The sequence below is a fragment of the Glycine max genome, chromosome 20 (assembly GCF_000004515.6).
Source record: "Glycine max cultivar Williams 82 chromosome 20, Glycine_max_v4.0, whole genome shotgun sequence".
Classification (NCBI taxonomy): domain Eukaryota; kingdom Viridiplantae; phylum Streptophyta; class Magnoliopsida; order Fabales; family Fabaceae; genus Glycine; species Glycine max.
In genome coordinates this window covers 3,969,870-4,040,937 of record NC_038256.2, presented here as the reverse complement: position 1 = coordinate 4,040,937, position 71,068 = coordinate 3,969,870, and the positions used below count along the sequence as shown (strand labels likewise).

General features: G+C 33.1%; 2 protein-coding genes across 3 annotated transcripts; one reads left to right on the top strand and one right to left on the bottom strand.

Moving 5' to 3' along the window:
- The first annotated feature begins 28,420 nt into the window (after positions 1-28,420).
- LOC102668453 (uncharacterized) lies at positions 28,421-29,164 on the top strand. The gene has a single exon (XM_006606592.1). The coding sequence runs from the start codon at positions 28,421-28,423 to the stop codon at positions 29,162-29,164; it is 744 nt and encodes a 247-aa protein (XP_006606655.1).
- A 24,145-nt stretch (positions 29,165-53,309) lies between these two features.
- On the bottom strand, positions 53,310-59,264 carry LOC102668050 (mediator of RNA polymerase II transcription subunit 25). Of its 2 annotated transcripts, none has more exons than XM_014772391.3 (14): positions 59,115-59,264; positions 58,277-58,334; positions 57,901-58,031; positions 57,570-57,767; positions 57,430-57,495; positions 57,020-57,227; positions 56,426-56,496; positions 55,804-56,283; positions 54,933-54,989; positions 54,746-54,774; positions 54,324-54,398; positions 54,139-54,229; positions 53,854-53,940; positions 53,310-53,721 (listed from the first exon to the last, which is right to left on the bottom strand). In XM_014772391.3, exons 2-14 carry the CDS (start codon positions 58,299-58,301, stop codon positions 53,695-53,697), a joined length of 1,545 nt encoding a protein of 514 aa, XP_014627877.3. In that variant the 5' UTR covers positions 58,302-58,334; positions 59,115-59,264; the 3' UTR covers positions 53,310-53,694. The 2 variants fall into 2 exon arrangements, with proteins under 2 accessions (XP_014627877.3, XP_040869018.1); XM_041013084.1 differs by having other exon boundaries at positions 56,432-56,496.
- Positions 59,265-71,068: the final 11,804 nt, after the last annotated feature.

Genomic DNA, 71,068 nt, shown 5'->3' with positions numbered 1-71,068 from the left:
TGTCTCGATGGTTGCTCTCTTGTGACTTTTTTTTCTTCTACGCAGTGGTACTTTTATTCGTCTCGATCGTTTGCCCAAAGTTTTCCTAAAAGGGAGTCTTTTTATTCTTTTTCGCAATATATTAACCCCTTCTTCCAGAAAATCAAAACAACTTTTCTTTTGGAACATTATTTTATTTTGCTACATAATAATGAAAACAACTTAAGAAGAACTAACTTTCAAATTTTGTCACAGAAGGACATGGTATTACCTTTTCTCTATTCTAATTTTCAACTTGATTCAACACATACGCTGGAATAGTCGCCCGCTCCTACCCTAGCCTAGGCCAGCAATTCTATCAAACGCGCCGTTAGTTTCTAAATTTAAAATAAATATGTTTTTTGTCCATCTATTTTTAGTCAAATTTGATTTTAATCTTTGTAATTTTAATTTTATCAATTTGATCCATATAGTTAAAAAATAAGTAAATTTAGTCTTTATTTAGTTTCTTAGTTGTCAGTGTGCAGAGACTAAAGACCAATTTGTTTAAACTTAAAATAAACAATTTAAAAATATGTAGTTATTTAAAAAGTACTTATTTAACAAATACATAGAATTTACTTACCAATGTAAGGAGAAAATTATTTTTTTAAGACTAAAAAATTATAAAAATATAAAATTGCTTATTTTATTAAAAATTAAATTCTAATTTTGGTCAGAGTTTTTTAAATTCAAGATTTTGATATTTTTGGTTTTTAATTGTAAAATTTTGATCCTCCTAATTTTATAAATTGACGATTTTGATTTCCGATTATTAACTAATAATAATTATGACTAATAGATTATTAAGTTGATTATAAATTAATTAAAGTCATTAACTATTAAAAACTTTAATAAAAATTAAACCTTAATCCTCCACAACATTATATTATTCCTCTTCTCAACATTACCTTGGGCCCAAAGTTAATACTAATTCCAAGCTTGCTGTTATTGACAGCTCCTCTGGAAAATACAAAGATGTTAAAGTTGCTAATGATTATGTATCTGTTATGTCACTAACATTGCAAATCCAAGTTAGTATATATACTTTTTGTCTTTCATAGACATATAAAGAAAATTCCTTAGTATCTATGACTTGACAGTTGAATGTTTAATGATGTTAATTCTACTTGTTCTACTAACAGAAAAAGGTGAAGAATTCTGGTCGTTTTGGGGTTCATGCTTTCAGTGAAGTTGCTTCAGACTTAGCTCCAAATTATCTTGAGCGTCATGGACTAAATATATTCCTAAATCTGTGGCTTATGGTTATACGGCTTCAGGATATGGATTTATTCAAGACATGCCTTATGCTTACATTCATGAATTTACCAAAACTTCCATGGCTGGAAAAATTCGACGATTCAAAGGTGGATATACAAGTCTTTGGCAGAGGATTGCTAAATCACTTCCATTAAAACTTCACTATAGCACTGAGGTGTTGGCAATCAGGCGGAACTCACACTGTCATTGTTAATGTCAAGGGCTCAAATGAAATCGAAAATATGGAATTTGATAAGATCATAATCTCTAGTAACTTTCCATAAAAATATGGAAGAACTTATAGATCGGTGCCTTCAACTTGCTTAGGTATGTAAACTTCTCACTGCTTCATATTTACATATTGTTTTTGTTTATGAATTTTACCTTGCTAAATTGTGTTATCCTTAGTGCAAACTTTTATTACGCGGATTACCAAGGTGAATATTTTGAGGTAACTATTTCAAGGCTCATTATTTTTGGACCCAAACGGACAAATTTGTCAACTTGTATCAGTATTGCCTTTTTAATCTTCTCTCTTAAAGAAAAATTATGTTATCCACTACTTACATTGATAAAAAAAAAAAAATATGTGTAAATTAGGATACCAAAGCTGAGGGAAGAGGTAGAGTTGCTCGGATTCAAAGGAGGCTACTTGTTATAGAGGTTAAGAAAAGGATTATGCAGTACCAAAATTATGTTGATCAAGGGTTGGTAAGAAGCTTTCCTTTTTTGTTGTTTTTTAGTTGATTTGAATGAGATGGATGGATAGAGCAAGGATGAAATGTTGTGTTACATGTCATCTACAGGAGAGAGATGCAAAATATATGTTTGGACCGACACTCTATAGCCTGGATTGCCTGTATCACTCTGTCAAGTGACATGCAGAAGCAACTGAAGAGTGGGAACAGTTAGTTGCACTCTACTCTCTCAATTCTCAACTATAATTGTTGGGTAGTTACTTTATGTTTAATGGATTTATATTACTATTTAACCACATGAAAAAAATGTGATTTTTATGAATGTTGAGATTGCTAAGTCAGTGATATTATGAACAGCTTGCGTGAGGATATAATAGATTTAGCTAAGCCTAGACTACAAACTTCACACAAGCTCATATCAGTTACATTTAAAATCAAGCAAAGACTCCACTTATGACAAAATAGCTCAACTTAAGGCCTTTGATGAAACAAAAATTGGAGTTAAAGGCCTTTAAGATTCTGGGATTACAAACATACCATGCATGTTTCATCATGCGAAGGTAGAGGACCACATTGAAACCACACCAAAATGACTCAAAATTTAGTGTCCCCATCATAGATCTCCAACATATACACACAAACTCATTCCTTCGTGTCGAAGCACTTGACAAGATTTCAAGTGCATGCACGATTGAATGCTACCTCCAAAGTTTTTAACTATATTAAATATTGTATTCAAAGTGATGTCCATGCCTATAGCTACTTTACACAAGCACATACACATAAATGTAACAAATACCGTATAATTATTAATTAATAGTATTAATATATTTATATAAAAGCATAAACATTTGGTTGAAAGTAAGAAGGGTACCTTTAATTCCCAAATTAGTAAGGGTTTGGTTACCATATACTTCAGCTGCAACCAACCTGACCATCGTCTATGTGTTGAAATTCAATAAGGTAAAAAACAAATGATGAGAAGATGAACCAAATACCATCAAAACATGATGAGAATGACATTCATTACATAATGAAAAGAAAAGCCCCTACCTAACAGCTCAGTGAATAGAGAAGAAGAACGAAATAACATACAGAATTACAAAATTCATAACTAGTAGAAGCATGGGTACTTACTAGTACGACACGACACGACAGCGGTGCGACACACCTTCGATAGGGCCTGAGTAGACAAAAAGAGATAGGCCACCACCACAGGTGATTAGACGAGCTGAGTGAGGATGGGCACCAAACACGACGTCAGTGAGTAGTGCACACTAGAGATAGGGTCACAGAGGGGACGTCCTACAATGGGTGACAACGGAGCAAATCAAGGAGAGTGGTTGAGGGACGATTGAGATACCTCTAGAATAGGATTTCAAATGGGACAAAGGTGGCAATTTTGTAATTACAGGGAATTAAAACGAAGGTGATTGTCACGGAAAATCGTTGTTGATTTTTTCCCTATAATTACAAAATTGTTTTCCCAACACATTCTATGATGGTTTCTTATAACCGTCTTAGAATATGCATTGTAAAAAAAATTCAATTCTCCTAATTACAAGTTTGTCACCACGTCACATTCTAAGACGATTCCAGATAACCGTCTTAGAATGTGCGTCGTAAAAGAGTACATTTCTAGTAGTGTTAATCACTACTAAAATTTTACGATACACGAACGACAACAATCTCGACAAAACCGTCATCGTATATAATGCAGTGACAATTTTGTAAATATGTGGTTTTTCAAGGAAGATGATTTTACAAAAATCATCTTGGAAACTACCATTCCAAGACGGTTTCACAAACACCATCTTAGAATGGTTGTTATTCTAAAATGGTTTTTACAAACCTGTTTTAGAAATGAATGTGTTTTTAATTTTTTATCTCTTTTTTTACTCTCTTGTTTCTCACTCTCCCTCTCACTCTCTGTCTCCTCCTCTACGGCATTGCTTCGGTTCTTTCCTCTCCCCCCTTTACCTCATTGCTTTGGTTCTTCCTTCTCCCCTATCTGCCTCGATCAAGACCCCCCACACCGTTAACTCCTCTGTCATCGTTCCCCCGATGGATTCCCTTTCCTTGTGCTAAACCTTAACAATTCAATCTCAAAACTAAAACTCACGAATGTCAACAGCGTCATTGATCATCGCGTGAATCCCTAGTGGTTTTTCATCTGTCATACAAGCCGTCTTTGAATCCGTAGCTAAAGCAACTCAACTTCCCATTCCCAACAAAGGTGTGTGTCATCGTGGAAAATGATGTCGCGAGCAATGCGAGCTCCGATCTCTTTGAGATTGAGAGCTTCTGCACTGTGACGTAGTTGATGTACCCCGCCATATACCGTCACAACAGCAAAGACTCATTCGATGGAGCCTCTGCCTCTACTTTCACCTCAATCTCCACCACCGCCACCGCCACCGCGACAAGATTCTTCTACGGCAGAAGAAACATAGATGAAGGTTCAACCACTCCAATGATAATTGAATGCTATGAGTTAAGCGAGGTGAGCATCGAGTGGAGGATGACCACTGTGGAAGGACACAATGACATCGTTGTCGAAGAAAAATGGAAGCGAAAAGGTGGAAACAATTTGTTTGGTGAGCTATTGGTGCTAGGTCATCTTCGTGGGTGCTTCCGTGCGTATTGGTGGGGATGAATGGGGAGTTGATGATCTGTATATTGTGTTTGTTGCGGATTGGGTGCTGGATGCACTTGGGTGTGGGATGAAAATGAACAGGGAGTTGATGAGTCATTCCTTTGTTCACTGAGTTTGTTTGAGCTCTCTTTAATAGATTGTTTAAATTTGTTGTTTCTTTCTCTTAGTTCCAAAATTCACTGCTTTAGAAGCTTTAGCCTTGGCTTCAACTACCAAATGGGGATAATAATAGCTTTTGGAGTTGAATATGTTGTTTCATTGCCTGATGGGAAAGTAAGATAACTGACAAAATTTCTCAAAAATGTTTGGTTCTGTTTTGGTTTGATTAATTGTACTCTTTTTCCCCTTAATTCTAGGCTTTAAAGGTGAAAGAGGAAAGTTTGCTACCAGCCAATCTTGATCTTCTTGATGGAGTGCATGGCCTCATGCAACCAAGTTATTTAAATGAACCATCATTTTATTCAACTTGCAATATAGATACAACCAAAATGTGATCTAAGTCTTCATATCGCTTTAGTTTTTCTGTTCGATTTTGTTTCCTAATTATAACATCTTTAAATGCATAACTGTGTTCAATTCAGACGAAAGCTGAGCCCATTTTGGTTGTCGAAAATTCCTTTAAGAAATTTCCTCTGTATGGTAATGACCACATTGAAGCTTACAAGTGTAAAGATTTCAAATGTTAGATGAGGGAGAGCTAATGCTTGCAAATGTGTTGGTATAGACCAATTTTAGTGGCTTTGACTTATCAATCTTGTTGAATTGTTATTCAGAATAATATTTGGTTTTAGAGTGTTACTTGGTGCAGCCTCTCTGTTTTATTCCCCCACATATTATGCCATTTTATGGCAGCAACTTTGGGTTGATGATTGAGTAATTAACAATTGACGATTGTTATGATATGGCATTCAAACCATGAATGCATTTAAGATCAAATACGGATATTGTGTGAGTTAGATTATGGTTGATGAAATTTTGTGGAGGACTGCTTTACTCAAAGGAAATACCATAGACGTGCAAGTATGCTATGCTTTAAGCTTGGTGTTTTGAACTAAACATTATTATTCACGTGTAAAAAGTATTTTGGCCTTTCCAATCTATTTGTATCTGTTGTAAGTCTAGGACATTTTGCTTGTTATTGAATTAAATATTGCTATCTTTTTTACTATACACGAGAATTGAAAAACTCCACTATAAATTTAGGTGAAGAATTTTTTGAGCTTGCTTGACTCGTGATTATGCATACTTAAAACTAAGCTGAAAAATAGTGAATATATATATATATATATATATATATATATATATATATATATATATATATATATATTCAATTATTCAGAACAAAAATCATCTTATATATGATTTATGTAGTTATCATCTCATGATAATTTGTGATAGAATGACAATTTAGAATATTTGTATATTGTGAATGCATTTTAATTAAAATTAATAATATAAATCTGAACTTTATGATAGGTGGCAAAGACACAAGTGCAAACACTCTTTCGTGGTTCTTCTACATGCTCTGCAAGAACCCTCTTATATAGGAAAAGATTGTGCAAGAAGTGAGAGATGTCACTTGACCTTGAGACTTTACCCTGCAATTCCGGCGGTACCTTCTATAGAATTTTCTCAAAAACATATTGAATTATCTCTTCCTTAGTCTACAATTTTTTTAATTAGAGTACCATTATCACATGTTACATAATCATCCATATTAGTTGTGCTTTTGATAGTTGCATAATTTGATTCTTGCTTTGGGCGATTGAGCCAACCTTCTATAGAAGTTTTCGATCTAGTAGTGCAATGAGTTTTGGGCCCATTCTTTAATCCTAGAATATTTTTTTTCTTATTCGTCTACCTAGATGGTTGACACTTCAATTAAGATGTCATTTCCTTGTTACAATTGAGAAGGTACTTCTTGTGTCTTTATTTAATAGAATAAATCTACAAGTGACTGGATTTTTTTTGTGAGCGGATAAATGACAGTATAGTTGCAAATGGGTTAGTTGTGTTACTAGTACTGTATGTTATTTTTTCAAAAATGTAAATTGAAAATTAATGATTTTTCTTTTTGAATGATTCATTTAATTCCCACTTTGTTGTCAGCATTTGCATTATGATTTTCTTGGACCTTAAGCTATGGCTCTTGGACTACTGCTAGTACTTTGTAATTGTTTGGAGTTTTCATTTTACCTCTTTTATACTTCACAAGCCCAGTCCTTATGCTCCTTCACTACTACGAAAGTGTGTTTTTACGACAGGCGTTCTACGACGGTTCTTTCAGAACCGCTTTAGAAAACAAGGTAGTGGCACTTTTGTAATTATGTGTCTGAAAAAGCCTTTTACAATACACATTCTAAGACGGTTATTGAAAACCGCCTTAGAATGTGTGTTCCTCATAAAAAATTACGACGGGTTTTATTAAAAGCCCAATTAATATGAGTCCACGTGCAGACAGCAAATTAACTTATGCGACCTCTCGAGCTCTTGAGCTTCCACGACCTCTTGAGCTTCTGCGAAGCCAGCTCGATCTCTCGAACTTCCGCGGCCGCCCTCCGTTAACAAGTTTTCCTTCCCTCGGTGAAGCCCTCCGTCGAAGTGCATCATCTCTCTCTCACTTGTGACATCGTCTCTCTCATTGGGCAGAAACCCTAGGCCCCAAACCCACGGAGGATCAGAAGCAGAGGCTCCGCTTAGTTCTGTTATGATGCAAAGGCGCCGTAACTCTCTCTCTCTCACTCACTCACTCACTCACTTACTCACTCACTGCGTTGATTTTGTTCTTCACATGTTAGTACTTAATTTGTTAAAGTGTGTGTTGTGTTGATGATGTTGCATAAGAAGAAGAATGGCAGCGAAAACGGCAACAACAAGGAGAACGAAGACACCACCATCATCGATGTCTTGAAGGTCGAAGCGCACTACGACGATTGCGCTCCAGTATAGCTCAACTCTAACATACTTCCCGTATGTTATTTTCCTGTTTCTGTTTGGGATAGGACTTGTCATTTTCTCTATATCTATCCTTTCACCATTATTGCCTCAATTTCATACTTTCTTTCATGATCACAGTTTAGGGACTGCAAATTCTCTGCTTCTGTACACATGGAGTCGGTGTCGCATGCTAATTTCTTTTCATTCGAAAGATTTTGGCTACCGTTTTAGGTACTTCTTAATTTAACTTCTCTCCGATTTCTCTTTCTATCGTTTCATTTTCTCTTATGTAGTGGTAGCAGTAGCACTCTGTTTATTTGTTTATTTTTCATCCCCAAATTTCTGATAACAAAAAAGATATTAGTCTATTAGTAAAATCGAATGAGATGAGTCTGGCAGAGAATACTCTCAAAATCAAATAAAATGGTCCACATAAGAATAAAATTCAGAATTTCATCATTTTTTTTGTCAATTTTATAAATTGTTCATCTCACACGGTTGTATTTGATTTTTCTTAATAAAAATTCTGGTTAATTTTGTGTTGCATTACTCATTTTTAATAAAAACACGGTGCCCGTATGGGCTGTTCTTGTAAGTGCTGTTTATGCTAAGAAAGCTTTGTGGCATAGAAAGCTTTTATTTTGATTATAAGTTTAGATATCCTGAGAATTCTGCTCCTGGTCAACTCCCAAGAATAGTGGATGTAATTGCAGAAGACGACCTTGTTGATTCTTGCAAGCCTGGAGATCGAGTGGCAATTGTGGGGATATATAAGGCTCTTGCAAGGAAAAGGCAGTGTGAATGGAGTATTTAGGTAGCTCCAGAAAATATACTGACATAACTCCTTTGCACTTGCTTGCTTTCTTGAACAGAAACTTGATTGACTGATTTTCATGTAGGACTGTTCTCATAGCCAACAATGTTTCTCTTCTCAACAAAGAGGCTAATACACCAATCTACAGTGTTGAAGATGTCAAAAACATTAAAGAGATAGCTGCAAGAGATGATGCATTTGATCTGCTAAGTAATTCACTTGCACCTTCTATATATGGGCATTCTTGGATAAAGAAAGCAGTGGTTTTGTTGATGCTTAGTGGGGTGGAGAAGAATTTAAAGAATGGCACTCACTTGCGAGGGTTAGAGTTTTCTCTTGATCTCTTTTCTGTTAGTTTTTTTGTCAGCTCCTTTTCTGTTAGTTGAAGCTGGTATTATTGAAATCCAAGTTGGTCAGCTCCTTTTCTCTTAATATAAGATTGTAATGCTAGTCTATCTTGCTTCTTTAGTGACATCAACATGATGATGGTTGGCTATCATTCGTCATGGACTATATATATGGAACTGTAAGTGGCATTGTGAGAGAAATTTGTTGTGAAGTTTAAACTTCCAAAGTTCCTGATATTGTACTGAACCTTTAATTTTTTTTTCTAACTAGTGGCTTTTATTTTTCAATTCTACAGTATGATCCTTCATTGACTCCAACCAAAAATATCTGACTCCCAGACTCCTTGCTTTCTCGATTTGATCTACTTTTTATTGTGTTGGATCAAATGGATCCTGATATTGATCGTCGAATATCAGAGCATGTCCTTCGTATGCATTGATTTGGTTCTGCTGTTGATGGAGGTAGATAAGAAGTTTTCAAATGTTAAAGACATGCTTATACTACAAAATTATTTTATTCTAATTAACTTGTAACAATGTAGGTGAGGCAGCACTTGATGGGAGCTCAAGATATGGAAGAGAAAATGAAGCTGATATGGACTCATGTGTCTTTATCAAATATAATAGAATGTTACAATTAAGTTTCTTAAAAAATTTATCCACTATATTCAACCTGAACTGACTGATGAGGTGATTTGCCTTTTTTGTTACTATTAGCAATTCCATTTTTCTTAATTTATAATGAATTTTTGCAGTTTATCCATGTTAATGGAATTTGGGTCTGCTATATGTTACAATTGCCATAGCTGAGTGCTTCTTCGGAAGTCTGATTGTTTCCAATGGTTGTTATGCTTCTGGTCCAATCCATTATATAGACATGTGACTAACTTCAATTTAACATCAGAAATTCAAGTTCAAATGCAAAGGTTAGTATTGAGAATTGAAATTGACTCTAAACATTTAGGCCATTGTACAAAGTCTTTTATTGGAAATAAGATTCCTTTATTTCTTACTGTATTAAAATTTGAAAGATTGATCTCTATTCTTGTGACTGTTCTTTCACCCAATATGTATCTAACTTGCAGGTTTTATCGTATTTGAGTATTTTAGATTTTGATATTCCTTTTCCCATACTATCTTTCACCCTGTCACCACTGAGCTACAAGTAACTAACTCTACCTTCTTTCTTAACTCCCAATATCAATTTATCCATACTATCTTCCTTCTTCGGCTTCGGTTTCTCTTTATTTTTCTTTTTCTTCTTCTTCTTTGAATTGCCTTACAGTAGTAAGAAATAAAAGGAAAATTAAAATATTAATTCCTATACAAATTAAGTAATTGTCGGGTCTGATTTAGTCGGTGGTTAAGTTTCGTATGATGATGTTTGTAAGAAAATATCAATCCAAGTAATTTGTTTTCATCTAACTTTTCTTCTCAGCTTTTGAAAATTATTTCTTTTTAACTTTATTCTAATAAAAAAATAAAAGTGTTTGCTGTGCAGATTTAATTGGTTATTCTAAAATAGCAAAAATAAACAAGCAATTTTAAAAGTTGAAGAAAAAAATTATCAAATAATATTTTAATACATTTATAATTTGTTAGGCATGTACAAGTGGTATTAATTATTAATTTTTTTCATCAATAATTTTCTAAAACTGATTTCCAACTAAATTTCATAAAATAATTTTATCCAATCATAATTCAAGGTTGATTAATATGACTAATATATACAAAACTCGTGGGCCTTAATATCCTTAGAGCCCTGCTACTTCTATTTACACTTTCATATTATTTGCATTATTTTCTCTTTTTAATCTTTTCATTACAATATTATATCCATCACTTTATTTTCTCTTGATCTTTTCTTACTTTGTTTTCCGTAATTCCATCCAACTCCATCTTGAAGTGGACATAATTATTACTTAGAGTAATGATTGTGCTTCTTTTTTATTTATTTTTTCCTATGCCAACTTACTTAGAGTAATGCATGCAACAAGTACATATTCATTAACCGATAAAAAAAAGGTCATCCATTAATTAATAAACTAATCAATTTTGTCATTACTTTTTAGTTACTCAATCCCACAGAACTTTTAGGGAACATTGTGGTTGAACATGATTATGCTGAGTGCACTGGATTTTCTATTCAAGCTTTAGTTTTGTTTAAGAAGCTATATCCAAGGCATAGGGAGACAGATAAAGAATTCCATTGCCAATGCAGTTCATGGTATGGAAGTTGGGGAGTTTGCTACATTTATGGCACTTGGTTTGCACTTCGTGGTCTTGCAGCGGTGGGTAAAACTTACACTAATTGTGCTGCCATTCGCAAAGCCGTTAAAATTCTACTTTCAACACAGAAAAAGGATGGTGGGTGGGGAGAAAGCTATCTTTCATGCCCAAAACAGGTTTGTAATTGAATGGTCATGGTAAATAGGATACTTTATGGTTTATTAAACTGTATTAAATATGCTTGTATGTATGTCTTTAACCTCATTTAGTTTGGATGAATAGAGCACATATTCTTTATGTGGGTTCAGGACATTTCACTTCTCTTCCCCTTGGTTTTAAATTTTAATCTCTATTAGCTAATTCACTGTTTTTCGTTCACTTGACTTATCATGTGAAAAACTGACATGAGAACATCTATTTTTACATATTAAAATATGTGTTGGTTTTTAGTTTTTCTTTTTCCTTTCTTTTCTCCCTCTGTTTTTGTTTTTAATTCTTACTTAGATGGCTAAATTACCTTTCTAATTAGACTCAATAATAAACTGAAAATATTTTTATTTCAACTATAAGGTACCAAAAGAATTCATTTGCTTTCATTTTAATTTATTATTCAAATATGCTTTTCCATGGAAAATTTTAACAAATGTACTATTTAGAAATGACAAATTTATGTTATGATGCACCCCTTCCATCTTTAAATCGTTAATCCATTGGTCATTTCCCTCCTAAACTCTATGCCAAACTCTCAAAATGTGAGTAGTTTGTGCATAGATCACCTTGCACCACTTTGGCTTGCTCTCCCCCTATAGCCTCCCCGCAACAGGTTTTAGATCTCCTTCGGATCCAAGAAGAAAAAGGAAATTATAGATTTATGCAAGTCTAAATCATAGAGCTAAAGTAACGTAATTAAATGGAATGTAATTAAGATCTGTAAAGCTATGGGTTGGCAGACTAGAACAACAAGAAAAGCCTTTCCCACTACGGGAATTGATGCCATTTATTGTTTCCATTCCAAATCATTATTTTGCAAGTGAAATTCTAAAAAGTTGAAATTTAAAAACTAAGTAAATGCTTTAATTTTCCTAACGTGTCATAATACTGGAAAGTTACTATTTTTATTATCATAAAGCTTTTAGATCCTTTCTTTATTTTTTTAATGTTTTTGTGTCTACAGTAGTATTCAGTAAGTATTCCCTTCTTGGTAAATAGATTTTTAAAGTATTTTTTTGATCTTGTTGTTCTTGCAGATCAACTTGATAACAATGACTTTGGTGGAAATAACATTCCAGAATCTTATGGCAACATCTCAAAATTGTCAAAATTGTAAGTGCATTTTGTGATTCCATGTTTGGATGTATGATGCCAATTACAAGTAGTGGAGCTTATGTGTTTGAGCCTTTATTTTAGTGTATGGTGTGAAATACCAGTCTACATGCGGTTCTTGTATATAGATCTTTCAATTGGAGAAAAACATTGCAAGGAGATTAAAAATAAAGGTCAAAACATTTAAGTACAATTATAAATATTGCTTCTCATAAATGATATTTAAACAGTTCACCACTTTGTATAACATAAAAGAATGTCGTACACATCATATTTATTTCATTAATTCATACATATTTTCTTATGTTTTTATGATAGACATTTTTCAATTTTATTTTTTCTTAGTTTTCCAGTTTTTTGAATTTTTTTTAAAGTTTTTTTAAAAAAGAACTGCAGGTATAATGTTGTTATTGTCACTAACGAAGACATATGAAAAAAAAATGATTCAACATCGGTTATTAGGACAACCGATGTTGAATTATGAATATCCTATATCGGTTAGTTGGAAAACCGATGTAGAATTCATGACATTCTACATCGGTTAATTAGACAACCGATGTTAAATTATGGAAATCTACATCAGTCTATGCCAAGGGACCGTAGTAGAATAGAAGTCAATCTGCATCGGTCCAACCAAGCGACCGTTGTAGAATTCACGCCATTCTACATCGTTTCCCACAACCGTCGTAAAACACCAACCCCTTTTTACATCGTCTTCTACAACATAGGTCCATAACCGATGTAGAATGACCGATTTAACTGATGTAGAATGCGCCTGCTATAATAGTGCTTACTCCATAGAAAATACATGAATGTTTAAAATTTTTTTTAGTTAGTTTTTGCATATATTTCTTCTACAAAATGGTGTTTTACGACAACTTTTGTTCATTGTCTTCAGCTGGCTCATTCTAATGAGAATGAGAGCTCCTAAAGAAGGTCTGTGATCCTATTCCACCATATTCTTTGCACGCCTTTCATTGTGTATCTGAAGCAGATGAACTTAATATGGTAAGACATTATATCAGTTACTATATTTCAATCTTCTATTAAATCTGGTTCACTGAGCAATTTGGGAACTTCAACGAAAAGATACCTTCATTCTTCGCTTTTTTGCCATGACATGTTCAATTTCTTATACTACCAACACGCTTTTAAACATTGTTTTGAATATATTCCCTATTATCTATTATGGGGTGAATTCCATTTGGGTCCCACTAAATAGAGATTATTACCATTTGGGGGGGGGGGGGTGGGGGGGGGGGGGGAAGGGGAGACTCAAGCAAGTAGAACAAAATCTTCTACATGGGTTTAAAATTCCATACCTGGAAAAATAGTAATTAGTATAAGCAAATTCATACACAATAAAATTAAAAGAGGTTACTAAAATATTAAATAAATAACAAAAAATGAGACAATAATGTATCTCACTCTCAATTTGCAAAAGGTCAAGTATGAAGCCTAGACAACCAATTAGTGAGCAAACTCAAAATCCAACAAAATTTAAAAAGATGAAAATGAGTTATATCCTCATTCATAAAATAGAAAAAATTGATCATATCTTCATTCATAAAGAAAAGGAAAGAAACAGGAAGAAATGAGTTGAGTAGAATTTTGGAGGTAAATGAATCTCTTTTTTTAGTGGCTAGTGTGTTTTATAGGTTAATGATTTTCATTTTATAGCCAATGTGTAAACAATCAAATCATATCTCATAATTAATCTTGTCCACAAAAATATTAGACTGATTAAGATAATTACAGTCTAACTTATGAATGCATTGATACAACCTATTTGAAATTTTTAACACTATGATACACCAACTCAATTTAACACAAATTGATACACATAAATATTTTTAACATGCAGGAATAAATTCTGTCAATAAATTCTGCCACAAATCAAGCTGGGATTTGTTTGCCCATGCAGTTATACAAGTACATATAGAATCACATTCCTTTTGGTCCTTCCATAATTATTGTGTTTTTATTTGAAGCCATAGATAATGGGAGCTTGTGTGGCTTTTGTTTCTCAGTTTCCTTTTGTCCTTCCATAATTGTAGTGGTTTTATTTAAACCCATAGATAATAGGAGATTTCTGAAAATATTTTCTGAATATTTTTTAAAAAAATACATTACAACATAATTTTCTAAAAAATTATTTTAGAAAATATATTTTCTAAGATGTTTTTTCAAAAAATTGTCTTAGAATCCTTAATGTTTTTTTAAAATTTATTTTCAAAAAAAATTTTAAGACGATTTCCCAGAAATTGTATTAGAAAGTACTTAGACAGTTTCTAGGAAAATTGTTTTAGAATCCTTAATTTTATATTTTTTTTAAAAAATTATTATTCTAAGATGATTATGATGTAAAAAAAATATCTTAGAATCCTCAATGTTTTAAATTTAAAAAAAAAATACATTTTAAGATGATTTTTATGTAAAAATTGTTTTAAAAAGTTACACTTTTTAGATGATTTTTACTTAAAAACTGTATTAAAATGATGATTTTTTAAAACTTGATTTCTCACGAAACTGATATCAAATCTCCCATTCTAAAACAATCAGAAAACCATCATGAAATATATCAAAGAATCGTCATCAAAGATACATTTTTTCTTTCTGATAGTGAATTCTATCCAGCAAGTGAACAAGATATTGAATTCCTTCTAACCATATGAGATTTGTACTTTCCGTCCTTGCTAGGATATCAGACGTGGTTATGCCTTTTTTCTATGGAAGGATATGATAGAAATGTATGATAAAAATGATGGGAGTAGGAAGAGGATGAGTTTTCAGAAAATTGACACCTTAACTTGAATTTTGCTTATTAGCTTATTTTCTTACATTACATGATTTGCTACAACTTATGCCTTTATATAGGTTACATAGGTGATTTCTACACACTTCTATACTACTTAGTCCTAGAGTCTTCTAGACTCATCTATCATCTACCATCCATCTCCATAGGTGTAGAACTTGTAAAACTTTAAGGGGTTTCCTAGACTATCAATTATAAGAAACAACAGGATCTTGGAACCTATGATTCTCACAAACAATCAATAAACAATAGATAATGATGTGTACCTTTCTCCATAGGAACTTCTCTCTGGTGCACTTTGATTTCCTTGAAAGAGGAGAGAAATAAGATTTCACTTTCTTAAGCCTTTCTTTTCTCCCTCTCTCCGTTCGTGATGGCTAGGGGTGAGAGAAAACACTTTTCTGGTCAGGAAGGGGACCTTATTTCACGTTAGTGGGTATTAAACTCCTTTTATAACCACTACTCCCATCAAGTAGCAGTTAGCTCTAGAAACTTCTCATATTAAGTCTAATTACAATTTAACCCTTAATCGTTAATTATTTACTTATTATTCCCTACATAAGTCACATGTCTCTCACATGAGACATTAATTCTAACATTCTCTCGCTTGACTCATGTGACATTAATAAACATTATGGACTAAATAAATAAATAAATTAACTAACATAATGCGCATTAAAAATGACTAAATTGTTCTGTACATTGGGTACATCATAATTTCATGATTAAGAATATGAACCAATTCGAGTCATGGCGGTTGTACATCATCTAATCGACATATTCCCTTCAATGTACTACAAATTAGTCTTCTCCTTAATTTGACCATTAGTTAGGAGTACATAATTGGTCCAACATAATGTCTTCATTCAATATAAAACCTGTTAACATTACTCTAATACAAACATGCATGCAAACATAGAAAATAGGTAATCAGAAACATATCATAATTGAGCTTAGAGTGTCACTAAAATGCATAAGATAAATTACACTTAATGATTATCAATAACAAAATACTGTTGCAGAGTTATCACAATACATTTTCAGCGGCCTAGCAATACTGTTGACAATTCCAAGCCCTGAAATAACGTTCCGTAGCCAATTAGCTTGAATTGTAGCCTCAAAACATACTACAAATTCAGCTTTCAGATGCAACAACAACTGATGCATACAAAAATTACTTTCATTTGTTTTTGTTCCATATCATTTTTAGGACATTGTGTGAGACTAAATTTGTCTCCTTTCTAAATTAGAACAGGTGATGCTAAACACCTTTTCATCTTGATTCTCTCTAGTACTTTATTGATATATGCTTTCTGAGATAAGCCTAACAATCTTTGTGATCTACTATGGAATATTTCTATCCCTGTCACATAGCTTACCTCGCCCATATCTTTCACTTCAAAGTTTCTAGCGAGAAATTTCTTAGTCTCATGAAGAAGACCAAGATCATTAGTTGCAAGCAATATATCATCAACATACAAGATTAGAAACATAACCTTACTCCCACTGACCCTCAGATATATACACCGATCAACAATATTTTCCTTAAATCCAAAGGAAACAATGGTATCATTAAACTTCAAATATCATTGGTGGGAAGCTTGTTTAAGACTGTATGTTGATTTCTTTAATTTGCACACCATGTGTTCCTTTCCTTCAACTGAGAACCTCATTGGTTGGTCCATATAAACATTCTCCTCTAAATCTCCATTAAGAAATGCGGTTTTCACATCTATTTGATGTAGCTCCAAGTCATAATGGGCTACTAATGCCATGATAATCCTGAAAGAATCTTTTCGTGAGACCGGTGAAAACGTATCTTTATAATCAATGTCATCTTTCTGAGTAAATCCCTCAGCAACAAGTCTAGCCTTGTAACATTCAAGGTCACCATGAGAGTCACGTTTAATCTTGAAGACCCACTTACAACCAACTCTCTAACAACCCTTTGGTAATTCTACAAGGTCCCAAACACCATTATGTTCCAAAATTTATCTCTTCTTTCATGGCATTTAATCACTTCTCAGAATTATCATAGCTTACAGCTTGTGAAAATGAAACTGGATCATTATCATTAATGCTTAATTATGTTTTTGTTTGATGTAGGTATACCACATAGTCATTCGAAATAGCTGGTCTCATTTTCTCTTTGAGACCTTCTTAATGCTACTTCCTACGATTCTTCCATAATAGGTTCATTATGCATCAGGGGTTAATTATTGTGTTGCTCCTCTTCATTAATTTTGTAACAATAACTAAAAGAATCAATCACCTTACTACTAGAGGCACAAGCTAAAAGGACTTGCACTCTAACTTCCTTAATTTCCACTTCTCGTGGAACTGTACTCCCACTGATTTCACCATTTTCAATGAACCTTGCATTTCCAGTTTCGACAATTCTCATACTATGATTAGGACAATAAAACATATACCCTTTGATTTTTCTGGATAACCAATGAAATATCCACTGGTTGTTCTTGCATCCAATTTTCTTTCTTGCGGATTATAAATCCTTATTTCTGCCTGGCAACTCCAAACATGCTGGTGCTTTATACTAGGTGTCCTATTTGTCCACAGTTCAAAGGTATCTTTGGAATTGCCTTACTAGGAACCCTATTCAACAAATACATGGCAGTTTTCAAGGCATACATCCACAAAGATACAGGTAAAGTCAAATTGATTAACATACTCATAATCATATCCATTAAAGTTCTATTACGCCTTTCTGATACACCATTTTGTTATGGTGTACCGGGCATTGTGTATTGCGCACAAATGCCACGTTTCTGAAGAAGCTTAGCAAATGGACCTGTGTGTTGCCTAGTTTCATCATATCTTCCGTAATACTCACCACCTCTATCATATCTAATAATTTTCACATTTATGTCTAATTGCCATTTTACTTCATTCTAGTAGATTTCTAAGGCACCCATTGCCTAAGAAATCTCGGGCAGTTAGTAGACATAACCGTAATATGAATAATCATCAATAATGGTGATAAAGTATCCTTCCTTTCCGAAAGAACTAACATCAAAAGGTCCACAAATATCAGTATACACAATTTCAAGAAGCTAAGTGCTTCTTGTAGCTCTTTTCTTTGTATGTTTTGCTAGTTTTCCCTTAATACAATCCACACAAATATTTAGATCTGTAAAATCTAGATATATATGGAAGAATTTCATTCTTTATTAATCTTTCTATCCTTTATCTAGAAATGTGACCTAAACATTTATGCCACAAGAAAGCAGATCTTTCATTCACTAAACTACATTTAGTGCCAACATTAGGATGCAGAGTTAAAATAGTTTCAACATACAAATTGTCTATTTTCAATTTATATAAACCATCACAAAGAATACCAGTATCAACGAGATTATTATACTTAAATAAATTGAAGCATTCATTACCAAAATTAAAAGAGTATCCAGTAACATCAAGTTTAGATAATAAAACTAAATTCCTAGATAAACTAGGTATGTAAAGAGTTTCCAGTAAATCTAAATGATGTCCAGTGTCGAGTTTTAAATAATAAGTCTCGACTACTTACACTGGAGCTTTCACTTTATTTCCCATGAAGACGAACTTCTCATTTAGGCTTATGGTTTGGATTGTAAGAAATCTCTGCATGGCGTTAGAAACATGAGTCATACATCCAAAATTAATCCATCATGTATCATGGGAAACTTCAGTTAAATTTGATTCAAAACATACATGAGCTTTAAGCTCACTTTTCTTTTTGAACCAAGACTTGCACTTTAGGTAATCCTTCTGGAAATGTCCTGATTTCCTACAAAATTGACAATTATTTCCCTTTGATACCTTCCTCTGGATTTGCAAAGAGTATTGATCTTTAATTACCATCTGCCTTTATCATGCTTCTTCATAAATTTCTTTCGAGCTCCTTGATTTTCTTGGTGGCTTACATAATGGAGAGTGACTTCCTTGATTCTTAAGCCTCATTTCTTCTTGAACTAACATATTGTGCAATTCATGCATATTTCATTTATCTTTCATGGTATTATAGCTCATTTAGAACGGATCAAACTCAGACGGTAATGAGTTTAGAATAAACTGAACAAGAAAGTTCTCATTCACAGCCATTATATTCCTAAGGTCTTAAGTCTTGCTATAATGTTTGTCATCTCAATGACATGTTCTACATAGTACGTGAACCATCAAACTTCTTGCTGATCAATGTACTCATTAATGTCCTAGCAACAGACTTATCAGCTGTTTGAGAGCACTCTCCCACTAATCCCATAAACCTTTTAGCACTTTTGATTTTAGGGAGAGTTGTCTTAATACTGTCTGCAACAGTCATTCTCATCAACATTAGGCTGAATCTGTTAGATCTTTCTCAAGCTTTATAATGAACTTTCTCTTCATTGCTACTAGTATCAATAATAGTAACAAACTTCTCTTCCAACATAGCAAGCTCATGATCCAAAACACCGAGGTGAAATTGGACTTGCTCATTTCAGTAAGAGAAGTTAAGCCCATTAAAATTGGCACAGATGATACATAAGAATTTAGTTAATTGAGAACATGTATTACATAATAAAATTCACATAAGTGTTTTGAGACATAAAATACATGTCATACATATGATTCATTCCGATAACGGTCAATGTATATTGATGTTCTCCTTTGGGTGATACACCAACACACAACATACAAACATAATGATGCTAATAAAATTTTAACATTATTTGGCAATTAAATATGCACCAATTAGTAGTATCTATTTCCTCTGGGCATATAAATAAAACTAATGATACACACAAATCGCCTACAATTATATTCATTAATTATAAGAACAACTAATCAACCTTTGGGCGATCCATAAATGCCTTATAACAATGAATTTTAATTACCCATAAACCAATAACCATATAATTTAGCATTCATTATTCTATGAGTAATCAAAATAATAATTAATTTTGAAATTAAATAACCTTACAAATTTGGCCACTTTGGTGACTAACAAATTCAACATACATTTAATTCCAACCAAATATAATTGAAATAATCATTAATTTGGAATCAAATAACCTTACAAATTTGGTCACTTTGGTGACTAACAAATTCAACATACATTTAATTCCAACCAATTATAATTGAAATAATCATTAATTTAGAATTAAATAACCTAACAAATTTGGCCACTTTGGTGACTAACAAATTCAACGTACATTTAATTCCAACCAAATATATATGGCCTGCACATACTTATTGCTATTAACAATTCATAGTCATTCTATTAATTTCATTCTAGGCCATAAAATAATATTCACATTTATTTGTATTTTGCATTCAAACACATTCAAAGGAATATGTAGCATATACATATTTACTGCCACCAATAATTTTAAAACATTCACATTAATTTAATTATAAGACATAAACTTTCAATCCTTCAATAACATTCAACAATAACATTCGGAAGAAAAAAGAGGTCGGTGGGATTGGAAATAACAAACAAAGATTGCAAATAGCAATTTCCAAAATATTCATTCTACCGGCAATGACTTATTTGGTAAGCCTCTTCAAACCATTATAATTAAAAGTAACCCTAGGTACCTACACCTATGTACGATGCGCAGCTTTTCAAAAAGATTGGAATTAAAGGTAACCTACTGTACGGCCACACAACTTTTCAAAACATTGGAATTAGCCTTTCTCCATTAAAAATAAATTAATGGCTTTCTCTACTTTCATTCTAGTTAAATGCTTAACGTGCGTGAATGGCGGCGACAAAAGCTTTCTCATAAAGTTTTATATATACAGAATTTCATACTTTGCAGCAGAAAATATAATTAACATGAAAGGCACGTTATCAAAACATGTAATTGAAAATACATGTAACATAATTTAAAAATCCCTAAATTTCATAATTAGGGTTCATGCATAATTGAGAGAAATTAAATCATTCTTGGAGAATCATAAATTTTATAACACTGGCTCTGATACCACATGTAAAATCTTTAAAGGGTTTCCTAGACTATCAATTATAGGAAACAACAGAATTTGGAACCTATGATTCTCACAAACAATCAATAAACAATAGATAATGATGTGTACCTTTCTCCATAGGAACTTCTTTCCGGTGCACTTTGATTTCCTTGAAAAATGAGAGAAATAAGATTTCACTTTCTTAGGCCTTTCTTTTCTGCCTCTCTCTGTTCGTGATGACTATGGATGAGAGAGAACACTTTTCTGGTCAGGAAGGGGACCTTATTTCACGTTAGTGGGTATTAAACCCCTTTTATAACCACTACTCCCATCAAGTAACAGTTAGTTCTAGGAACTTCTCCTATTAAGCCCAATTACAATTTAGCCCTTACTCATTAATTATTTATTTATTAGTCCCTACATAAGTCACATGTCTTTCACATAAGACATTAATTCTAACAAAGCTCTCTAGATAATGGACCACCAATTATACATTTATACTTTTCTAGATTAATCTTCAACAGTCCTCTCCACAAAATGTACAAATCAAGTGATTTGATTTTGTGTATGAAAAAAAAGACGATAAAAGTTATATTTTATTTTTATATATTTCTAAAATATGTGTGTGAAAAATAAATAAGGCATTAAAGTATATATATATATATAATCCTATATATTATCAATTTTTTATATTCAAATAATAGATGGGATCAAAATTACAAGTGATGTAGAATCAAACCTCACTTTCGTTACTATAAACTAAAAACTGGTCCGTTTATGGAGTGCGGGTAGGTAGCTACCAGTTTTTATAAAACGCGTGGCGTAAATGTATAAGCATTTTATATTTGAATTCTATATAAGAGATGAAATTAGGAAAACTGGAGAAATAGAAAAGAAAAAAAAAAGTCTATTTGAGAGACTTCAAAATTTGAAACACTTGAAACATATTTAAATTTATGCTAACCTTATTATTGTCATTGTACAAAAAAAAAATCAAATGTTTTTATAAAATGAAATAAAGACAATATACTTTTTGTGTGGGCATAAAGGGTGTTTTTAACTCTAACTCTAACAAATAATTAAAGAGTAATTCCTTTCAACGTGAATATACAATAAAAAGAAGGTACAACGACCTCACCATGTCGGTCTATCTCATTAAGGAATGTCTCAAGAGGTGGCGATTCAAGTACGGTAGATAAAAAATGTGATTAAATTTTTTTAATAATCTTACTTAAAAAGGTCAGACAAATTTCTAATGAAAATTAGTGATGATAAAAATTAATAGATATTTCAAGTTATGATAAAAAAAAAGTTACAACTCCTCTAATCATCAAAACCTTTCCCCCTCATATAACATCAGAAACTTAGTCCCATTCAAATTAAGTGATTGACAATTTCTATTATTTAGTTAGAATATATATTTTAAAACAAAACAAAACCTTTCCCCCTCATATAACATCAGAAACTTGATTTTAAGACAATTCTCTCATATGTCGTTTTAAAAACAATAAAACAGGTTTTCTGCTTCAGTTTTTTTTTTTGTAATTTATCTCTTTATTATTATGTTAATCATTTTTTTATTTTTTTTCTTTTTATAATACTATTTTTTCTATTATTTTATATTTTAGTTTCTTATATTATTATACAGTAGTAATTTTTTCTTAAAACTATATTAGTTTACTATTATTTTTTAGTTTTATACTTTAGAGAGTAAAGTAAGATTATCATATAATTATTTAACGACTAATATTATCATTTGATTTTTAAAAAAATTAACATTATATATATATATATATATATATATATATATATATTCCATTTTAATTTAAATAATTTTTTTTTCATAATTTTTTCTTTAATTTGTTATTGTTACATCTTTTTTTAGTTTATTCTTATTTATTTGAATTCTTTATCAATAATGAAAACATGTTTTATTCTTTTGAATTAATTTTTATTTTTAAAGTTTATTTAAATCTAAAATACACTTGCTATATGTCATACCCTAATTTTTTCCGGATACCATTGTTTGTCGGCATGCGACCTCCGTTTGACTACTTCAAAATGTTTAATATTCATTGCCATGGAATCCGTAAAGTTTTAGGACGTTTTGGAAAGAAAAATAGCCAAAAACACAAAAGTAGGGGGGTGAACTTATCAAACACAGGGGTGCACTCAGGAAACTTCATTCTAGAAGGGGTGGACTTATCAATTATGGGATGCGTTCAGGAATCTTTCTCAAGAAACCTCTGGGCAGAAACCACCTCCATTTTGTTAAAAAATGACATCCGGAGCATGTGGGGCTTCCATAAAATTTCTAAAAACCTTGGATTATCATATTTCACTTAATATTGGTGAAAGGGAAGAGAAAAAAGAGGAAAATCAAGTTTGAAATGCTCCCGTAAGGCTTTCGTAACTTTTACATAAAGTACGAAAAGGGCGGTGAACTTAGTAATTGGCGTGCGCTCAGAAATCTTCCTCAAGAAGCCTCTGGGTGGCAAGCACCTCCCCATTTCTCCTATAAATAGGGGGAGGAGGCTGAGTTTCAAGGATCCCTAACCCATATGCTATGCATTTCAGCTTTTTTGGGTGAAAAAACGTGTTTCCGTGAAGAAAATCCAAGCTGAGGTGCTTCCGTAACGCTTTCGAGACGTTTCCATGAGCAAATCCATGAAGATTTTCCGTCATTCTTCACCGTTCTTCGTTCGTTCTTCTTTCGTTCTTCGGTCTTCAACCGGTAAGTGTTCGAATTCGAGAATTTCAATTCATTTCTTGTTTTGTTTGCTTTCATCTTCATCTCGTTCACTTTTGAATTTCAACCGATCATTTGTATTGTAATCTCGTTTAATCACTCTTAAAATGAAATCTAACCGATCGTTCACGCTGTAACCTCGGTTAAATAAAAAAAAAGGCAAATAAGGATAAAATAATCAAAATATCTTTGAATAAAATAATCAAAAAAATCAATCGGACGTTTTTCTTTGAAAGTTTCCTTGAATGAATTTACTAATAAGCAAAGTGAAACTAAGGCTAAAATCAACTCACAAATCAAGCTTTGTCCATAAAAGTCACTCAAAACCGTTTTAAGGTCCAACGCCTTAAACAATCCTCTTTGCTTTTATCGGTTAACATTGACCGTTCAAAAGCATAAGATCAACACATAACTTTACCACAATTTGCAAGAACTACGTAGGTCTGATTTCCTCATCACAATTGAGGATACGTAGGAGCAAAAGCCCCGCTTTTGTCGACCACCCCAACAGATCGTTAATGGTCCAATGCCTTAACGTTTCTCTCCTTTCAAAAACCAAGAGATTGTTAATAGTCCAACGCCTTAACGTTTCTCTCCTTTCAAAAACCAAGAGATCATTAATGGTCCAACGCCTTAACGTTTCTCTCCTTTCAAAACCAAGAGATCGTTAATGGTCCAACGCCTTAACGTTTCTCTCCTTTCAAAACCAAGAGATCGTTAATGGTCCAACGCCTTAATGTTTCTCTCCTTTCCAAAAATCAAAAGATCATTTAATGGTCCAACGCCTTAAATGACTTTTGTTCGGTTAAAACATATCTTGCGAAAAAAGATAAAAACAACTTAACCAACATTTAGTTCTAAAAGAACTACGTAGGTCTGATTTGCTCATCGCAATTAAGGATACGTAGGAGCGAGGGAAACACCCTTGTCGACCACAAAAAGATAAAAAATACAAAAAAAACCCATAAAAAGCTAAAAAAAACATAAAAAAAAGGGAAAATACATAATTTTGAAGTCATGTCTTGCACACTCGATTAAAGCCTGCCGTCCCTTGTGACGGACGCGTGGGGTGCTAATACCTTCCTCGTGCGTGAATACAACTCCTGAACCTTTCACACTCAAAGTTCGTAGACCACACACACCTTTCTGGTTTTTCTGACATTTTCATCGAATAAACGTTGGTGGCGACTCCACGCGCCTTCCTACCTTGGAAGACGCACCCGTGAGCCCCGCATCACCCTCCTACCGAAGGATAGGTTGCAACACTATACACAAAAAAAAATAATTAGTACTCATTTTCTGTTTTTGTTTTGCAACGAAATAATAAACAAATCCTATTTTATTTATCTCTTTCATACATTTTTATTTTCTAATTAAATTGGTTTATATATTTCATTATTCTGAGTATGAAAGGTTGAGATGTGATTGCAGCGAAAATAAACAATGCATGTAGACAGAGAGTGATATACCACCTAAACTTTTGTTGTGTTATATTCAATAGAAGATTCATATACACATTACCAATACTAGGATAATGCATACATGATAAACCATCCTTAATTAGTTATTTCTATTTCTCTCTCCCTTTTGTCTCTGAGTCTGAAATGCTTATTTGGTCAGCTAATTACTGAAAAGGATTTGGACCATCTAACTACTACAGTGCAAAGCAATAACTTCAGCAACTAATTAATTTCCTCTTATTAGGACGTAAACTAATTCACTCCCAAGAAAGGGTTTAGCTAGCATGCACAAAGTGCAAATTATTTGGTGGAAAAAATACATGTATAGTTAATGAAAAATATAAAATTGAAATATTGTACAAGTAAAATTATCAAGAAATCTAATTCAATTGGTTGAAGTAAAAATGAAAAATATAAAATTGTAAAATAGTTTAATCTCTTTGTTTTTAAAATTATGGGAAAAAATGTAAAAACTTAGAAGTATAAAACAAAAATTGTGTGTGTGTGTGTGTGTTTGTGGTTGTCTCTTTATCTCTGTGTGTGTGTGTGTGTGTTTGTCTCTTTATGTGTGTGTGTCTGTCCATGTGTGTGAGTGTGTTTGTGTATGTGTGTGTTTATGACTCAGTGTGTGTGTCTTTGTGTGTGGGTCTCTGTGTGTGTCTGTGGCTCAGTGTGTTTGTGTCTTTGTCTGTGTCTTTATGTGTGCGTGACTCTGTGTGTGTGTGTGTGTGTGTGTGTGTATCTTTATGTGTGTGTGTGTGTTTGTGTTTGTGTCTGCGTGTGTTTGTCTCTATGTGTGTGTGTTTGTGTATCTGTGTGTGTCTCATTGCAGGGTAGCAAAGGATCATTAAATTGTAAACATCATGAGCCACATGATGAGGGAAGCAGTATCAAATCAATGCTTTACAAGCATTTGGTCAATCTAAGGAGTGGTGTCTTCATGCTGCAAATTAATGGTTTCTGAGTGGAAAATCCTAATTTGGTTAAGCCTGAAATTCTGCAGCATTTGCAAAGCAGATTCAAATTAATTGAAGTTATGTACGAGCACTGTAACTTTTACAAAAATAAGCACTGCAGCTTATTTAAGGCACAAATTCTGCAGCATCTGCAGTATGTGGGTGGAAAAAGGGTGGGAGTGGAAATTTAAATGGAGAAGACACTTGTTTGACAGAGAGCTTGAGATAGCATATTGTTTCCGTAATGATGTTGCAGGCAGCTGTATTCAGATTCACAAAAAAAGATGACTGGAGAACTTTGACAAGGACTTTGCCTTCACCTACAGCTATTGGTCGTCTAACATAGCATCGGGATTTGCCTTGGCTGATAAAAAAAATGTGGGTGGAAAAATAAGCACTGCAGAAGGTTTTCTGTTTCCTTACAACAACTGTGGGAGGCCTCAAATGCTTTTGAATCCCTTTTAAGACAGAAATCTAGAGAAAGATGGTTGAAACAAGGGGACTGCAACTCAGCATATTTCCATAAAGTCATAAATTTCAGAAGAAGTTATAATAGTTTGCATGGAATTCTCATTGCTGGTGTATGGGTTCACGACCCCATTGCAGTTAAGAATGAAGCTGTGAGCTTTTTCCAAAATAGATTCACTGAAATGCACAATATCAGACCTACCCTTGATGGAGTTAATTTCTCCTCAATTAATCAGAGGTAGAGACAAATTCTGATTGCTCCTTTCTCAGACCAGGAAATCAAAGATGCAGTGTGGAGCTGTGGTGGGGAGAAATGCCCTGGACCGGATGGTTTTAACTTCAATTTCATTAAAGAATTTTGGGAGGTGGTAAAATCTGACTTCAGAAGATTTGTAGATGAGTTTCATGTCCATGGTTGCTTCCCTAAAGGCAGCAATGCTTCATTCCTGGCTCTAATTCCCAAAATTAATCACCCTCAGACTTTTGATGACTATAGACCAATCTCCTTTATTGGCTGTATGTACAAGGTCATAGCCAAGTTACTAGCAAATAGACTGAAGCTAGTTATATCTGCTCTTATTGATGAGAGACAGACAGCCTTCATCAAAGAAAGACACATTCTGCATGGAACCTTAATCCTCAATGAGGTGATAGAGGAAGCTTGCAGATGTAAGAAGCCGGTTATGGTATTCAAGGTGGACTTCGAAAAGGCTTACGATCCAGTCTCATGGTCCTTTCTTGACTATATGCTGCAAAGAATGGGATTTTGTCCAAAGTGGAGACAATGGATTTCAGCATGTCTCACAACAGCAACCATATCAGTTTTAGTTAATGGCAGTCCCTCAAAGGAGTTTGTCCCTTCTAGGGGCTTGAGGCAAGGGGACCCTTTAGCCCCATTGTTATTGGGATAATGTTGTGGTTTTTAAGGCTTTGCTGAGAGGTTTCAAAATGGTATCAGGCTTGAGGATTAATTATGCCAAGAGCCAGTTTGGAGTTATAGGGGGAGATGTTAATTGGATCAATGCAGCAGCTCAAACCTTGAATTGCAGTCTTTTAGAAACCCCTTTCAGCTACTTGGGATATTCCTATAGGGGTTAAATCATCAAGCAGTATAGTCTGGGAGCCTTTAATTAAAAAATGTGAGGCTAAGCTATCTAAATGGGCCCAGAAAAACATATCCATGGGAGGGAAGATCACTCTAATCAATTCAGTTGTTAATGCTCTGCCTATATACCTCCTGTCATTCTTCAAGATCCCTCAAAAGGTAATAAACAGATTGGTAAAGTTGCAGAGGAACTTTCTGTGGGGAGGAGACCAAGATAATAAAAAAATTCCTTGGGTGAAATGGGACATCGTCTGTCTTCCCAAGTGTGAGGGGGGCCTAGGGATAAAAGACATAGCAAAATTTAATACAACTTTGTTGGGCAAATGGATTTGGGCCTTAGCTTCTGATCACCAACAGCTTTGGGTTAGGATTATCAATTCTAAGTATGGAGGTTGGGAGGCCTTGAAGTCTGCTCGGGCTCAAGGAAGACATTCTGGTTGGTGGAGGGATCTAAGAAAGTTGTATCATTATGATGGGCAGAGCATTTTTCAGCATTGCATGAGATGGAACGTGGGTTGTGTGGATAAAGTTTATTTCTGGAAAGACAAGTGGATAGGGGAGGATTTTACTCTCCAACAGAAATACAATCAGTTGTTTCTCATCAATGAACAGTAAGATGATCTCATTTCTATGATGGGGACTTTTGACCAAGACAGGTGGAGTTGGAATCTCAAGTGGCGGAGGAATCTGTTTGATTATGAGAGTGATCAAGCTGTGAATTTTATGGAGGAGATCAATTCCATGTACATTCAGAGATATGTTAAAGATGTTATGTTATGGAAAGCTGACCCTAGTGGGCTGTATACCACTAAGTCTGCCTATAATCTACTGATAACTCCTTCTTCACCAACCTTGGATAGGAGAACATCACAGTTACTTTGGAATATGAAAATCCCTCCAAAACATGCAGTTTTCACTTGGAAGCTTTTAAGTTGCAGACTCCCCACTAGAGCTAATCTTTCAAGGAGAGGGGTGAACATTCAGGATACTGCTTGTCCTTTATGTGGTTATGTGCAAGAGGAGGTGGGGCATCTATTTTTCAATTGCAAGAAGATACTAGGGCTTTGGTGGGAGTCCATGAGCTGGATTCAGGCTATGGGACCTCTATCAGTCTCTCCAGTGGACCATTTTCTTCAGTTTTGTGATGGTTTTGGAGCTGAGAGAAATCATAGTACTTGCTGTGGATGGTGGGTTGCGTTGACAAGTACTATATGGAAGCATAGGAACTTCCTCATATTCCAGAACAAACCTTTCGAGCCGCAGAAGGTCATGGAAGATGCTATGTTCTCAATATGGTCTTGGTTAAAGGCTAGACAAAAAGGTTACAACATTAGTTTTAACCATTGGTCTTCCAACATCTCGGATTCCTTTGGTTAAACCTGTATGGGATAACCTTTTTAGGCGGGGTAGCTTGGGCTTTTCGGAGGGCAGCACCAATGGTGCCTTGTATTTCCTATATCCAGTACCACTTGTACTGTTTTTACATATATTAATATATATCTAATTTTGCCTTCCAAAAAAAAATATATAGAAGCTACTTGGTTGGGAAGAATAAGGAGCCCACTAATATTTTGCAATATGCTGACGACACGACTTTTGAGGGAGAGGCTCTTTGGGAGAATGTTCTAGTTTTGAAGGCTTTGCTGTGAGGTTTTGAATTGGCTTCTGGATTAAAGATCAACTATGCCAAAAGTCAGTTTGGGATTATTGGAGGGATGGTCAACTAGGCAAATGAGGCAGCCCAACTTCTGAACTGCAGACAAATAGAAACCCCTTTCTATTATTTGGGTATCCCAACTGGGAAAATGGAAATGGGCCCTAGCTTCTGAACAAAAGCAGCTATGGGCCAGAATTATTAACTCCAAATATGGTGGATGGAAGGAGTTCCAGCTTCGAAGAGATAAAATGGGATTTTCCAATTGGTGGAAGGATCTGAGGAAGATTTACCACCAGTCTCAGCACAACATTTTTCATCAAAACATGGTTTGGAAGATAGGTTGTGGTGACAGAATTGATTTCTAGCATGACAGATGGGTAGGCGAATGCACTCTTAAACATCAATACAACCAACTTTTCATGATAAGCAGTCAGCAACACAACCTCATTTCAATGATGGGTAATTTCTCCCAGGACAATTGGAGATGGGATTTGCAGTGGAGGAGAAATCTTTTTGATCATGAACATGACTTGGCTGTGAGCTTTATGGAAGACATTACATCTATATGTATTCAGAGAAATGTGAAGGACATTATGATGTGGAAAGCTGAACCTAACGGTGTGTACTCCACCAAGTCAGCTTATAGCCTAATGCTGAAGCTAAATGATTCCGGTTCACAAGACAGGTTTTCTAAACTAATTTGGAATCTGAATATACCCCCAAGGACAGCAGTTTTCATTTGGAGACTTCTTAAAGACAGGCTCCCCACCAAAGGGAATCTGTTAAGGAGACATGTGGATATTCAAGATGCTGGTTGCCCACTCTGTGGCCAAAGGCAGGAGGAAGTGGGGCATCTCTTCTTTAATTGTAAAAGGACAATAAATATGTGGTGGGAATCAATGGGATGAATCAAGGCTGTAGGACCCCTTCCAGCCTCCCCATTAAATCATTTTGTTCAATTTTGTGTTGGGTTTGGGACAAACACAAATCAGAGTAGATGGAGTGCTTGGTGGGTTGCTCTAACTAGCATTATATGGCATCACAGGAATCTTCTGATTTTTTGGTGGGTTGCTCTAACTAGCTTGGGGTTTTTTGGAGGGCAGCACCAGAGGTGCTTGTATTTCTTTTATTCCAGTACCACTTGTACTGCTTTGATCATTTTAATAATATATATATTTTATGCCTTCCAAAAAAACAATTCATTTCCTAAGGGACTCAATTCCTCATTCATTGAAACCAGTATGCAACATTTTACATCAAACACCAGTATATAACATTTTAAAGCAAACACCACTATATAATATTTTAAATGAAATAGCAGTATATACATGCTAGTTCCTACGTACGTACCTGGAGTTGCTATAACCCGAACGACCTTCAACAACAATGTCAATTAAAAGTAGTCTGTGATAACCTGAAAAAAAAACCAATGGTCATGGACATGGCTGACACATTTGGAGAAGATTTTGGTATTCATTTCAACCAATGGTCATCCAATATCAGAGCAGGATTTAATCATATAGTAAGAAATGGAAGCCATTAAACCAAAGTCAATACTCATGAATGCTAGAACATCCATCAAGAATGATAACAAAGCAGTAATTTCAATTAAATTCATCTTAGTTTTTCTATTTTATAATCACTCCTAGGTTCTGTCAAGAGCAGACTTGACAGATTCCTAGTGTCAGATCAATGGCTAGCCCTATGGCCTGACTCATCCCAGCATGTTCTCCACAGAGATTACTCTGACCATTGCCTTGTAATTTTGAAAACTAAACTGGTTGATTGGGGCCCTAAGCCCTTTAGGGTGCTGGACTTGTGGCTCAACCAAAAAGGATATCAAAAGCTGGTGCAGGAGTCTTGGTCTAAGGATCAGCAGGGTGGATGGGGGGGCATTGTCCTTAAAAACAAGCTGAGAAATCTTAAAAATACCATCAAACAATGGAGTAAAGATATTGCTGATATCAATGTTAGTCGAATCCAGAATTTGAGACAGAAGCTTAATGACTTGGAAACTACAGCTGGTGATAGAGTTTTATCTCAAGAGGAGGTCAAAGTCAAGAAATTACTGCAACAAGAGCTGTGGGAGGTTTCAAATGCTTATGAATCCCTGCTGAGACAAAAATCTAGAGATAAATGGATTAAGGAAGGTGATAGTAATACAACTTATTTTCACAAAGCTATAAATGTCAGAAGAAACTATAATGCTCTTCAGGGTCTCTTCATTGATGGGAATTGGGTTCAACAGCCTGACCGAATTAAGAATGAAGCTTTTAATTTCTTCCTTCATAGATTTTCTGAAGATAAGAGTTTCAGACCCACCCTTGATGGGGTTTTCTTCCACTCCATTGATCAGAATCAAAGAGAGGGACTCATTGCCCCTTTTTCTGATCAAGAGATTAAAGATGCTGTTTGGAGTTGTGGTGGTGATAGATGCCCGGGTCCCGATGGTTTTAATTTCAACTTTATTAAGGCTTTTTGGAAGATTCTGAGACCTGAATTCAGGAGATTTGTGGATGAGTTCCACTGCCATGGAAGCTTTCCTAGAGGCAGCAATGCTTCCTTCATGGCCCTTATCCCTAAATCAAATCATCCTCAATCCTTAAATGACTACAGGCCTATTTCTCTCATCGGCTGCATGTACAAAGTCATATCCAAGCTTTTGGCAAACAGGTTGAGGACCGTTATTTCGGGTATTGTTGATGAAAGGCAATCAGCCTTCATAAAGGATAGACATATCCTTCATGGAATTATGATCCTTAATGAGGTGGTGGAGGAAGCTATGAAGACAAAGCAGCCAGTTATGGTCTTTAAAGTGGATTTTGAAAAGGCCTATGATACAGTATCTTGGTCTTTCTTGGACTACATGCTGTCAAGACTAGGATTCTGTACTAAATGGAGACAATGGATTGCTGCCTGCCTTCAATCAACATCTATTTCCATTTTAGTTAATGGTAGTCCGACTAAAGAATTCGCTCCTACTCGAGGTCTGAGACAAGGGGACCCTCTAGCCCCTTTGTTGTTTAACTTAGTGGGGGAAGGTCTCATTGGAATGATGAGACAGGCCATTGTAAAAAATCTGTACCGTAGCTACTTGGTTGGAAAACGAAAAGAGCCTATTAATATTCTCCAATACGCTGATGATACTATTTTCATTGGTCAAGCTTCCTTGGAAAATGTTATTGTTTTGAAGGCAATGCTTAGAGGCTTTGAGATGGCCTCTAGTCTGAAAATCAACTATGCTAAGAGTCAATTCGGAATTTTTGGAGATTATGTTAACTGGTCTCAAGAAGCTGCTCACTTTCTGAACTGTAGGCAGATGGGGATTCCCTTCCACTACTTGGGCATCCCCATTGGGGTCAGATCCTCAAATCAGGTGGTATGGGAGCCTTTGATCAGCAAATTTGAAGCTAAACTCACTAAATGGAACCAGAAAAGCTTATCTATGGCTGGCAGGGTTAATGTGATAAATTTTGTTTTGAACGCTTTACCAATCTATCTATTATCCTTCTTTAAGTTACCCCAAAGAATAGCTGATAGACTGGTTTCTCTGCAAAGGAATTTTATGTGGGGGTGGGGGGCATGATCAAAAGAAGATTCCTTGGGTCAAATGGGATGAAATTTGTCTTCACAAGAAGGAAGGCGGTTTGGGAATAAAAAATCTGATCAAATTTAATGCTGCTCTCATGGGAAGATGGATTTGGGAATTACATTCTAAGCAAAATCAGTTCTGGGTCAGGGTTATAAATTCAAAGTATGGGGAATGGCCAGCCTTGCAGAATGGCAGAGTCCATTGCTGGGACTCCCATTGGTGGAGAGATCTCAGGAAGATATATCAGCACAATGACTTCAAGATTATTCATCAAAATCTGGTGTGGAAGGCAGGTTGTGGGGATAAAATTCGATTTTGGAAAGACAATTGGCTAGGAGAGGGCTGCCGTCTGGATCACAAATACCCTCAGCTCTTCACCATTAGTAAGCAGCAAAATGATCTTATTTCAACCATGGGTAGCTTCTACCAGAATATTTGGAGATGGGATTTGAAATGGAGGAGACACCTATTTGAACATGAGGAGGGAGTAGCTGTGGCTTTCTTGGATGAGATTAGTGCTTACCCTATCCAAAGTCACTTGAAAGATACAGTTCTGTGCAAATTGCTTTCCTCAAAGGCAGAGATATCCTCCATGGTGTAATGATAGCTAATGAGGTCTTAGCTGAAGCTAAATTCAAAAATAACCCCTGCATGGTTTTCAAACTTGACTTTGAAAAAGCTTATGACTCAGTTTCTTGGGGATTCCTAAACTATATGATGATGAGGATGGGATTTTGTGAAAGATGGGGAAAATGGATCCATGGATGCCTTTCTAGTGCAACTATATCAATTTTGATCAATGGCAGCACTACTAGAGAATTTGTGCCTGAGAGGGGACTGAGGCAAGGAGATCCCCTTGCACCTTTCCTATTTAATATAGTAGCTGAGGGACTCACCGGTTTGATGAGGACAACTGTCTCCAAAAACCTTTTCAACAGCTATAAAGTGGGGAGGCAAAAGGAGGAGATTAACATCTTGCAGTATGCAGATGATACACTGTTTTTTGGAACTGCAACTACAGCTAATGTTAGAGTCATGAAATCTATCCTCAGAATTTTCGAGTTGGTTTCAGGACTCAAGATTAACTATGCTAAAAGCCAATTTGGGTGCTTGGGTAAATCTTTGGACTGGTGCAGGGAAGCAGCTAGCTACCTTAATTGTGGCCAGCTGGAATTTCCTTTTTCTTACCTTGGAATTCCAGTAGGGTCCACCTCTAAAAGCTGGGATGTTTGGCAGCCTGTCATCAGCAAGTTTGAATCTAAGGTAGCCAAATGGAAGCAGAGATGTCTCTCTATGGGAGGCAGGATATTCCTAACAGCCCTTCCTATCTACCTACTGTCATTCTTCAAAATTCCTTAAAAAGTGGTGCATAAGGTAGTATCTATTCCACACTTGGTGTTGGTTAAATGGAATGGAGACAGACTTCCATCTTCAGATTTTTGCAGTGCAAAAAAAAAAAAAAACAATCATGCAAGCATATTTGAAAACTTAAAATACAAATAACTCAAGTTAAAATCAATTCATTTTTTACAACTGTGAACAAATTAACTAAGGTACAGTAGGCAAATTTGTTTTCACTAATATTAGTAGGTCATCACCACTGCAGTAGAATTTAAGTTAAACTTAGATAAGTACCTTATGAAGAGGCCAGCTACCTTGTCACAGCTAACAAGTCAGAACTGAACAAATTTCTGCATGTATAATTCAACAAATTTGTTATCAAACTTGTGTGTGTGTCTTTGTATGATGTGTGTGTGTGTGTGTGTGTGTGTCATCAGTGTGTGTCTGTGTGTTTCTATCATACGTGTGTGTGTGTGTGTGTGTCATTAGGGTTTGTGTGTGTGTGTGTGTGTGTGTGTTTCATGACCAATTTTTCTTACTGACAATTCAGTGGCAGTGTATTGCTTAGGCTTCCGTCGAAATGAAAGGAAAATCAACGAGTCTGACAGAACAACTTCAGTCTTCACTCTTCACTATTTGAACACAAATAAAAAAAAATTAAACTACTTCAGGATAAATAAAAGGTTCAGAAGCAGCAGACCTAGATTGTCTAAGCTATTTTATAATGGGCAGCTATAGTTACAATGATGATGAAATGAACTATAGAAAAAACAAGTATAAAATACAGAAGAATAAAAAACAATTAAGGGCAGAACTCAAAAGCTTTTAGCCATGCTGCTTGGAATTTAATCAATGAATCAATCATGTCACTGAAATTTGGAACATAAATGAACTTCTCCCTTACTATCATTCTCTTTCTCTATTTTTTCTCTCTCTCTAGCTGCCTTGGGCTGATGGTGGGGTACCGTTTAAAGAACGATTCTCAGAATTATACCAAATCTCTTCCCAAAGATTGCATTCTGTTGAAGACATGGGGTACTTTTCCGAGCATGGGTGGGAATGGAATTTCTCTTGGAGACGTAATCTATTTGATAGCGAGATGGGGGTAGCATCAACTTTCTTAAAGACTATTGCTGCTATCAGAATTTGTGGTACCCTGAAAGATACCTGGCTGTGGGGAGCTAAACCTAATGGCATCTTCTCTACTAAATCAGCCTACAACCTCATTAAAGCAGAGCAGCTTTTGGAAGATCAAGATTCGGGTTTTCACCAGCTTTGGGATCTTAAAGTCCCCCCTAAGGTTCTGTCTTTTGCTTGGAGGCTGCTCTGGGATAGACTCCCTACTAAGGATAATCTTTCTAGGAGACAAATCCAGCTTGACAATGACCTATGCCCTCTAATGTCAAACTCAACCCGAAACTGCATCCTATTTGTTCTTCACTTGCGATAAAGTGCTGCCACTGTGGTGGGAATTCTTCACTTGGGTTAAGGAAGGCACAGTTCTACATAATAGTCCCATGGCTAATTTTCTTCACACCTCAACTACAACTGGAGGAAAGAATATTACTAGAAGAAGGAAGACTTGGTGGTTGGCTGCTACAAAGTCAATCTGGCAATCCAGAAATGACTTGGTGTTTCACAATCAGGCGTTTGATATTCATAAGTTGATAGATAATTCTATTTTCCTCACTTGGACTTGGCTCAAGGGGTGGGAAAAGAATTTATGTGCTCCTTTCACTACTGGTCCTCAGCAATGTCCTTAGTTTTTGTTTAAGTTTGCTTTGTAGGGAGGGGTTTGTGGGTTTCCTCACGAGGGGGTCAAGTTTTTTGTATCCTTTCAGGAGTTTCTTCTCCTGTGTTTCATGTAGTACCCCTGGTACTCTTATCTATTAATATATTTATTCTTGGCGGTTCAAAAAAAAATGGTCGTGGATCAAAGCAATGGACAAGGATTTTACTCTTCATTTTAACCAATGGTCCTCTAATCTTAAGGAAGGTTTTAGGAACTAGGAGGCGTTAACTCTTAACCTCTTAAACTGTTACAAGAACACAATAAGGGTAAGGGAAACTGTTAAACTCCAATAATAGGCGTTAACTCTTAAACTGTTACAAGAACACAATAAGGGTAAGGGAAACTGTTAAACTCCAATAATAGGCGTTAACTCTTAAACTGTTAGAAGAACACAATAAGGGTAAGGGAAACTTCACTAAGGAGAAGAAGCACAAAGTTGTCACGATGCTCGAGTTAAATATGAGAAACCCTAGCCATGTTTAGTTCACTAAGTGTGCGATACATGAATGCAATCAAATATTTATACAGGATTAGACCAAACATACCTACGTGAGGTGGCGAAGGAGAAGAAGCACAAACTTCTGACGATGCTCGAGTGCGACGAACACAATGCTCGACCTTAGACAAAATGATGGTCAGATGGAGAACATACAACTTCAAGGTAGATGGAGAACAAAGAGAGCAAGAAAGCTTAGATGGAGAAGAAGACAGAGAGAAGGACAAGACAACGCGAAGGAGACGAAACATACCTAGGTATGGCGGCGAAGGAGAAGAAGCAGAGACTTGTGACGATGCTCGAGTGCGACGAACACGATGCTCAGATGCACACAGGGACGGTTTCGCTAGACGGAGATTAGAAGAAGAAGACAGCGCGAAAGCTTAGATGGAGAAGAAGACACAGAGTGCCAGCTTCTTAGGGCTCACCATATTTTTTAAAATATAACTTCAACATCGGTTTTTAAAAAAACCCGATGTTAACAAAATGATGTTAACATAACAAACGTTAACATCGGTTTTCTAAAAACCCGATGTTAATAAACATATGTTAACATCGGTTATTTAAAAACCGATGTTACTAATAAATGTTAACATCGGTTCTCCAATAACCGATGTTAATGAACTTCGTTAACATCGGTTTTTCACAAAACCGATGTTAACGTATACACGGTATTTACAATTATGCCACCGCGCATATGTTAACATCAGTTTTTTTAACAATCGATGTTAACACACCGATGTTAAATCCGCTTTTTGTAGTAGTGCATATACATACTACTACCCTGTCCAGAGCATGTGATAGAAATTGGGCTCACTTCATTTGTTAATCAAACAAAACTTGTCTATTTGTAAGGAAGTCATAGGACTGTAATGATGCAACAATTTTCCTAACTGAAAAATTATGAATTAAAATGATTTAAATTTTCAATAATCTTTCTTGAAGAACAAGAGCATTCTCTATTCACATCAGTAATGAAAGGAAAAAGGAAAACAATTTAGTATTTAGTGTGCATAACATTGAGAACAAGCACTAGATACCATTTGAACTTCAGCAACACCCATAATATATATATTGAGTATGCCCACGTGTATAAGAGAGCTTAACTAGATTTTAAAGCTAAATTTACCTTAGGCGCCCACCTGCGTACAAAATAAGGATCAATTTTATTGTTGGAACCAGAACCATGGAAACGCTATAGGAAAACAAAACTTCTAAAAGGATCAGCAATATTGCTTCCAATACAACTTTACAACCAAAAAAGATAGCTTAAAGATAGTAACTATTGAATCATTATTACTCAATGCGATCAAATATTAAGAACAAATCAACCGGAAAAAATTGAAGTTAAGAAAGACATACCAATTTTCAGACAAAGAAAACAAGACCATCATCTTGGCATCCCCTTGATTCCTTGCCACAAACAAAATAAAAATCAAAGACAATGTGCCAAAACCTCGTATCCATTTTGATATCAAAAGCATTTTGCTCCTCAATTACCATTTTCCCTATTGAATTGGAGTTATTCTTCACCATGCTCAACAATTCATACCTTACGAACACAAAATAATAATAATTATTATTAAAAAGAAAGTCATTGGAAAAGAAGAATACAAGATGCAACACCATGCATGATTGCATTAGGCTTCCACAGCTGAATCGTAATCATAAAATTGGATACGAATGAAGGTATAAAGAGAGAGAGAGAGTGGGAGAGAGAGAGAGAGAGCGGAGAAGAACACTGAAAAATGTGATGATCGTGAAATTGAATGTACCTTGAGGGGGTTTCGCCTCCATTGCCAAGCATCTCTTCTCAATTGTTGAATCTTCCCCTTCATCTTTTGCAAAGCTTCATGCCTTTAATTATATAAAAGTTCCAAGTAAACACTTTCCTTGGAAGTCATTTTTGGCTTTAATCAACCACCAATGGTACAAGGTGGCCTTCGGAAACGAAAGAACAACGTCCAAAATAAAAATAAGAAAGGGGAAAAAAGGAAGGAAAAGGTGAGACTAAGAATGAAGGAAGCATAGTGAGTAGCCAAGCCGTTCATTGGAAATAGCATGATACCATGTCGTTTGAAGGAGTTGTAGTTGAAGTGGAATCAACCATTAATGATGAGTGGATATTGTGATGTGATATCTGTGTTCGATACACACAAAGCATCTGAGCTTCTTCTCTTACAAAAGTTTATAAACTATTGCTCTCAACATGACAACAGAAAGCATAAGAGAATCGTAATCGTACCTACAATTTTACCTCTCGAAAATAATTAAAAGAATAACCAAAACATTGTGAAAAGAAAAAGAATGTTGCAATATAATTCAAGGCTCTAAATGTCCATGTATTAAGCAACGAATAAGTCAGCATTTGTTAGCTGAACTGTAGGAAGATTTGGTCAAGTCTGTTGCTAGTTTTTAGCTATTTTTTAGGTGAACATGTGCGTCAGTTTGAGTCAGTTTTATGCCACTTCCTTAGGTGATGTTAGTCGTGGAAAGTGGAGTCAGTTGATCAAGTTAGTTGAGTTTATTTAAGCATTGTTATGTATTGAAGTTTAATAGAGAGAAGAACGTTGATTTCCTCATTGATTTGTATCTCAAAATCGTTATCTTATCCCTCTAATTAAAACATTTGGTATTAGAGCTTGAGAGCAATTCCTGGGTTGATTTTGAGTGTTTTCGTGTAAGAAATTAAACACAAAGGTGGTCACCATGCAGAAAAACAATGGGAATGGAAACTCACTAAATCAGTTGCCTATCTTCAAAGGTATTAATTTTCATTTTTGGAGTCTAAAAATGAAAACTCTCTTCAAGTCACAAGAGCTATGGAGCAGTGATGAGAGTGGGTTTGAAGACGATGGAACTGAGGAGCCAGACCAAGCCTTAAGGGAGAAAAGAAAGAAAGATTCAAAAGCACTCTTCATCATCCAACAAGCTCTTGATGATGAGGTGTTTCCACGCATTGTAGTAGCTTCTACAGCAAAAGAAGCATGGCGTATTCTCAACCAAGAATATGCCGGAGACATGAAAGTGGTCAATGTAAGATTACAATCTCTAAGAAGAGAATTTGAGTCATTCCAGATGAAGGAAAATGAGAACATGCAAGAATGTTTGTCAAGGATATCTAGCACAGTTCAACAGATGAGAACCTTGGGTGAAGAGATCAAGGAAAGCCAGGTTGTGAGTAAGGTGCTAAGAAGCCTCACAAAGAAATATGATCACATGGTGGCAACAATTGAGGAATCAAAGGATATGGAAACATATACCTTTGATGAATTGAAAGGCTCTCTTCATTCACATGAAGAAAGAATATGCAAAGGTGATGACAAGAAAGAAGAGAAGGCTTTTCAAGCAAAAGGAGAGTATTCAAACAAGGAGAGAGCAAAGCAAAGTTCAGGCAGAGGCCGAGGTAGAGGCTCCAGAGGGAGAGGCTATGGAAGAGGGTAGAGTAATGAGGAAAGGGATCAATCTTCCTAAAATTACAAGGGCTCATTCAAATGCTACTATTACAAGAAGCCTGGACATAAAGAGGCTAGTTGCTGGAAGAAAGAGGAGGATGAACAGAAAGGATGTGATAAAAAATCCAACTTTGTGGAGCAAGAAGAGAAGCTGATCTTGGCACAACATACATCAAACAATGATGATAAAGGTGGAGTGTGGTATGTAGACAGTGGGTGCTCAAACCACATGTCAAGTGCCAAGTCAATATTCAGGACCTTGGATGAAACAGCAAAGACCAAAGTGAGACTAGGAGATGGAAAGCAACTTGAAGTAGAAGGAAGAGGCACGATTGCAATCAGAACTGAGCAAGGCAACACCAAGCTCTTATGTGATGTGCAGTATGTGCCAAGGTTGTCTCACAACTTGCTAAGTGTCGGCCAACTTCTCAACTCTGGCTATTCTGTGCTATTTGAAAATGGAGCTTGCTTGATCCAAGACAGGAGCTCTAAAGAGATAGTAGTGAAGATTGCCATTGGAAAGAACAAGATGTTTCCTCTAGATTTGTCAAGCCATGTAAGCTGAGTCTTGACAGTCAAAAGGGATGATAATGCTAAGCTTTGACATCTAAGATATGGTCATTTGAATATGCAAGGGCTGAAATTGCTACACTCCAAAGATATGATGCAGGGGCTGCCTAAAACTGGAGAGCTTGAGTTGTGTGAAGGTTGCATTTATGGGAAGCAATCAAGAGGATCATTTCCAACAGGCAAAGCATGGAGAGCAAGTGAGTGCCTTGAACTTCTTCATGCAGACTTATGTGGCCCAATGAAAACAGTCTCACTTGGTGGAAGTAAGTATTTCTTGCTCATCACAGATGATTAAAGTAGAATGAGCTGGGTTTATTTTCTTAAAGCTAAGTCTGAAACATTTGAAAGCTTTAAGATTTTCGAGGCTATGGTTGAAAAACAGTCTAGCTTGTATGTTAGAGCTTTGAGAACAGACAGAGGTGGTGAATTCTTGTCAAATGAATTCATTACTTTTTGTGAGGAGCAAGGGATAAGAAGAGAATGGACTGCTCCATATACTCCAGAGCAAAATGGAGTGGCCGAGAGGAAAAATAGAACTGTGGTTAAGATGACAAGGAGTATGCTCAAAGCTAGAGGTGTGCCAAACAGATTCTGGTGTGAAGCTGTAGCAACTGCAGTGTATATTCTCAACGTTTCTCCTACCAAAGCTTTCATGAACATGACACCACTTAAAGCTTGGAGAAGAAAGAAACCGTCTGTAAGTCATATGAGAATTTTTGGTTGTACAACATATGCATTAGTTGATTTAAGGACTAAGCTGGATGATAAATTTGTCAAATGTGTATTTATTGGCTATGCTACTTAGTCAAAGGCATACAGACTGTATAACCCACTAACTGGCAAGATAATTGTCAATAGAAATGTTGTATTTGATGAAGATGCAGGCTGGGTTTGGGAGGAATGTGAAATCAGTAAAAGTGTTTAGCAGAAATCAGTCAGTTTTGATGGTTCATAGGAGGTCTCAAATGTGCCAGAAAATGATCACACTCCAAGCCCTCATTCAACGCCATCAAGCCAGGGATCATTAACTCCTTCAAGCCAGGGATCATCTAGCTCATCAAGTGATTCTGCTCCAAGGAGATACAGATCTTTGTCAGACTTGTATGAAAATTGTGACTTTGCATTGATGGCAGCAGATCCAACATGCTTTGAGGAAGCTGAAAAAGAAGTGGAGTGGCAAAATGCAATGAAAGAGGAGATCAAGTCCATTGAGAAAAATGTGACGTGGCAATTGCTAAATCTTCCTAAAGGGAAGAATGTCATTGGACTGAAATGGGTGTTCAGAACAAAGTTCAACACAGATGGGAGCATCCAAAAGCACAAAGCTAGGCTGGTGGCTAAGGGGTATGCACAACAATAAGGAATTGATTTTGAGGAAACATTTTCACTAGTACCAAGATTTGAGACAGTGAGAGTGGTGCTCATTGGCTGCTCAATGGAAGTTGAAGGTGTTTCAGTTGGATGTCAAATCAGCATTCCTCAATGGAGACTTGCAAGAAGAGGTGTTTGTTGAGCAACCACTGGGGTTTGTCAACGCTAGTGAAGAAGGCAAGGTATACAAGCTGCAAAAGGCATTGTATGGGCTGAAACAGACTCCACGAGCCTGGTATAGCAAGATTGATTCATTCTTCCTTCAAAATGAATTTGAGAGAAGTGAGAATGAACCAACTCTCTATGTGAAGAAAGGTATAAATGGATTTATAGTTGTCTGCCTTTATGTAGATGACATAATCTATTTTAGCTCATCTCAAAAAGTTGCTAGAAAAGTTCAAAGCTACCATGATGAATCAGTTTGAGATGACTGACCTTGGATTACTTTAGTACTTTCTCGGTTTAGAAGTGAAGCAAGGAGAAGATGGAATCTTTCTCTGTCAAAGAAAATATGCAGAGGATTTTCTTAAGAAGTTTCATATGGAGAAATGTAAAGCAATGAGAACTCCTATGAACACAAATGAGAAGTTGCAACGTGACGATGGCATTGAGAAGGCAGATGAGCAGCTTTTCAGAAGCTTAGTTGGTGGCTTGAATTACCTTACATATACGAGGCCTGATATAGCTCATAGTGTGAGTGTAGTTTCGAGATATATGCACTCTCCAACTAAGCAACACTTAGGTGCAACACAGAGGGTTCTTAAGTATGTTGCAGGTTCAATCAAACTTGGAATACTTTATGAGAGTGTGGATAATTTTAAGTTGGTTGGCTATAGTGATAGTGACTGGGCAGGGTGCTTAGATGATAGAAAGAGTACATCAGGTTTTGTATTAAGTCTTGGCTTGGGAGCCATCACTTGGAGCTCCAAGAAGCAAGACACAGTTTCTTTATCATCATCTGAAGCTGAATATGTAGTTGTTGGTGCAGCAGCAAGGCAGACAATCTGGTTGAGGAAATTGCTAAAGGATTTGTGCTGTGAGCAAGAAGGTGCAATCAAATTGTGGTGCAATAACAGGTCTGTTATAGCCATGTCAAACAATCCAGCGTTCCATGCAAGAACCAAGCATATTGAAGTTCAGCATCACTTCATAAGGAAGCTAGTGGCAGAAGAGAAGTTAGTGCTAAAATTCCGTGGAACGAATGAACAGAATGCAGATCTCACTACTACAATATTGTCTTTCTACATCGGTTCCAAGTGGCGTTCTACATCGGTTGACACCCGTCGTCGTAGCAAACGTCGTAAAAAGAAAAACCTTTTCTACGACGGTCGCAAAAGACCGTCTTAGAATGTTAAATATTCTACATCGGTCGTCTAAGAACCGATGTAGAATGCATTACATTCTAAGACGGTCTTTAACGCGTGACCGTCTTAGAATGGTTGACATTCTACATCGGTCGTCTAAGAACCGATGTAGAATGCATTGCATTCTAAGACGGTCTTCGGTATGTGACCGTCTTAGAATAATTCATTCTACATCGGTCGTCTCAGAACCGATGTAGAATTCTTTTTTTTGTTTTTTTAGTCATGGTGGCAAGTAATTTTATACTATAATATTATATTAATATTGCTGTGATTATTAATTTTTGGTATACTTAGCCATATATATACTAATTCCTAATTATGAAGACCAGGAAACAATTATTAAAATATTAATAAAATAAAACTGTTATTAACATGAAACAGAACTAAGAATGAAAATATTAATAAAAAAATAAAAATGAATAATTGTATAAGAAATAGCCCTGCATGTATTGTCTAGTAGTATCTTGAAGCATTTCATATGACAGAGTAACTACAATTTTAAGCTTTTATAAAGGAAAAGACCTAGTTGTGCAGCATAGTTCAGCCAATGTTTGAATATCGCATAAAGTCAAACTTTCAACTAAACTTGAACATGTGAAAATCATAAATTGAAACAAGTAATCTACTTCAAACTCACATTTTGCATATAAGCAATCCATCATTCCTTTCTCCAAATCAAACTACATGAACAAAGCCAAAGAATTGGGTGAGGAACAAACAAAGAAGCTTCATAAGACAATGATGCAACTCATACAAATTTAATTAGATTCATCACAAACTAAAATGCTTTAGTATGTTAATTCTCTATCAAAGTATTTGCAATATATTTACCCCAGACAAACAATCTGAGAAAAATGTGTAACAACTTTATAGAAACTAGTATATTCAAGAGTTTGTGTAACAGGGCATTAAAGTTTGGATGCCCAAGATACAAGTAAAGTGTGAACTAGGTGTTACATTTTGATATTAAGTTTGGGTGCCCCAGCTGAAGAATTAAAACTGTATTTCATTTAAAAAAATTAACTATGTATAACTGAATTCTCTTAGTAGACGTGTTAACTTAGTCAATATCAGCATAATTTCCCCCATAGTCCTACAGCAGCCAAAAATGGCAAAATAATAAGACAATAAATTTCCCATAAATATACCACACGGCGATTCATTTAATGTACCACAAACAAAAAGTCAATGTTATGAAAGTGAAAATGCTTCCCCTTTTTCTCTCTCCTCATTTTCCTTCCAAATTTTGTAAAGGGTAAATGTATACAGGTCAAATTCAAAAGAGGATTATTTTTAAGTAGAAAGAGGATACTTAGACTTTTCTCTCTCTTTTTTTTTTTGTCACAAGTGTTGAGACATGATATTATAGAGGTCAATTTGTACATTGAATAGCAAGTTTATTTATCTATTTTATAGCTGAATAGCAAGTTTACAGAATATTATAAGCAATTTTAATTAAAATAAAATATATAAATAAAAATAAATTAAAAATAATAGATGTTACATTTTAATAATAAATATTTTATTTTATTGTATAATAATAAATTAAATGAATGAGACTTCTAAAATTGAAAAGGAAATTATTAAAGTAAATCATTGAATCAAAATAAATTATCTATATTTATATAATCTATCAAAACTTTGAAACAAAATTGAAATTAAGATTCGTTAATGTTATCGTAATTTTAAGATTTAATTTATATAGATTAGAAAGGTATTTTTAATTTGATATACTATATTAAGATTCAAAATTAAAAACTGAAAATAAATTTAAGCAATGGTGTTTGAAAGAAATAAAATAAATAAATAACAAGTAAAAGTAAATACTAGTTGTATGACATATGATTTAATGTTAGAGTATCGATGTTGTCGTGACGGAAAAAATTTACATAAAAATGAGACTTATAATCTCAAGTCAAATATATTGAACTTAAACTAACATTTTGCAATTGACATGGTCAGGGACAATCTTTATGTTAACAAGATATTTGTGCATATATAAGTTTACTCCTATCAAGTATATCAGCTATCAAATAAATGGCAAGCAATTCATTGCTTGTAAGGGTACATTTTTTTTGTGTGTAAAATCTATAATCCTTTAAAATTCCATTAAATTCTACTATCATAAGTGGGCCAATCATTCCCTATATACCATAATGAAAAATGAATCATTCCCTATATACCATAAGTGGGCCAATCATTCCCTATATACCATAATGAAAAATTTGTTTACTCTGCTGAAGAATACACAAACACGACATTAACTGAAAAGACATGCAACCGTATTAAGTGGTATCTTAAATTTCCACAACATCGAAATAAGTTCACAATGCAACTATAGTTAAAATAAACAATTTACCTCCATAAATAATTCGCGTTTTAGATGCAACTTCATCAGAGACATTCTTTTTTAGCCAATCTCAAACAGCTACATGTACTTCCTGAGCTTGCTGGGGAGTGGCCACTTTGCCCATTCCAATAGCCCATACAGGTTCATATGCAAAGACACTTGATAGCAAGGATAAAATCTCTGTTGAGCTATACATTTTAATAATTATCTATTTCTAGGTTGATTTTTAAAATATAGGAAAGGCTGAGAGGATATCATGCTCGCTATGTCCATCTGAAAACCAAAATATAGGAGAATTTTTAAAATTGAAAACAGAAAGGCTGAGAGGATATCATGCTCACTATGTCCATATGTTTTATAGCACACAATGGAGATAACTGAATCATAAGAGTATACTAACTGATCTCTCCAAGAGGCTGATCACTGTTGATTTTCCACTGCCACTTTTTCCAACCAATGCAACAGTCTATAAAGACATATATATCAACAATGTAGTTACATCACATATTCTTAAATAATTAGATTTGTACAGCCATAGAGCTTGATTATTAGAACATGAAAATAGTAACTGATTACCTTTCCAGCTGGAATGCTTAGACACAAATCTTTGAAAATTTGAATATGAGGCCTAGTTGGGTAATTAAAACTGACATGTTGAAGTTCAATATCACCAAAAACGGCTTCTAGTGTTCTACCCCCATTGCTGCTGGAGTCAATGGTAGGTTTACTGTCAAGAATTTTAAATATTGAAGCTGCGGAATCTTTGGCCTTGTTAGTGTCTGGTGCTAAGACACTAGTCTGGGAAATGCCTATGGCTGTGATTGTTAAACAAAATAAGACCTACACAAATTTTGTGGTGAGAACTAGATCAAAACAAACATCAAATAAAGATAGAGCATCCCAAGGCTGTGATTGATTGATTTCACCTTGAAAACCTCTGGAAAAGTTGCTGAATGTTGCACAAGAACAGATCCTATGTAGAAATAGAAAGCATTTGTGCAGTATAAAGCCAGAAAAGAGAAATCAAATCCTGTACCACTCACAAGCCCCAAAGCCAGTATAAATTCAATATCACATTTCTTCTTGTACCTATCCATCACCTTTGATTCGGCACAGAATGATGCAATGGTTCTGATGCTACTAACAACATCATTTGCCACTTGACTTGCCTCTTCATACTTTGCCTACACAGTAGACAAAATATTCTCATGATGTCCATAATGCATAATTTCATTAATGGAATTGACAAAGTTGCAAGTAAGACTAACCTTGGCATCTCCATTGAATCCTTTAAGAAACTTCATCTGAAGAAATCGTTGTATAAAGATCAAGGGTGACATAGCTACAATTATTAAAGCAAGAATCCAATTAGCAGTGAATGTCATGTTAACATGTGACCTTGAATTTGCAGAATCATCAAACCAACTGATTTCTTGGTGCACAACCTTTTCAAATGTCGGTAAACGAATTCTTTCTATTAATTTTCCACCAACAATGCCAAAGAAGTAATTTTGCACTGGTATAATCACTAGAGTAACTATACCCAAACCCACATATAGAAGTGCCCAGAAACTAGAATCTTTCTGCTGTTTTTCTGGAGGTTCGTAGAACATAGCTATTGCTGAGGAAAACAAGAAGCCAAACATAAGGAACACAACAACTTGAACTATTGCAACAATGGACCCAAGCACTAAGACAAGAACTTAAGGCTTGTTTAAGTAGGCCAAACATCTTAAAGAAACCTTTATGGGCTTCTCAGCATCCTTGCCGACTCTTTCTCTAGATTCATGTACCCCACTTTGATGCTCTTGGAGAGATTTTACAACCCTTCTCATACCATTAGGATGCTCTTCTGATAACTGAATCAAAGAAAATTTCCCTAGCCTATCTTCAATTCTAATTTCCAAAACAAAGAAAAATACCTTGAACCATTCTTTATTAGAACCTCCAACTTTCTTGTCTGAAGATGCATGTAATCCCAAATTAATAGAACCTTCTTCTGCATGCCTCCAAAATCTTCTTCTCCTCCTTCGCGGAGATCGGCAACAACACCATCGAACTCGTCTCCGCCACCTCCCCAATCCTCAGCCTCACCACCGGAACACGCGCCGCAGCCTCCCCTTCACCCACCTTATCCCCCTCCTCACCCTTCCCCCCCAACCCCTCCAAAATCACATTCGCTTCCGCCTTTGTCTCCGCCACGCCTAGCGCCTGCTCCAACGCCAAAGTCCTCTGCTCCGACGGGTTCCTATACTCCTTACTGCTGGTAATACACAAAAGAAAGACAATCTCCGGGGAGAGTGTAGTCAAAACTCTCCTAAATCCTTCATTGCACGTGCGAGCTCCTGCGCGGCCTTCCCGTTGCACCGATTCTTGACGAGGAAGCGTGCAACGGCGACGCGCTACGAGGCGCTATGGAGGCGGATCTCGTAGAGGAGCTCAGCGTCGCCAGTCTCGAAGGCGATGAGGAGGTCGTGGTCAGCGTTAGACTGGATGAGGGAGTCACCGTGGAATGTGAGGAGGGAGAAGAGAGGAGGGCGTGGAATGTGAGGAGGGAGACGAGGGACTCGACCATGGTGAAGGAAGTGATAGATCGACATGAGTGAGTGACTCACTGAGTCAAGGGTTTAAAACAAGCAGAAGACCACACTACTAGAAAATAAGGTTTCAACATCGGTTATTTAAGACTTTCAACATCGGTTATTAATTGATGTTGAAAGTACCGATGTGGAAAGTAGTATCGTTAACATTGGTTTTTCAAAACCGATGTTAACTAATAAATACAACATCGGTTATTTAAATAAGCGATGTTATATGATAAGAATTATGAAAAAAATATTCAATACATTCAACTTCATATAATAAAATAATAAATTAAAATACTAATTTTTCAAAGGTTGCACATGTGTCATGTGAAAAGAACAGCTGACATCCAAGGTTAGCGTCAGATTATTAAGGTCATATTAGGGGTGATTTTTCATTTATATTTTAAAAAAATTAAAATCAAAATTATATTTTGTTATGTTTTCGGTTTCAATTTATTTTGGTTTTTAGTTTTTAAAAATTTGTTGAAAATTAAAAATAGATAAAAATAAGTCAAATATTCTATCTCATCTTACTCCATTACAAAATCATGAAATATAAAAAAAAATAGACTAAAAAGTAATATAAAAAAGAAGTAAGAAGTAGAACTAATGTTAAGGATTTAAAGAAGAAATATCATAAATTTATTAGATACTTCAACATATATACAATTAAAAGAAATATAAAAAAAGGATTGCTTACATGTGATTTCATAAGGATTAAAAAATAGTGACAAAGGACTTAAAAAAAGACAGACTTAGAACTAATGATTTCAAAAGGCAAACACTATTTTTTATTAGGTCCTATCACGCATTTAGTGACTCCGAACCAGCAAAAAAACTCACTAGAATAGCATGTAAGGCTAGGAGTACATAATATTTAAAAATCACAAAATTAAAAAAGGTGTTGTTTTATTTGTCATGAAATTAAATAGGAGTTCAAATCACAACCACGACCAAGATTCAAAGTCCTAATTCAAAGCATGAAAATAAAAACAAAAAGGAAAATATGAGAACAAGGTACACGGATAATAGAGACGGTGAAGCCAAAAGAAAATAGAGCATTGAAAAAAAAAATAGCATACCAGAAATACCAAACGATTCCAGCCACAGGTTCCACTGACGAGGCCACGAACCAGTGCGATGGTGACGGCGGTGGCCACAGCGCGATGACGACAAGGGTTTACACAAGGAGATCAAAAGCAACGCGAATGAGGGACTAATGACTAGGCTGAGGGACCTCTGACGCTTCACAATATAAATGGGCCCTTGGACAAAATGCATTTTAGTTTTGATAAAATGGAAATGCATTTTAGTGGGCCCTTGGACAAAATGCATTTGGCAAAATGGAAATGCATTTTAGTTTTGATAAAATGGAAATGCATTTTAGTTCTGACGCTTCACAATATAATATTATTTGGCAAAATGGCAAAATGGAAATGGCAAAATGGAAATACAATATTATTTTAGTTTTGATAGGAAATGCTTCACAATATAAATTATAATATTATCTTAAAAAAGTGGGCCCTTGGACAAAATGTATCACGTTTTGCAAATAAAGATACATGAAGCTTAAAAAATGCATTTGGCATAATTTAATTTTTATAAAGATACACTGTTCTTATTTTTATAAATCCATAATTTAATTTTTATTTCTTAATTAAGATATTTTATTTTTTAAAAATTTGTAATTTTAATCATTGATCATTTCATTTAATTAAGATAGTTCATCTTTTACTTCTAAAAAATTAAAATTAAAATTAAAATTTTTTATTAAAATAAAAAATGAAATATCTCAATTAAATAATAAAAGAGTTAAAATTATGAATTTTTAAAAATAAAAGATAAAATATTTTAATTAAATATCGTAAATTTCTGTAATAATTATATTAAAAATTATATCAAAATATTTTTCAATTAATTGATATTATAAAAAAATTGTAACAATTTTTGTTTGCTACTAAGTATATAAATCAATTGATAAGATTGTTTTAATTTAACTAGTGATTTTAAATTTAAGTTTTAATACACTATTAAATATTAATAAGGATGACTTTTTTATAATAAGAATTCGGTGATAATCATTTCATAAATGATAATCATACTAAATTTAACTATGACTTTTTTGACAGTAAGTTATAGTATCGTAAATTTCTGTGATAATTATATTAAAAATTATATCAAAATATTTTTCAATTAATTGATATTATAAAAAAAATTGTAACAATTTTTGTTTGCTACTAAGTATATAAATCAATTGATAAGATTGTTTTAATTTAACTAGTGATTTTAAATTTAAGTTTTAATACAATATTAAATATTAATAAGGATGAATTTTTTATAATAAGAACTCGGTGATAATCATTTCATAAATGATAATTATATTAAATTTGGGTGTGTCGGTTACCAGACCTATTATGCTATTCTTGTTCTTAAACTTAGTTCGTGAATTAAAATTTAAAGTTTTATTAAGTAAATCTAAAAAATATATATTTAATTGAGTATTAAAATAACTTTTGACAAAAAATATTCATCACTATTTAAATATAATTCTTTTTCTTTCTTTCTTCTTTCCTAAATAATTTTTTTATTAAATTTATTAACAAAAAATTCACATAATTAACAAATGAGGTCAAAAATAATAAAAAAATGACAAATATAATAAAAATAAATTACATGTGGATTATAATTAACTCTATATTTAAAGACTTAAAACATAATTTTTGTGTCTCATGAAAATATTTTTATTTTTGTTCTGAAAAATTTGTTTAAAAATAATAAAGATATCATTTTTTTTCAAATATAATAATTAAATAAAAATATATTAATAATAAATTTTAATTTTTTTACGATATAATTATTTTTACCAACATTCTATAAAAATTCTATAAAAGTTAAACTCTATTATTAAAAACAGTTTTTTTTTCAAATTAACTAATATCAAATAATTTATATAAATGTGTGTTATATTTAAATGATAATAATGAAATAATAAAATTAAAATTACGAAATTCATTTTAAAAATTTAGTTTAATTTTTAAATGCTTACCTTTTGAATTTATTATTGTTTATTAATTATTATTATTTTTTAATTAAAATATAATTAATAACGCAATATATGATTTTTTTAAAATATATAAATAATTAAAAAAAAGTTTATATTAACATTGGTTATTTGAAAATCGATGTTGTTAAGCACTTACAACATCATTTTTCAAATAACAGATGTTAAAACTGAATTTAGTGTGATTTTGACATCGGTTCCAAGAGCCTTTACATAATATGAGATAACGACGGTATTTTAATAAAACTCGTCGTAATTTTTTATTATCAACACACATTCTAAGGCGGTTTTTGAAAACCAAACCGCCTTAGAATGTGTGTCGTACAAACCTTTTTATCAATATAATTACAAAAATGCCACCGGTTCGTTTTTTAAGGCGGTTCTAAAAGAACCGTTGCAGAATGGCTGTCGTAAAAAGCTATATTTCTAGTAGTGTCTGTTTACAAAAGCTTTAGCACAAGCAAAACATCAATTCTTTTTGGAGAAAATAGGAATGCACGAGCTTGAATTAAGAGGGGGTATTGCAATATAATTCAAGGCTCTAAATGTCCACGTATTAAGCTAGGAATAAGTCATCATTTGTTAGTTGAACTGTAGGAAGATTTGGTCAAGTCTGTTGCTAGTTTTTAGCTATTTTTTAGGTGAACATGTGCGTCAGTTTGAGTCAGTTTTATGCCACTTCCTTAGTTGATGTTAGTCGTGGAAAGTGGAGTCAGTTTATCAAGTTAGTTGAGTCTATTTAAGCATTGTTATGCACTGAAGTTTAATAGAGAGAAGAACGTTGATTTCCTCATTGATTTGTCTCTCAAAATTGTTATCTTATTCCTCTAATTAAAACAAAGAAATATGACCTTTTCATAAAGCATGGGATTTCTTGTGGAGCATGAGAAGTTCCTTTCTAAACGGAAAATTGGAGGCACAAAAGCTGCATTGCAAAACATTTGGCTTGGAAACGAAGAGATTGAAAGAGGGCACGGGAAGATGATGATGACAGCACTTGGTCTTCTCACCGTTCTTGGAGTTTCTAGGAAGAGGGCACGAGAAGTGGTATCAACGAAAGTTGAAAGAAATGGAGGATACAAGAAGTGGAATCGACGGAGGTTGGAAGAAAGAGGGGCACGAGAAGCGAAATCGCAGAATGAAGGGCACGAGATCTGGAAATTTAAGTCACCTTAAAATCGAAGATGGTTTTATAAATAAAACCGTCCTAGTAACCTGTAAATCAAAGTTAACACCTTCTATCAAAGACGGTTTTTATAGAACCATATTAAAAAAGTTAAACTTAATTTCAAAAATGTCCCTGTATATTTTTTTACATCGATTTTTAAAAAATTGACTTAGATTCAATGTCCTGAAAATATATTTTTTTAGTAGTGCAACATTCACTTGATTCACTGGTGGAGAAACAAATAGCCACAAATAATTGTTCCTCCTCTTGGTCAACAGTTTGAGCTCCTTCATCGTGCTGAATTTTGTTTTGACAAATTACAGTTTCATGCACCAAGTGGTTGCATTTACTGCATTTTGTTTTGAATAGAGGGTGACCCATTTTGTGACAGTGCTTACAAGTTGAGTAACTTCTCTTTTTACCATTTTGTTTATTGTGATTATTTGCACTTTTCTGTTGCTAGCTTGACGGTTCTTGTAGTTTAATTTTTCTTTCTTCTTTCATTGTAGCTTCTTGGCTCTTGGTTGGTGGGGCACGTTCAACCATTCAATCTTACCTCATAAGCCTCCATTGTTCCTGGCCATGCTTGTGTCAACCTCCGTTCTATTTAACTCATAAAGCGAAGGCTCTTGATAGAAATTTGTTAGATTTATGGTGGCAGAAAAGAAAATAAAATAGAGGGGGGAAGAGTACATTGAAATATTTGGGAGAAGGAAAAGGGAGTTTTAATAATTTATTGATCAATAACGTTTACATTTATAGAATGGGAAGATTTAAAACAGAAAAACTAATAAAAGATAAAGCTATCAGCAAGTGACTAAGTTGCTACTAAATTACAGGTGTCACTCATTGACTATTTGGCCTTTATATATATATTTAACAAACTCAAACAATAAAAGATAAAGTCATGTTCAATTCTTAAAGAAATATCTAGCTGCCATATCATTGATGATATACTTTTAATTATCCCAACTTCACCCTTCGAAAAGTTTGGGAGCATGATCTCATGGTGGTCTCTTCTCTTAATGCAATTCTAGCTGCCACAACAGGTCCTCCAACTTGTTCTTTTGGCTTCTCTTGATACTCTTGATAGTCGTATGCATACTTAGAGAAGTTCAATAAATATGGTATCCTGTCATTTATTTATTAGTCAAAATTCAAGCATTGAAAAAGGCACAAGAAATTCTTTCATACGTGTAGCTAAATATTCAAAATACAACTTGAAACGAAAATAATAATGAGATATTGTTGACATTAGACTCACCCCAGGGAAGACTATTCCTATGAAGTGGTGTTTACTTTTGGTTGGAGTTAACATCAAAATTTGAGAAGGGAGATGAATTTTCGCACTCTGCACAAGGATATCTAACATCATAATAGATCATTGTATTGTCAATGCAGGAAAGTCATGCAGTAAATAATGGATCCTCTTTATGTTAGAATTAGATAGAGTACTTATGCTCTTTTCAGTGTCAAAAGTAAATTATCATTAGTTTTGCAAATAACAAATTTTGGACAGTGTTTTTATATACAAGTATAGATGACTAACCAGGTTCTTGTTGTTCAGATGGTCATGCAAGTCGAGATTGTCAAATTGCTTTAAATACAAGAACACGTAATCAACGGGACCACGACAAATCCTGCATTTAAATGTTATTGGAATATATGTAAGCTTTGCTCACAAAATGAAGTGTTCATTTAAGAAGTAGCAATAGCCTTGTGCCATAAAATTACTTTACTGTATGATTAACAGCTTTCTGTGGTAAATATAGGGCTATCTCTAGCCTACTTGGCCACTCAATAGTAAGCCTGCAATGAACAACAAAATAAATATCAAATTATATTTGAGACAAGCTTCTTTTTTTTCTTTTTAATTTTTACCCAAACCATTGTTTCGAAGTCCCTAGTTTCCATTTCAAAAGTGATCTTGTCGAAATGTTTGTCCATTTATGCTTTAATCATGAAATAGGATCCGTTGTCATTTAGGTAATTAAAAAGTTACCTATATGAAGTTAAACTTATATATTGATAGCTATTGACTAATTAAAGTGAGATAAATAAATATCAATTATAGCTAGCTATAATTAATTAGCTAAATGTAACAATAAGCTTTTCTTAAAAAATTAGGATTGAAAATATATGAAAGATACACTTACGTCAAGGGCGATGTTGCTTTCCTCAGAACCTGGTTCATAGGCAAAAACAAGGGAAAATTCATATTTGTAGCTTAACTATAATTTGCATAATTGCTAGAAAGTCAGAATATAAGTAACTTTTGATCTCATCTAACAAATTAGATAGGCCAGGAAATATTCTTTTAGAGATTAATTGATTCTACCATACCTTTACCCAAAGATGTAATTGACGATTCTTCTTGACAATTTTTCCAGCCAAAGATCCCTGGAGATGCATAAGAGAAAATATAATATAAACCAATAATTTGTGAAAATCTCTAAACCCATATTACCAAATTTAATGTGAAATTGATACACATGAATTTGATATAAACTCACCCATCATGCACATGTCATAAACATCTAAATTTGATTATTATTTGATGAATTGATTAATTATAGTGCAAAAGGTAATAAGGATAATAGAGGAACATAAAGTTCTATTATTAACAAACTAAATTTACAAAATAAGAATAAAAGAACAATTGGAGATAAGTTCTTTTGTTAAATGCATTTGGATATTAAAACACTTATCGGATATATAGTTCTTATATATCATTCTCGAAATGAAAAAGATGGGACAGACACCTAAGTGATTAAATTTATATCCAGAAAGTATGAAAATATCTTAGAGTTGTGTTCACATGTATGTTTTTTTTACTATTTATATCAAATATTTAGTCTACAAATAAGAGAGTTTTTTCACTATAAGTAAATTAACCCATAAACAAATATGGATCTAAAAGAAACTAGTATAAGAAAAATTTAAGAGTAACATACAACTATGCCAAAAATGCAAGTGCATGTCTTGTCATTATATATTGAAACACATAAAGACATATGGTTGTTCTCTTAAATTTTCATTTTTTCTTATGTAATACCAAATATAGATCCTCTTATTAATTTAAGAGCTAGGAAGTCATTTGGTATTAAATGAATTAAATCATACATAGGAGATGGTTACTTTCAAAGCTTTTGCAATTATGAAGGCATATAACATATGTTGGTCTTATGTCGAATAATGAAACTAATCAACTTACCTCCCATTCCAGCAAATAGTCATTAAAATTTGTAAGAGATGATGGGGGAGGCCAAAAATCATAAGGATTAAATTGAGGTGTTATTGGTGCAGGAGGAACCCCGGTGCTTGTTCCAAAAGCAATTCTACCAAGTGGACCAAACCCAATCACCTGGAATGGAAGATATGGGCGACTTCTGCTACTAGAACTAGCATAAGGAAGCATTGATAGTGATGAGTATGGTTGAACATCGAATGTATTTCCAATTGAATGAGGGAGCATGGAATTTTGAGCTGGTGGAGCATCCCTTGGATCAGCCATGCCTACAGCAATTGCTGTGCTTGTTGAGCAGTTTCCCGAGTTGCCTCCAACTACACCTTTCAAAGACCCTTCTCCAACTATGAAAGTTGGTGTTGTGGATATTACCATTGGTAGAGTTGAAATGCCAACTTCACCGGTTGAGGCATTCGGGACAGATAGGGGCAGTAGGCTTATAGGATCCTGATCAAGAATTTGTTTGATGTTGATAAAAAAGCAAATAAAATATAAGTAAATAATAAAAAATATAATACTTTAAGGTAAAAAGGGAAAAGATCTCCAGCTATTCTATCAATTAAAATTTAAATATAATTAAAACGACTACATGTACAAGTCGGTCATCTTTGTCAGCTTCAATGATTTGCTTCCCAGTCATCATAATTGAGAATAGATCTTCTGAAAATATCAAAACAAAATGAAAGGAAGAGTGTTTTAAACTAAATTGGCATATATTAATTGAAAACGTAGGATTAAAAACGGACACAATCTAATCCAAAGTGGTCATAATCTTATGCAAAAATCATCAATATGTCAATGGACAAAAAAACATATAGCAGTAAGATATTCAGTGTTTGGAAGATATAATATAATAAATACTAGTATTAAAATTAAATTAATTGTTTTCAGGACTGTTCAACAAGAAGAATTGAGATTTATCGTTAAGCCTTTGATTATTGGTCATCTGTATAAGAAAATTGGAAGCAAGAATTAATTTTTTTCATTACAAATTAGATACTAACAAATAATATATTACTGCTAAAGATACATTATATTTTTAACAGACATTGAATATCTAGTAAGAAGCATCAAAAGTAAATTTTGTTGGTTCAATTCACAATAATGTTATCACTACAGCAATTTATTTAGAGATACTATATTCTCTAATTTATATGGCAATTAAGAGGGGGAGGGAGAGAACCTTCATGGTCGTCAGCAAAATCTATGGCAAGTATAATATCATTTGTTGTCTTAAGTGATTCTACACTTTCTTTTGTGGGTGGATCCATTGTTCTTTTCTCATGAAGGGCATAATGTGCCTCCCTAAAATTTCTTGATAATAACACAATAAATTGTTCGTTTCTGCAATCAGAGATGGGAGTGTTGGCTAGTGAAGAATCATTATTCCCCTGCAAAAGAATGAAAACATAGTTATGTACCACCCAAAACATATATGAATTGAATACTATACTACTCTTAATTTGTGACCTGGATCATGCCAATAGATGGTTCTAGTGAGGATATAATATACAATTCAAGAGATATCTTGCAATAGCTGAATAAATAGATATTAGGGAAAGGATGCTAATTATATTGGAGACAAACTCTTACCATATTGAATATCACTCCAAAAATTGGATGTTGGATTGGTGAAATTATTGAAAGGGATACTGCTAGCTGCAGTAACAGGAGCATAGTCAGTATATATAGAAGGCTACCATTAGGAAACAAGTAGAGTTCCAAGACATTACCGAACCAAACATTTTAGCCACTTCGTAAAAATCTGCCTTTAAAGTATGTAATTTTGTGCCAATAAATCTTCCTTGAATCTCAGGCACCGAGACTAGCATTCTCTTAGGAATAGGATCTCTAGCTGTTATAAGAATGCAATGCCTTTCTCCATCATAGTATTCTTGTGCTGTCATTTTATTAGACGGCCTTGGAAACAACTGGTTTGGCCATGATTCACGTAACACATTTTTATTCTCATTTTATGGTAAAATTGCTTGCAAATCCCATAAGTAGTATAGTTAAATTAATAATGGAATAAAGAGTAAAAGAAGTATGTGTTAACATATATACCGTTAGAGCCGATGCTAGGCCTTCTACCATGGTATTTTGATTTAAACTATCCCCTTTGAAAACTAAACATGATAGGATACCTAAAAAATAATCCACATCTCTTGTCCAATGGATATATTGGACGTTCGACCCTGCATAAGGAACAAAAAGAAACACTCTTATGATTTCTACTTTAAAATATCAATTTTATTGAGGACTAGGCATTTCCTATATGAAGAAAATAAAAAATCCTATATAGAATGTGTGATTACTAAAATAACACTGTCATAAAATTAAAGGTAAATTAAAAATAATGAGTACAGATTAGGTTGATATATATTCAATTCAATAAAAAAGGAATATTTTACCGAAAATGTGCAAAAGATAAATGAAATACCTAGGTCGGAGTTGTCATTATACATAACCAGACCCACCTCACAATGATGATTAGCTCCCTGTAAACAAACGATGCATGGTAAGGCAAGAGATCTCTCGTGAATTTGAAAACTATACTATATTTGCATATCTTCACATGAAAGCACATTATTGTAGGACAAATCTATGATTGTGAATCTTTTATTTTTCCAGTAAGTATTGAATAGCTTATTGATATGGGGTATGCCAAGAAACCTTAAGCTTTGTTATAAAATCAATCAATATGGGTAACTCATGCAAGGTTACAATAGAAAAAATTGTCACATCGTCAAATGTCTCAAGCTTTCTGCTACTAAAAGAATTTGCTTCCTTACTACATTGTTTTTCCATTAGCCTTAGCTTTTTGATGCAAAATCAAAGAGGAATAGGGCTAAAGGGACTCCCTACCTTGATACAAAAATTAAAACTGACCAGAAAGCAAGGTAGTTGCCACTATTCCAACTCAACCACTTTTTATAGAAATCTAGACTTTCCATCATATACATAAGAAAATCCAAATTATCTTCCAAGCAAAGGTAAGCCATGTAGCCCAAGTTTTTTAACTAGTTGAACTCCACTATGTCGTCACCCAGTTCTGCTAGTTGTTGAGTCATACTTCCTTTTCTCCCTTAGGAATATTATATATGGTTGGGAACTTTTTCTTTTTAGTGAAGTATTAATTGAGTGATATGGTGTGTAGAATAAATTAAACAAGAAACCTTAAGTTATAGTTTTGAAATCAATAAGTTTATGTAACTTGTGCATGTTTACAAAAGAGATCACAGCATAAAAAATTCAAATACAGAAAAATTATAAATTACCTCTTCTCTTGAGTTGTCAATGAAGGTCCTGCATAATCAATAGGAAAAGAAATCATTAATACACATTATGAGATAGAGAAAATTCAGTTCACTAATTGGAGCTTGTAAATTTAAATTTTAGTTTAAGTAAATAAAGCCATCCATGGTTTCATAAATAAAACAAGGTCAACTAATTGATGTTATGTAAAACGAATGGGGTATGAGATAAAATAAAAATATTAAACAACAATTAATACTCAACAAGAAATGACGCATCGATCGAGTCAAATCTTTATATAACAATATAAAGAAAAAAAATGCTTCATTTTTTTATCATCTAAAAGAGGGGTCACTTTAAACATCTTTTAGCTATTTTGTTTTTTCATTTATTTAATGAATTGTGTTAATTAGTATGGCATTTAATAAAGAGTGGGTTATTAATGCACACTATATAAAATAATTTGTTTTTCATTATTTTTATTATTAGATATTGAAAGAAGGACGGTGGGTTTTTATAGTGGATTGTTGAGTATGTGGATTTGTGCATTAATTTATTTGTTATTTTTTTATTATTATATTTATTATTTTTTATTAAAAAATATCAGATGTGAAAAACAGAATAAAAAAACTAAAAGTACTAACATATAATTATTATTTCATTCATGTGCAATTATTCGTAGCGTACAAATTTGATTAATTAAGTTTGGAAAACAATTAATATGAAATTATCTTTAATATCATATCATCATATATATATAATCAATTGTGTGTCTTTCGTAAAATTTTGTATAAATGATTTTATTACAATCATGAACAATATATATATAATAGGAGGAAGGATCATGTCACTCCTAGAATAATTATAAATGTTACTCTTCATTCTTCCTTTTCATTTTTTTAATCTAATAAAAAAATCATGTTACACATATGAACCGTAATTAATTCTTTTAAAATTACTCTTAAAATAAATTAATTCATCTTCATATAAAAGGTTTTATTATAAGTGAAAATTGTTTCAGCTTAATATTTCAAAAGAATATATATATATATATATATATATATATATATATATATATATATATTATAAAATCAAGTAAAAATGATCCTTCGTCTTCTCTAGGTTACATTTTTTCCACTGATGTTAAAGTCATAATTTTTCTTATAAAAATACTAATAAAATAACTAATTTTCATTGTGGTATTTACATCAAAGAATAATAAATGGTATATATGAAATAGTTTTTTGAAACACACAAATATAATTTTTTTTATCTCTTAGAACACTTCAAGCATTTCTTAATATACCCCTCCTCTGGTACAAAAATAAAAAAATAAATATTCAGAACACTTTTTATAAAAATTTATAATGATGACTAAGATTGAATGGTGGCTAAGATTGAAGATATGATGAAAATACGAACCTAACAATCTTTTCGAGATATTCTGAAACAATTTTTGGCCAATAAGGACCCAAGGTCGAGTTGCCATCTATGATTAAGTTTAACCACTTCTTGGTCGTCATGGATTTCTCTAGAACTGAAAGCTACAAAAAAACAAGACAAACTAGGGAAACAACTGAAGATGGACCACTGCTTGGCTATTTATATAACTCTAATCTTCATCACTAAGTCCAACAATGTAATGACAATGGTCATCAGTTGTGGACACGTACCCCGATTCAAATTGAATTGACCATCACTTTTGTTACTTTCATTAATGGATGAAGGATACTAACAAGCAAACATTAATTTTCATTCAAAATGAATTGACTTTTGTTCCTTTCATTCATGGATGAGAGATACTATAACAAATATTTATCATCTTTCAAATTGAAATGGCTTTTATTACTTTCGTTTATGGATGACAAATACTAGTACTAAAGACTATTTATCACATAGTGTCATTATGACTTAATCGTTTGTATTCAAAAATAAGTAAATTTAATAGACATATAGACTAAGAAATTCAATTAATAACATTAATTATAAAAAAATTCCTAAAACACTTTTTTCTAGTAATACTTATAGAATATGAATAAATGATTCACGCAAAATAATATTTTATTAAATAAAAAATATAATAAGAATATTATCATTAAATGGCATAAAAATTATTTAGTATTTGTTTTTGGGTCTAATTTTTTTTGTTTATATTTGGGTCCGAGGTAATACAACGATGAAGTAATTGACAACACACAAGTGCACATTACTAAATTTGACTAACGACATTAATATATAATGCATATATATGCCAGGGGATTCATTCATTTAATTTCCTTTTCTAGTGTTAAATGTTTGTTGACTTTTGAATTGAAAAAAAAAAATATTTATTGTGTTATAATTGCAAACACAAGTGGTTCTTAGTTAGTGAAATTTAAAACAAGGACATCAAATGTGAAATCAACATAGAACTTAATGATGTAAAATTATTTTAATATAACCTAGAAAAAAAATACCTCCAAATAGTGTTTGGAATGAATTTCTTTTACGTTGTGTTTGTTTTTGGGAAGGGAAGAGAAATAATGTTAGTTTTATGTGCATCCCACATATTTTATGAGATCTACTTTAATTTACATATTTTTTTTCATCCTATAAATCTAACACAACATTAAATTAAATGATACTTTTAGATAAGTTTGAATTGAAAGTGGTAGGAATTCAAAACAAAATTATTCCTCTATCAAAAAAATAAGTGTCGCATTTGAGATGAAAAAAATCCAAAATAAATGTTTATTTAATTTTTTAATGTAACATTAATTTTTTTTACCACCAATACTTCTAATAATTAAATGTCATTTTAATTTTTTGAATATAATATTAATATTATTCTCTTTTAGTTATTTAATAAATTTAATCTTATAAAATTATTATTATCTTTTATTTATTTATAATTTTTTATTAGTTTATGTAAAACAACCTATAAACATACTTATTTTAGGACTAATGTAGTGATTGATCGACAACATGCAAGTAATTGATGACACATAAATGTGTAGTAATGTTATTTATCACCCCCAATGTTCATTAATTTAAGTCCTAAAAGTATTATATTAATTTAAATTTTAAATGACAATATTAATTTTTTACAATAAAATATTTTTTTAACAGACAATAAAATGCAGTAGTATTAAATTATATTTTTAATAATAAATGTGTTCTCAGGTCAGAAATTTAATGTAAATTCATGATTAAATTATTACTTTCACTAATGTTTAAAATATACATTTCATTTCACCGAAAAATATATACGTTTCAATTTTTAAAAAAATGTTTAAGAATATTTAACTATATTTTCAGTCTTTACAAAACGAGTATGTTTTAATTTTGGTGTTTGTAAAAAAAAAAAAGCAAATTTAATTTTCATCCTATCAAAATCTGAAGTAACTTTTTTAATGTCTATATAAAATTCGTAAATTTTTATTTTAGTCCCTCTAAAAAAGTTTCTTTGATTTTCAACTTCCAAAAATTAAAAATTATTATTTTCGGCCCTTAATGTTTATCTTAGAGTAGCTGAATAGCAATCATTTTAGGGATTTAGAATATGAAGAAGAAAAAAAATTAAAGGTGCCACATGTTAAAATAATACTACAATTGCTCTAGTGGGTGTTCCTGCGATGGTTACTTGATTGTTCATTAAATACATAAGTAGTTAACAAAATCGTCACATAATAGTAGTGAGAAAAAATAATGATTTAATTTCAATTGTCGAGGGGCAAAAATCAAAGAATAATGTTTATTAGGATTCAAAACATATTTAAATTTTAATCTTTTTTATTAGTGTCTCTATTTTTTAAATAATAAATAATGTTTATTAATTTGAGGAATGAAATATTTTTATTTTAACAATATTATAAATGCTATAACATTAATTTGATTGGTTGATCAAACAAAAACTTTGACTATGCATTTCAATCAATCTTTTTTTGAAATATTTGTATTATTATTAGAGTTTAATTTATATCCACTTTCAAATTATTTATTAGAAATTTATTCTTGGCTAAAATTTATTCAAAAGTTAATACAAATTTATGTGGGTTTTACTTCTTAGTTAACAAGTCTCATTTATAACTAATACTAGTAGATAATGTGTTAGAATGAGTGTTGTTAGTCCTCAATTATAAGCCATCCTTATGATGACTTGATTTAAATATGTATATGGATGAAACAAAGTGGATATGATGATGTCATTAATAATTTTGATGTGCTTAACTGTTAGAAGACTAATAATATAGGACTCATATTACCGTATGGTATCAATATATAAGTTCTATTGGTAATAATTTGTATTACAATTATTTATAATGATTATCTTAATTTATATTATGATTTTCCTTCTCTTTGAAATGGATTTCTATCAAGTGGTTGGTTTTTTTTTGTTAATTTTTACAATTTAATTGTTTATCAATATAATAAAAGTTAGTTAGGCAATCCATAAAGTAGGTTATATCTAACCTATATAATAGGTTGATATGCCTTATTAATCAAACTGCTGAATTAAACTAGTAAGTCAAACTTTTAAATTTTAAGGCCCATTGGTTAGTGCACCTCTCCCTCAATTTACATTGAAGTGGATCAGAAAATCACTAGCAGAGGTTAAATAGTAACACCTGACTAACACATAGTTTTTGAAGTTTCTAAGATATATAAAAGTTTAGGGTGTGTTTGGTTTGTATTTTTATTTTCTGTTTTCATTTCCTGTTTTTATTTTCTTGAAAACTGTTTTCATTTTCAAAAGATTTGAATTCTGAAAACATGTTTGGTTTGACTTCTTATTTTCTGTTTTCATGAGATAAAAACACTCAAAATTTATAATATATTGATTTCTTGTCTTTTATGTATTTTTAGATTTGCTTAAAATTACATTCATTGCCATTACGTTTTTATTTCACTCAAAATGAGGTTTCTGTTTTCAACTGAAAACACTGAAAATGAGATTTTATTATTTTCATTTTCTAGTTGTTTTCTGTTTTCATTTTCACTGAAAATGTTTTCAAAAATTCAACCAAACACATTTTCATCACCATTTTCTGTTTTCAGTGAAAATGAAAACAGAAAACAACCAAGCCAAACACCCTCTTAGTTTTTCAAAACTTTATTGGGAACAATGTTTATCCTTTTATGGTACTTTGTATAAAAATTCAATTTGGAGAGTTGTAACCCTATTTCAACTCCATTTGTTGTTAATGAAAAGCTTTCTAATGTTGATGGTTATGGAAAGGAAGATGTAGCTGAAGATAGAAGTTTGGTAAGAAGCCTTGTTTATCTATTTGCAAAGGTTCATATTTAATGTTTTGTTCTAGCCTACTTTAAAGGTTTATGCACTCACCAAGTTTGACCTACTTTGGTTTAGGCAAAATGATGTTGAAATACTTGAAAGGTACTATTGATTTCGGCAGTTGGTATACCAAAAGTGATGGGAAGCTTGAAGGTTATGTTAATAGTAATTGGGTTTATTCTATTGATGATTCAAAGAGCACAACTAGATTTGTCTTTTCATTTAGAAGTGGGGTGTTTCTGGAACTCCAAAAGGCAAGATGTAGTTACTCAATAGCAAGGTATATCGTTGCAACAACTTCTTCAAATCAAGTTATTTGGACTAGAAAGGTATTGGATTACTTGAATCATATGCAAGAGACGCCTACACATCTATGGTGTGACAATAGTTCAATGTTGACCGTTTGGCAAGTGTACCAAAATGTTCAAGTAGTAAAAACTCGAAAGTTCGAGTGTCGATAATTTCCAATTTATAAAAATAGAAGATGAGATGAGGTATAAAAGATGAGTTTAAAAGAATAGGATATAAAATAATAGCTATTAATAAATGATAAAGGAAATAATAGTTGTTAATAAAAGACAAAAAAAAAATAATAGGGAATTCAATGAGATGGGAATGTTAGGACCTAGCTGTATTATTTTATATTTTTCTCTACCAATTAGTAAATTTTCCCTACCCACATCTATTAGAATACTTGTCTTTGATGTCTCACAATGACAAGTATATTTTACCTATCTATCTCCTAAATGTCTTTGCAAAGATTCAATAGATAAAATGCATGAAGTCCTAATTCTAGATGCTTACTTTAATGCATGGACATAATGCAATTACTCTATGTCTAGCAATGATTTTACTAAGATACACATTCCTTTTAGTTCTATTAGAGATTATCCTCTGTTGAGTGACTAATCCCTAAAACTAATGCATGTAAGACCTTCCTTGTATTTCTATTAAGGATTACCCTTTGTCGAGCACCTAACTCCTAAAGATGATGCAAGGATGAATGATACATGAAATTAAAATAAGAAAGGATAATAGGAAAGAAAACACATGTTTGCATTGATAGATATGAAGCATACAATACATCTTTTGGTTTTTTAGGCCTGCCAGACCCTAACTAAGGGTTTCGCCTCTCATAGTCATAAAGGGCCTTGCACTTGAAAATGAATTTAGAAACTGATGGAAGAGAAGGGATGAAAAAAAAGAAATAGAAAATAATGGAAAAGAAGAAAAATTCCCTGAGAGTTCTCAGGCTTTAAATGTGTATTAGAGTACTTTGAGACTCGATGTGTCTTTTCTCCTTGGCTTGACCCTCTTTTTATAGTTGATGGAGTGGACTTGGGCCTGCATACTCACGCTAAGCTTGTGCTGCTCACTTAGCACGGGTGCTTGTATTTGCACTAAGCTTGTGTTGCTCGCTTAGCGTGGGTGTCTATATTCGCGCTTAGCGCACCTCTTCTCACTTAGTGCCAATGCGTGTTAAGCATGTCTTGGGTTGGGCCTAATGCCAAAATCTTCCTTTTTTTTCATATTTTTTTCTATTTTCTGCATCTTTTTGACATTTAATCCTTCATTTTCATATCTGCAAGTCATAAATAAGAAAAACATCAATTCTTAACAATTAAGCATAAATAAATGCTAAATAAATATTTTTAAGGTTATTTTCATTATAAAAAATAACTCATGTTTAGCAGTTATCTTTCAACCATTTCTATTGCTAAAAATCAAATCCAATGCGCAAGAACCAAGCATATCTATGTTAAATTTCATGTTATCACCACAACAAAAATGATTTTCAACAACACTGAATCTAATACAGTTCTAGAGATGGTTTTTCCAAAACCGTCATTGTCCAAAATGCGATGGTATTTTCATAAATAATTAAATCCTTTTAATGACGGTTTTATAAAAACTATCATAAAAACCAAGTGTTCAACAATGGTTTTTAAAAATCGTCATAGAAATCAAGTGTTCCACGGTGGTTTTTTGAAAGCCATCTTTGAAATCAATAAAAATCAAATTTTATTATTCTTACACACTTTCAAACTCTCACTCTCTCTTACGCTCTTCTCGGACCTATATCTTTTGTGCCCTTTCTCCTTACACCCGCATCGTCATCAAATCCCTTGTCTCGTACCACTGTTAATTACTATTATTATATAATTTAAGAATATGACCACTTATATTTTTTTCAACTGATTGTGACACTTTTGAAAAGACATTGGAGAAGAATTATAAATGAATCATTGTTTAACTTAGCTTGTAGACCTGATACACGTGTTTTCTGATACACAAGTTATCTTATAAATGGTTTGAGGTTTAATATAAAGGATCGTGATATGCATTTGAAATCACAAAATAGTGGAGTTTTAGTGAAAGGTGATGAAAATGCAGATAATTTAGATTACTTTGGTGTCTTAATAGATATTATTGAATTGAGTTGCTCTGGTGGAAACAATGTTGTTCTGTTAAAATGTGATTGGTGGGATGTCTCCTCTAAGAAAGAATACTGGATTGACAAATACTGATTCTTTCTTATTAATAGTAATTGTAAACCGAGGACTAATGAGCCATATGTATTGGCCAGTCAAGCTCAACAAGTATATTATGTTAAAGATACCAAAGATCCTAATTGGTTAGTTTTTGTGAAAACAAAGCCTCGAGATTTGTATGATGTGTCTGAGAAAGCTACACCTGAGGCTTGTCAAGAAAATGATGATATTGGCTCAATCTCTTTTACATCTAATGCCCTGGATAATGATCAAGGATTGTCTTTGGATAGAAATGATTTAGCCCGACCCATAGTTGATGGAAAACAAGTAGTACCTTTAGAAGTTGTTGACCGCGAAAAAGAACAAAGTGATGAAGAAATTATTGATTTAGCAAAAGACGAAGAAAGTGATTATATTGATGAAGCTAATAAATATTTATTTTAATTTTTGTACACCAAACTTTATTATTAGTTACTTATAGTATTTTTTTAATCATATATTATGTTTGTTGCTTGCTATAATAATTGCTATTGTGAAGATTATGCTTTCATTTCTTGACATTTACTTTAAATAACAAATTATACGAATACAACCGAATTTAAAATTTTAATTTATATTTTTAGTTTGATAGAAATAATAGATGAAAATTTTTATTTAATAGGCTAATATTAAGAGGTAGTTAGTATTTTAACTACCCTCAAATACACCACTACAAGGTGGTGATTAGTAAAGTAATGGGTTTAGCGAAAAAGAAGAAAACCAGGTGGTTAGATTTCATTCTAATAATATTTTAGTGGATTTTTTTCACACATGATGGAAGTTAACTGCCCAAAAGTTGTCGTTAGTGGCCTTGTGACATTTGTTAGTCATTATTTACGACTAACTTTTGTATTGAAAAGCTTTACGAAATTTGTCTTTTCGCCAAGTTATAGTTATTTTTGTAGGTCTATACATATTTTTATGTTTAGTTTAATTTTTATGTAGTAGATATTCCCTTCATTGTGAATTAATATGTTTTCAACTTCAATTTCAGGTGGAAAGATGAAGAATAAGAAGGTTGCAGCAGCTAGTATCTCGCTAAGCGAGGCATATGCGTTTAGCGAGCAACATCCGTTAAGCGAGACATCAGCTCGCTTAGCGAGTTAGGAGAATCTTCCATGCATGCACGTGCTCAGTGCGCCATCAGCTTGCCCAACAAGTCATTTGTCTCTTCTGGCGCCCAACGCGCCTGACTCGCTAAGCCAAAAATCACTAACTCGCGCTTAGCGCAAAAATCGCGCTAAGCGAGCCTTCGAGGACAGAAAGCCCTTAAAAGCTGAAGTTGGCGTAAAAAAAGGAGGAGTCTTTAGCTTTTAGAAGAATAGAGATATATGTGAGAGACGAAGTAGGGCAAGGGAGCACCAAAAACCTCTGCTTTCAAGAGGATTCTAGGTTTTAGAGTGATTTCTAGGTTCCTAGAGGTTGAGGAGACATCCCCACCACTGTGTGATCTGAATTTTACTTCCAAAAACCCCTATTGTAGCTGAAAGGTGATAACTTGCCATGGAAGGCTAAAGCTTTTGTTGAGAATTTCTGCTGAGCCTTGATGTAAAAACTCTTTACTATCTATTTAATGTTGTTTTGATGTATTCATTGCTTCTATCTGCATTTAATTATTGCATGCTTGTGGACTGATCACCCATTTGTGTGTAAAGTTAGGATTTTTAGCATTGGAAAATGTTTTGAATCCTTAGAACTGGATAGAGCAGGGCTAGATAACTGTATGTATGGACACGAAGTGTAGGGATTTAGTTTTTAATATGCTGTAATCGTAATGCAATTCGTTTAGGCTAAGTTCGACGAGACATCCTAGAACGAGGTTTAAATAGAATAAGTCCATTCACGCGAGAAATCGGTGTTTGGTGTATTTGCCCTCACCATAGAACACAGAGACAACCTTAAATAGAGAAAAACCTTTAATTGCATCAAGTTACTCAGTAGAAGGACCCAACATTTTAATCATTTGTTTATCTCTCACATTTACATAGTTAATATTGTAGTTATCTTTAGAATTGCAACTATATCCTGTGTTTATTTGAATTTCATGATTTTATACAAATGTCTACTTATTGAATGAACGCTTTTCCGAATAAAACAAATTCACTGTGATTCGATACTCGGTTCTTACCGTTTTATATTACTTGTGACTCTGTACACTTGCTGATAGATTTCGCATTTGTCAAAGAGCGAACAACATTCTATTAAAAAAGACCCATACGATCGAAATATAATACTTTACTGTCACCAAAAAATTAATATATGGGTTTTAAAACTCCAATAAATAATTTAAATCTATTTTACAGCAAAAATTTAAAGGTTGATAATAATAAAATAATACAGAGAAAATTGATGAAGATTGAATAAACTATGTGATAACCAATATATAATTGAAATATTTTAATATTTTAATTTTTTTTTCATATAAGAAGTATTTTTAATTACTTATCGCAGATCTTAACACACTGAGCATTGTACTATGTTGATAGATATTTGTATTCATGACTAATAAATTTTTAAAATTTATATTTACAAGATAACAAATATTTCATTGATTACATTTTATTATTTATATTTGGATCATTATATTTTTTTATCATTTATATGATGTTATTTATGTTTTCTTATTTATATTTTATTATTTATATTTGCATCATTGTATTTTTTATTTATATGTTATTATTTATATATATCGTTTATATTTTTTATTTTTATTATTTATATTATCTTATTTATGTTTTTTTATTTATAAATAATAAAATATAAATAAAAAATAAATAAGATTATATAACTAAGAATGTAAATAATAAAATACTAATAATTCAATATTAATAATATAATATGTAAATTTATAACATAAATAGAATGTAACTAAATTAATTAATTCTCACTTAATTTACAAGAAACAAAATGGCTTAATGGTTTGGTTTGCTTCTTATAGTAAGAGGTTATAGGTTCAACCCTTCTTTTTGCTTTAAATGTTGAATGATGAATAATTTGTCAATTACTTATTATCTCATAACTGCTATCAATTTTTAATGATGAATAAATTGTCAATTTTAATTGAAAAAAAAATAGACTAATAAAATGTAATATTTATGACAAACTCATTTTTTTCTTTTTGTCATAAATACCTTAATAATGTTGATTACTAGAATGTGCATTAGTAACAATTTTAATATGTAGATATTAGGGACATATATTTTTTGTCACTAATAATAAAATTATAGTGACAACTTCTTTTTTGTCACTATTGTAAATAATATTAGTGGCAAAATAAAATTTAGTCACAAACAATTTATTATTAGTGACAATTTGAATTTTCATCATAATTTTTTAGTTACTAAAAATCATAATTCTTGTAGTGATTGCATGATTGTGTAAAATATTTTACTCTACTAGTATATAACATTTTTCCTCATAATAAGTATTCAAAATGGCCTTGAATAATGTGGGGGCCTAAGGCAACGACCTAAATGGCCTTGCAATTGTCACGACCATGTTTGAAATATATGAAATGAGAGAAGAAATGGAATTTATCACTTGAAAGTAACTCGTGTAGTTACAAAGTTTGATGATAAATATAATAATGTGGAGACTGATGTTGTTCTATGCATGTGATTCTCGCCAAATCACTCATCCTTATCTTCATCTTCCTCGTAGTTAGAGGCACAAACTTGAATGCACGGCACTTTCCAACATTGTTCAAATGCTCATTCTCAATCCTAAACCACATAACAATACTGATAATTAATAATAAAAAATGCAAATAAACTTTTAAAATAAAAGTATTTTGACTTTTGTGGCATGCAAAAACCAAACTAGCAAAATGTGTTTTTTTTCCTTCATTACTATTGAACGTTGTGACTATTGGAATTAACAAACTACAAAAGATGGTAAATTTATGCTATTTTTAGTAAAATAAAAGTCATGTTGACTATAGAATGAATCTATTTTATTCTTATTTCTAAGGAATGATCTGTTAGTGGTTTTATCTATTAGCGGTTTTGTTTTGGATATGTTTTATAAATATGTTGCTTTATACTTGAATAATGTAACCCTTCTATGACAACAATATCTTATCTTGATTCTTTTATTGTTACATTAATGTCATATATGCTTTCATAAACCAGAAACAACAAATAGGTATCTAGAGATCTTATCTTTGAGGAAT

Bases quoted from the DNA above. Each gene is read 5' to 3' on its own strand.
- LOC102668453 (XM_006606592.1), top strand. From the start codon at position 28,421: ATGGGGACTTTTGACCAAGACAGGTGGAGTTGGAATCTCAAGTGGCGG.
- LOC102668050 (XM_014772391.3), bottom strand. From the start codon at position 58,301: ATGTATAATGACAACTCCGACCTAG. The intron at 56,284-56,425 runs GTAGTCGTTTTA...ATTCTTGATCAG, and splicing joins AAGATGACCGACTTGTACAT to GATCCTATAAGCCTACTGCC. The intron at 54,775-54,932 runs GTATGGTAGAAT...CCTATGAACCAG, and splicing joins AATTACATCTTTGGGTAAAG to GTTCTGAGGAAAGCAACATC.